Source organism: Castanea sativa, chromosome 8 (genome assembly GCF_040712315.1).
Source record: "Castanea sativa cultivar Marrone di Chiusa Pesio chromosome 8, ASM4071231v1".
NCBI classification, from domain to species: domain Eukaryota; kingdom Viridiplantae; phylum Streptophyta; class Magnoliopsida; order Fagales; family Fagaceae; genus Castanea; species Castanea sativa.
The window spans coordinates 24,047,021-24,119,109 of record NC_134020.1 but is presented as its reverse complement, the minus strand read 5'-3'; the positions used below and the strand labels follow the sequence as shown (position 1 = coordinate 24,119,109).

Genomic DNA, 72,089 nt, shown 5'->3' with positions numbered 1-72,089 from the left:
TGTATATTCAATTTGATTAATAAAGAACAATTTCGTTTGCTTTTCACTTGGATTGTGTCTGCTTTTACTCTATTCCTTTTATTGTACTTATTACAAAAGTTTCCCATTAAGTCATATCAAAAGTTTCTCAGAGTATAAAAATTTAACTCCAAGGATTGCACAATCGTAACTTCCACATAATCATGCGTATATTACTAAAGATTTAATACGAGGTGACATAGTTAATACGCTTGAACAATGCCTTGATAAAAAAGGAAGGAGGACCTCATACAACGATTAAGCCTTTATAATGCATAACACTGTTTCTAGTAGGATGTAAGATCCGAGGACCATTCCTCACACAAATTCACTCAATACTTAAAGGTATAAACCTTAAGATCCAAGTTAATAAACAATAAGGTATTAACATGCAGACACAATCAGAAGTTAACTTTAAGCAAAGTCATAGTCCGAAGATAAATCTTAAGCAATCTTTCGTTTAACTGTAAACGTTAGTTTTCCCAAAGTAGGAGGTCCGAGGACCCGGCATAACTAAGCTTCTGTTTAACAAATGACAAGACATCAATTTCCACAAGGTTTGTGGTCCGAGGACCGTACTTAACCAATTTTCTGTTTGATTCTTTAAAACAATAACTTCACATGTTAATTTTCCCAAAGTAGGAGGTCCGAAGACCCGGCATAACTAAGGTTCGTTTTAACAAATGATAAGATATCAATTTCCACAAGGTTTGTGGTCCGAGGACTACACTTAACCAAGTTTCGTTTGATTCTTTAGTACAAGTAATTTCAAACGTTAATTTTCCCAAAGTAGAGGTCCGAAGACCCGCATAACTAAGGTTCTCGTTTTAACAAATGATAAGACATTAATTTCCACAAGGTTTGTGGTCCGAGGACTACACTTAACCAAGTTTCGTTTGATTCTTTAAAACAATAACTTCACATGTTAATTTTCCCAAAGTAGGAGGTCCGAAGACCCGCATAACTAAGGTTCCGTTTAACAAATGATAAGACATCTATTTCCACAAGGTTTGTCGTCCGAGGACTACACTTAACCAAGTTTCTGTTTGATTCTTTAAAACAATAACTTCACATGTTAATTTTCCCAAAGTAGGAGGTCCGAAGACCCGGCATAACTAAGGTTCGTTTAACAAATGATAAGATATCAATTTCCACAAGGTTTCGTGGTCCGAGGACTACACTTAACCAAGTTTCGTTTGATTCTTTAGAACAAGAATTTCAAACGTTAATTTTCCCAAAGTAGGAGGTCCGAAGACCCGCATAACTAAGGTTCCGTTTAACAAATGATAAGACATCAATTTCCACAAGGTTTGTGGTCCGAGGACTACACTTAACCAAGTTTCGTTTGATTCTTTAGAACAAGAACTCTCAAGTATGAGAGCACCATAACTTTGAAACATTAATTGACGAAAGCTTATTTGATTAATAATAATACCTTCTAAGATTATTTACATTCCATGGACGTGGTACAACTCGTTCATCCAGGTCAACTAACCTATACGACCCTACGCTCGCTATTGAAACAATGCGGTAGGGGCCTTCCCGCTAGGTTAGGTCCTAGCTTACCCCATGCCGGGGTTCTTAGAAGTGCCTACAACTTTCCTTAATACAAGATCACTGGCGCAAGTGGCCTTAGTTTCACGTGGGCATCATGTCCTTGTTTTAGCTTCGCCGATAATAAGCCATTTGGACCATAGCCATGCCTCACGCCGTTCTTCAAGTAAATCAAGATTTCTCTCTAGAAGTTCCTTGTTATTCTCCGGACTAAAAGAACTTGTCTTTAGAGTAGGAAATCCAGACTCCAATGGTATCACCGCCTCGGCTCCATAAGCCATAGAGAATGGCGTTTCTCCGCGGGACCCGCGCGGAGTGGTCCGATACGTCCACGGGACATGAGGGAGCTCTTCCACCCATCCGCCTTTCGCATCATCCAACCTCTTCGAGCCCGTTGACAATGACCTTGTTAACGGCCTCGGCGTCCATTTCCTCGAGGATAAGCCGGGGTAGAGTATCCGTTTGTGATGCCCATGTCACTACGCACGCCTAAAGGCGCGTCGTCAAATTGAACGCCATTGTCCGAGATAAGAGTATGTGGTATACCAAATCTAGTAACAATATTCTTCCAAATAAACCTCTTGGAATCAACATCTCGGATATTGGCTAAGGGCTCACTCTTCGACCCATTTAGTAAAGTAGTCCGTCCCTACAAGCAGCCATCTTTTGTTTCCAAAGCAGCTCTCGGGAATGGCCCTACAATGTCCAAGCCCCATTGTGCGAAGGGCCAAGGGCTAGACAAAGGGGATTAAGAACCCCTCCAGGGTTGGTGGATATTAGGGGCGAACCTCCGACACCGATCACACTTTCCGGCATAATCCCGAGCCTCCCTCTCGCATATTAGGCCACCAATAACCCCGAGTCGTGGGCTCTATGGGCTAAGGACCTTCCCCGCATGACTCCCACAAATTCCTTCATGCAATTCCTCCAAAGAACGATTCTCGTTGATTCAAAGGTGTACACACAACAAATACGGTCCCGAAAAGGATCGTTTGTATAGCTTCGATCCTCGGACAACCGTAAGCGCGGCGCCTTTCGACGCACCTTTTCGCTTCAACTTTGTCTTCGGGAAGGATGTCATTTTTGAGAAAAGATATGATCGAATCCATCCAACTAGGACCAGGCCTTATTAAATGGATGCGAGGTGCGTTAGCGCTATAAGAGAAGGTTCTATCGATCCTCAACGAGAATCACCCTTGGTAGACCTTGAGCCGAGGATGTGGCCAATGTAGCCAAAGAATCCGCATGAGTGTTTCCACTCCTAGAGACATGAGCTAAGGCAAATGAGTCGAATTCCCGCTCGCCGACGTTTAACCCGGGCCAAATATTCTTGCATTCTCGGGGTCTCTAGCCTCCATGGTCCCCATGACTTGGCCGACCACTAATCGAGAGTCCGAGAACACATGGATTTCTTTGCCACCCATCTTATGTACCATTTGCATGCCTACCAAGATCGCTTCATACTCGGCCTCATTATTAGTAGCCGAGAAGGCCAATCTCAAAGATTTTTCAAAGACAATCCCTTCAGGGGACACTAGAACAAGCCCAACACTGACCCTCTTTGATTAACAGCCCCATCCACGTGAACTCTCCAAACCGAGGGTGATACATCCGTGATCACACCAACCGATTTTTCACCCATGTGTGTTTCTTTTGAAGTTTCTTCTATCAATGGTTCGCAAACTCGCCACCAAATCTGCGAGGACCCGTCCCTTCACCGATGTGCGAGGCTCCGTATTTAACATCAAAGGCTCCCAAAATGGTTCCCCATTTCGCCACCTTGCCGAATAATCAGCACTACGCAACACACCTTGAGAGGCAACTCGGGTCAAAACAACCACAAGATGAGATTGGAAATAATGAGGAAGTTTGCGCGTGGCGTGGACTACAGCCGAAGTGCTTTTTCCAAGGGCAAATAGCGCACCTCGGCTTCATTCAAGGACTTACTAACATAGTAGATCGGCCTCTCGCACCCCATTTTCATTCCTTATAAGGACTAGACTCACCGCATGAATAGCCACGGAGATAAGCGAATAACACCTCGTCCACCTCGTGGCGAGATAAAATGGGTGGCCGAGATAGATATTGCTTAAGCCGTTGGAAAGCCGACTCACAATCCTCGGTCCATTGAAATCCTTTCCACTTGTTCAAGAATCGAAAGAAAGGACGGCACCGGTCACCGACCGAGAAATAAATCTGTTCAACGCAAAGAATCATTCCGGTCAATTTTTGAATATCTTTTGGGTTCCGAGGCGGCCGCAAATTCCCGAATAGCCTTAACCCGCACCGGGTTCACCTCTATGCCCCTATGAGTGATCATATACCCTAGGAACTTTCCGGATCCCACGCCAAAAGAACACTTGGAAGCGTTAAGGCGCAACTTATACTTCCTCGCATTTGGAAGGTGTCGGCCAAATCCGTCATGTGCGAAGGTACCGTCTTACTCTTCACCACCATATCATCCACGTATACTTCTATGGTTTTCCCTGCTGTCGTTCAAACATTCGGGTCATCATTCTTTGGTAAGTAGCCCCGCATTTTTTAACCCAAATGGCATGACCTTATAATGATAGTTCCCGGTTGGAGTAATGAAAGCAGCTTTTCTCCCCGATCCTCTAACGCCAAGGGAATTTGGTGGTAACCCCGGAAGGCGTCCAAGAAACTCATCCGAGGATGTCCAACGTAGCATCTACCAGTTGATCAATCCGTGGCATTGGGAATGAATCTTTAGGACAGGCCTTGTTCGATCGCAAAATCTACACACACTCTCCACCTCGCCGTTCTTCTTCTTAACGACAACAGTATGAGCCAACCATTCAGGGTAGAAAACTTCTTTGATAGCCCCCGCCCTTTTGAGTTTAAGAACCTCTTCCTTCACAGCCTCAGAATGTTCTCGGGAAGATCGCCGAGGTGGCTGCCTCCTCGGAACAATGGCCGGATTGACGTTTAAACGATGACAAATAAAGCTCGGATCCACGCCTGGAGCCTCATAAGGGTCCCACGCAAAGACATCTATATTGTCCTTTAGGAATTTTAACAACTCCATCTTCTCTTGGTATGGCAAAAGTATGCCAACTTGGAAGAATCTCTCTGGATCATCCGCTATTACAAACTTCTCTAACTCCTCGCAAACCGCCTCATCTTCTCGTCATCGCTCCAGTGCCTCCGAGCCGTTAATTGCTATGACTCCCGGATGGGCAAGGTTGATAACTCGATTTCGACCGACGAAGTACCGCCGCCGATATGCATTGCTCGGCCACTACCCGGCCGCCGAGGATCTCCTCAACGTGTTCCCCCGAGGGGAATTTAACCTTAACGTGCAAGGTAGAGGAGACGGCTCCCGCAGCGTGCAGCCATGGTCCGGCGAGGATGGCCGTATATGGAGAGTACGCGTCAACCACAATGAAATCTACTTCAACCGTTTCTGTGCCAGATTGAACGGGTAAACGGATCTGTCCTTTTGGCACAACGGCTCTCCCTTCAAAGCTGATAAGGGGTGAGTCATAAGGAGTTAAATCTTCCAACTCCAACCTTAACCCCTTAAATAGATCAGGGTACATGATATCTGCACCGCTGCCCTGATCTATCATCACCCTTCTCACATCATAGTTGCCTATTCTGAGGGTAACGACAAGAGCATCGTCATGGGGCTGGATAGTCCCTACCTTATCCTCCTCGGAGAAACCCAAGACAGGTAAGGTGCTCCTTAATCTCTTCGGCTCGCTACCGACATCCTCGGCCCGCGGATGAGAAATCGCCATAATCCTAGTGGGACCCGAACCGGTCCTACTGTGTGCAGCGAAGATAACATTAATTGTTCCCAATGCCGGCCGAGATGAACCGTTCCTCCGGTTGTTTGAACCAACTTGGCTTACTTGCCCGGTGGCCGACACAAGTGCCGCTTTAACTTTCCCTCACCGACGAGTTGCTCCAGATGGTTCCACGTGGTCCGACGCTCTCGCAGTATGACCCACATCCCGATGGTACCGACGTAAAAGGTTTTGATTTCTTCTCGCAGGGTCCCCCGCCATCTTGCCGGCCATCCGAAAAGGGCTCTTTACGAACTTTTTCTAATAATCGATGCACCGGTTCTCGAACACGCATTTACGGGGTGCCGCCGAGCCGGATTGTCCGAAGTAATCCCTCCTCGGCTTGTTGTTGTGATATCCGTCCGACCCGAAATCCCTTCTCTCCCGCGGGATAACCTTCTCCTTTCCTTTTCCTTGCCGCCGGTCTTCCTCTACCCTTTTATATTCGTCGATACGATCCATAAGACGACGTACGCCGCGGACGGGCTTTTTCGTCAAAGACTTTCTTAGGTCGTGATCGCAGGGAGGCCTACCTTAAAGGTATTAAGCGCCACCTCATCAAAGTCGCCATCTATTTCATTAAACATCTCCCAATATCCGTCGGAGTATGCTTTCGTTGTCTCCCCTCCTTCATGACCATAGATAGCGGCGAATCCAATGGCCGAGGGACTCGCTACACGTGATGAAGCGCGAAGCAAATGCCCTAGTTAACTCCCCAAACGAGCCCACGTACCCCGATTTGAGACCGTTAAACCATCTCATAGCCACAGTCCCAAGCCGGGAGGGGAAGACTTTACACATCAAAGTCTCGTTATGGGAGTGCACCGCCATCCTTTGGTTGAAGTGGCTCACGTGTTCCACCGGATCAGTCCGGCCATTGTAGATGGTAAAGGTGGGCCGGGTGAACCTCCCGGGAAGCCTTCCTCTCAATCCTCCGCGAAAACGGAGATTTAGAGAGTTGGTGCAACGCTCTACTCATGGTATCGTTGCCTAAGCCCCTAGAACGAAGCTTCTTACGTCTGCGAGTTGATTGGTCGTCCTCCTCGCCGGAGGATGTTGCGCTAGTGGGGAAATATGACCTTGAACTGTAGCCAACCCCCCTATCCTTCTCTGAGGAAGAACTAGACGAGGACGGAGAAACCTTACGTTTAGCACGGCGTAACTTCTTCTTCAAACGATTAATTTCCTTCTGCATGGATTTAGAGCCCTCATCGTGGGTAGTGCTACCCCCTCCTTGAGTATGGCTATCCCCTGGGTATTCTGTATGGACGCTTCCCTCACGATCCCTATGACGTTCAAGACGTTCGAAATGATCTTCCGGTTGTGATCCTTGTGACTCTGCATGGTGAGAGCCTAAGCCTGCCATAATATCTCTACTACTTCCAGACTAGATTTCCCACAGACGGCGCCAATTGTAAGTGCACAATTGCACTGGACCCAAGAATGCTTATGGGCTCAGGTCCAATGAGCCTTAAACAATGAAAATTTGTAGAGAGTGGGCTTGAAACCCAGGTTAGAAGTGAGTGAAGATTAAATGACAAACTAAAGATTGCCAGTATTAGGAAACAGCAAAGAGTAATGTAAATAGGTCTCCTCGGACGTAAGCCGAGAGCTGTTCTTATATTATCTCTCTCTCTTTGTCTTTTTTTCTTTTTAGGTTACAAACAGTTCCGTCCCTCTTTCTGTTCTAGGTCCTCTCTTAAATACTCTTCTTCTTAATACTTTATACACGTGTTGCCCTCAACTCCTCCCTTAGTATAGATATTTCTTTTCTTAGTGCCTTTGAACAGTAACTAGAAGTTTCCCTTCCACTGTTCAAGTGTCACCTCCCCATTAATGCGGCCAGGGTGGTAGGTGCAGGGTCTTTAATGTGGAGGTAGCAGCCTTTGTCTTTGTCATTTCTTCAACACTGGTGCTTCTGGGGCATTCAAGGGTTCACCCCTTTTAACCATTGGTCTTGACCGTGTCATTCCCTAACCTGTACCATGAAGTCCCGGGTTCTCTGGTGTCAGTCCGAGGATAAGTTCACCCTCGGCTGAGTCCTCGGACCCTCGGCGCATGGGCCGACCCATAGTATTAACAACTTCCAAACCCAGGGTCAGGTCGGCCTTCCTTAACACGGCCCAAAAGGCCCACGTTCCCATCAGGATCTTTTTACCCCCCACAATAACAAATTCAAGTAGTTTATATTTTTTTTCTTTTATGAACATAGGCATACAAAGCTTCTCGATACTTGACTATTTCCTTAAACACAAGCAAGGCTAGGGACTTAAGGGGGACAATTCCTAACCCTACAAAAGGGAGATCATATTTTTCCTTAGGCTCGAGACTTTGACATAAAATCTCAATTAGCTAACAAGATTTTTTATGATTCCAGAGCCTAGGGATGGAAGTACTGCAATAAGGGAATTTTTCCTCTTTTCCTCACAACCTCTCTTAATTTTCTTTTCTCGCTGTTTGTAAGTCGAAGTTTTGGACTTGTATATATTTTATGAACTTTCTTGTATTTTAGTTTATTTTAATTTCTCTTTCCACAAAACATATTTGGGTTTTTAGCAGGACCTTTCATGAATGTAGGATCGATTATATTTTACCAATCCTACTTAAAATCTTGAAAAACACATGATCTTGGTCGTCTTATTAAAATAGCCCTACTTTAGGGAGCAAAATCAAAAGACCCAAAACTTTAGGGGCATATTTTGCATTTAAGCCTTTCTTATATATGGTAAAACCATTGACTACATTTTTTTACCCCCTCACAAAAGCAACAGGATTAGGGCCCAAAGAACCCAACACAATAAATTTGTAAGGTGTGGGCTTGTAGACTGGGTTTAGTGGAGGGATGAACATACACAATTGATTAAGGATGGTGAGAAAATAAAGAAAATTAAGGACCTGGTTGTAGGCTGTTGTGCTTTTTCATTTTTTTCTTGGTCCAGAAAGGACCTGGTTGGTTCGTCAAATTGAGAGACAAGCGAGAGGTAGATTAAAAATATATATATATTTAAGGCTAGTTTATGAATGAATCTTGTTTCTTTCATAGATACCGACTTTTAAATTTCCTATCCAATTTTTCTGTTGTGAATTACCTTCGTTTTTCATACAAATTTAATTGCATTGATCTTGAACATTCAAGGAGCTCGGATCTTTTGGTGTTTTTGACCCAGCAATATTTTTTTAATTTGTTCTTCCATTTTTTTATTGAAAGGAAGACACTTACAATTTGATCATATTATTATCTTCATGCATGTAAAAAAAAAAGAGTCAACATGTATACCAATTAACCCGATTCACATACAACCCGTTTAGGACTATTTATTTCTAACCCGATCCAAATTTGACTTGTAATGCATTTGAACCAAACCCGATCCGTTTGCAAAATGCGTCTAATCTTTTTCTTTTAAAATTCACCTATTCTACCAATAACTGAATTGGCACTTACTCATGTACAAAGTGTTTGCGAAATTAGTAGCATGTTGTAATTATTTTTCAAAAAAAAAATCACCTATTGTTTTTTTATAGAGGGATGTTATATCTACAACATTTTTACAATAAATCATAGGTGATTAGTTATAATTGGTTCAAGTTTGAACCTAACAATAAGATTATTTTTTGCCCCAACAATAACAACCAGTAACAACCTGCTACTTAATATTTGTAGTGAAAATATTGTGAACATATTATTTCTCATTTTTATAGAAATAATATATCCATAACATTTTCACAACATTTTTAAATTGTTACTGATTATTATTATCGAGAAAAAAAAAATCTTAATATTGAGTTGAAATTTGAACTAATAACTACGCAATATCTCTCTTTTTGATATTATTCCTTTTATTTTATTTACGCGAACTCTCTTAAAAAAAATTTATATTTACGCAAACCTTACGTGGAAGGAACTGTTGAGTTTGGGGCATTAGTATTAGTATTACTTTAGTTGAGATTTTCAAGGGTGTCAACCTTCTTTGGGAACATAACACACCCTGAACTAAAAAAGATTATGAATGCGTTTGGATAGCACAGCACGTCCACGTCCAGCTCATTTTTTTTTTTTTTTTTCACGCGCATATGTCACTGTTTATTGGCCATGAACAGTAATTTTAGGCCAATGAACAGTACTTTTTGGATGAACAGTAATTTTTACATATTAAAAATTTATTTTTGTACAATATTTTCAGTTTTCAGCAATAAGTTCTATCCAGCAATCCGGTCGTATCTAGGATATCTCAGAAAATCTTTTGATGAAGGACCGAACAATCACATTCGCGTTGCACAAATAAGAAAGAAGTTTTATTGAGAGCATCGGGTTTGAGAAAGAGGAGAGCATATATATTTAATAGAAAAAAATAAATTAGATTTAAAAATTTAAAAATGTATATATTAATGAGTAAAACTATAGAGATGTGAACTAAAAGTCGAATTCGATTTTAATAATAATAAAACAATTTAATTTGAATTAAATTTATTAAAAATATTATTTTTTTCAAAACTAAGTTTCACCCAAATGTTGTTGCCGCATGGGAGAGGGGGGAAAAAATCAATAAAAAAATGTGTAAATGCACTTTTAGTTCTTATATTTTGACCCGATTTTTATTTTTGTCTATACATTTTATTTTTATCACTTTTAATTCCAAAACCAATTAACGCGTCTCATTTTAGTCATTTCCACCAATCAACCAACAGAAAAAGGTGACGTGGTTGACGGTGGAATAAAAAAAAATATAATTACATACAATAATTAATTAAATTAAAAACAAACATTAAAATAAATTAAAAAATTCATTAGTTTTTGGGAAGAACATGACTGTTCATGTTCTCCATGTTCTTCCCTAAACATGTTTGATTGCCCAGAAATTTAAAAGGTCACATTAGTATCTAATTTTTAAAAAAAAATTAATTTATCAATTAAAAAAAAAACAGCATAATTAAAATTCAAAAAATTCATAAATTTAGATCTGAGTTCATCTTCAACAATAACACAATGAACACAAACCCAGATTTAAATATAACAACACACACTCAAACATAACAGATCTAAGTTTCTTTTTCTTCTATATTTTTCTTCTTCCCCAAATCTTTCTCTCAGTTTCTCCGCCTCCCTTTCTTTCTTTAGTCTTCTTTCTTTCTTCCTCTTTTTCTTCTCTCATCTCCGACAAAATCTACTCCCACAAGTTCTTATTCGACTTCGGCTTGAACCCGCGTCTCAACTCTCGTCTTGGACCCACATCTTGGCTCGCCTTGACTTCAACTTCGACTTCGACTTCGACTTCATGGTCCTCGTCCCCATCTAGGTCCTGGTCTGTGCGTTTTGAGCCATCGTCTTTCTATCTATCTTCTCGATTTCGAAGCTCTTCCGATTCTCTCTTTCTCTTTCATTCAATTTCTCGCTGTGTCGCTCGCCGCCGATAAGGCCTTCGATACCTATGAATTTCTCAAAGGTGAAACTTTGAAAAAAAAAAAAAAGGATCTAAATCGCCGCCAACGCAAGAGCCATGGTGATGAAGGTTTGGGAAGTTAAGCCTGGCAAAAAGCTGAGGGTATTTGAAGAACAAGAACCATGTTGTGGCTGTTGATTTTGTGGGTAAAAAGTGTTGGTTTTGGAGGTGGATCTGGGTTTGGATCTGGTGGATCTGAGATGGGATTAGTTGGTTTAGCCCAATTGAATCTAGTTGCTCGAAACCTATAAGGTTTTGAGTCAAGAACTCGTCTGAAAAGATGTGGGTCATCGAGGTGGAGCAACCATCTGAGCATGAAGAAGAGGCTAGGTTTGGGTTGGGACTGAGGGAAAATTCGGTCTTGAATGGTTGATTGTTGTTGTAGTTTTTTATTTTATTTTTTTAATTTATGGGATTGTGTTCTTTGATTTGGATTTGTGTTATTGTTCAAGCAATCTGATATCTCAATTAATGTGATTTTTTTTTGTTTTTAATTTTTTTATTTAGTTAAAATTAATAAATTATATATTTTTAATTTAAATGCTGACGTGGCAATTTTTTAATATTAAAATATATTTTTTAATTACTATTTTACTGTGCCGTTAGCCACGTCAGCATTTTCTGTTAGCTGACCGACGAAAATGACTAAAATGAGACGCGCTAATTGGTTTAGGGATTAAAAGTAGTAAAAATAAAATGTAGGAACTAAAATAAAAATCGGATCAAAATGTAAGGATTAAAAGTGTATTTACACTATAAAAATAAGGATGACTGTAGAAGCTATAGGATGATGAGGAGAGAAAAAAAAAATGGTAAAAATGGTTGAAAGGGTATTTAAGTAAAAGTCTATAATATTTGCTGTTATCAATGCTCCTACAGTGACACGCATCAGTAAAGTGTTGTGTTTCTTTATTTCCGAATTAAAGAGGGCTATTTTAGTGAAATCATTGGGGCCTATGCAGACTGGTGCCGGTAACTTCTTGTGTTTTTTTTACAGGGCCCATGTACTTTGCTCCCAGCTAACTGGAGATCGTCGAACTGCTTTGAACAGCCAAACTAACGCATAGTAAATTTGATAGATTAGTTTTAGCAATTTTTTTCGCATTTTAAATAATATTATATATATTTACAAGTATTTTTTCACCCACATGTATATATATATATATTAAAAATATTCAAATAATATAACTCAAATTATTCTCTCAACTACCTCCTTAAACTTTTTTTTTTCTTCTTTTTTGAGAAGGAGCTAAACTGACTAAACTAAGTTTGTTTTAGTTACATTTTACTGGTCACGTTAGTCATAGTACCCGTCTCCGATACCCGTCTCACTTTTTCAGTATTGTACCACTCCCATTTACTCGGCTACAGGAGATTTGACATACTTGCCTCATTCTTTAATTGAAATGATACAATGCAGCACAATTTATTTACAAATTGGTTTCATTCAACGGGTCTTGTCAATGTATAAAATTACATTAAAATACTCATGTTTGATTGGGAGTAGGGAAAAGCTCGATGTAAGTGTTAGGCGATGGTTAGCTTTGACGGAAAGAAAATGGTTTTTTAGTGACATTAGATCATCTGTAGCAGGTGTTGCAAAAAAAAAAAAGATGTCATTTTGATACATCAAAAGTATATTTTATTATTTTACCACATTATTTTATAACATTTTATTTATCAAATGTTTTATTCTTCAATTTTATATATTAAAATAATATTTATAACACATTAAAATAATATATTAAATTTCTCTCCCATTATCATCAGCAACTACAACAACAACCAGAAAAATAGTTGCGGCTACAATCACCAAAAAAAAAAAAAACAACCACCAAAATCAACCCACAACCGCCGCGGAATCCACCATCAAATCACAACCACCAAAACAGGAAAAAAAAAATCAGAACAGAGATTAGCACCACCACCGATTCGCCCATCACCAGCCAACCCACCCACCACCATTGATCCACCCATCACCATCTCAACCCACCCACCGCCATAACCCACAACCCATAAAACTCAACCAACCCACTGCCATAACCCACAACCCGAACCCACCCATCATCGATCTGGCCATTCGAACCCACCCATCAAACCACAGCCAAAAAACATGAACGGAGAAAAGAAAAAAGGAAAAGAAAAAAAAAAAAGAACCCGAAGTGGAATAGAGAAGACAGATGGTCAACGGCGTCGAGTGATTGTCTTTAGTGAGATTGGCAGTGTCAAGGGGTGGCCTTTGGTGATCGGCGTGCTGTGGAAGACGAATAGAGAAGACAAAGATGAGAAGATGAAGAGAGAGATATCTGTGATGAGGAGAGAGAAAACGGAAATAAAATAACAATATATATTTTGCCATTGTTTGTCCGTACCATGCCAAATTGTGAGGGTACTGTAACATGTTGCAAAAATTTGACACATTTAGCACACCTGATAAAGGGGTTTTTTGTGTTTGGTGTGCCAAATATGTCAAATATTTAGCATTTGACACATCTGCTATGGATGCTCTTTATTTGTTTTTTTGTTTAAAATGACATGTCGTTAAAAAAAAATGAAAATATGTGTAATGTTGCTTAAATATTAAAAATTATGGTAATAATAAGTCCAAGGTTATTTTGCAACCAGACCAAAATGCTCGAATCTTTTGGCTGAATATTGCAAAGAATGAAGTTTATTTGTGATATAGGTACTGTTCAAACTTATTTCGAAAAACGAGGAGAGAAGTGGATTTCGGCAACACCAATGCTGAAATTCTGAGAAAAGTAGGAGAGAGGAGAGAGAAATGATGTGATGGATAGGGAGAGAGAAAAAAAGAATTTCGGAAATAATATTGACGAAATTGGAAGATTAAAAAAATAATAATAATAAAAAATTGAATTGTGGCAAGAGTAATGCTACGGCCACAAGCTATTTTACCATATTTTTTACAAACTGTTGTTATGGCCAATTTTTTACTAGTTTTCATTAGTGCCTATCAGCATCACTTTCTTATTTACCATTAATCACTCATCACATCAACAGTTTATGAAAATTTTTGTAAGAAAGTTTGTAACATTAGTATTTTGCCAAAGTGTGGTTGCATTAATCTTACCACAATCAAGGTTTTTTTTTACTCCTTCAATTTTGGCAATTAAATTGCCACAATTGAGTTTTTTTTTAATTTTTTAAATCATTCACTTTTGGCAAAATGTTAGAGTTACAAACTTTTTTACATAAACTTTCACAAACTGTTGATATAATAAGTAATTATTGGTAAATAAAAAAAATGATGTTATTGGTAGGTGCTAATGAGAACCAGTAAAAAATTGACCATAACAACAGTTTGTAAAAAATATGGTAAAATAGCGTGTGGCTATAGCATTACTCTTTCCACAATTCAGTTTTCTTTTAATCTTCCAATTTCGGCAATATCATTGCCAAAATTCTTTTTTCTCTCTCCCTATCTATCACATCATTTCTCTATCCTCTTCTCATTTACCCAAATAAGTTTGAACAGTACCCATATCACAAATAAACTTCATTTTTTGCAATATTCAGCCAAAAGACTCCAAAATGCTCTCTAATTTTTTCTATACCTTCATCTAACCGATTAGTTTTATCTAGAGTTTGTTTCTAAAATTAGAAAAAAAAATTCTAAAGTCACTAACATTATTTTTTTGTCCTCTTTCCATTTTTTTTTTAAGGGTAATGCTAGCTCCTATTATTTGAATACAAAATTTGAAGAATTTTTTGGTGTTTTTATTTTTAAAAAATGAATATAATGACATTTTGGTAAAAAATTAAATTAGTAAGTACCACTATCACTGACTTGTCACATCAAAGACACTAAACAAAAAATGATGCAAAAAAAAAAATGAAAACAAAATATGAGTACAAGATCTAAGTATAGAAAATAAGTATAAAAATGAAAATAGAAAATGAATACAACCTTAATACAAACCAAACAGGCCTATTCACTCTATTTAGCTTTATGTCAAATTTCTTATCGCACATACTGAGTTTATGGTTTTGAAACCTGAACCGTCCACATAATCGAAAAAAGAGAGATTTTTAAGATTTGGCCAGGTTGAACCAAGGTCGAACCGTGATGACATTATAATTAATTTAATAGAAATAAATATATTAAATTAGTAAAAAAAAAAAACTAAAATACACCCCAAGTAAATATAGAGATCTATTTTTAAATGTATTTTTCATATTATAATTTTCATAAAACAAATAAGAAATATTAAATCCTAAGCAAACATAATAAATAGACAAATATGCAAGTATATAGCAATATTATGAATTTTTTGGCTGAGCATTGCAAAAAATCAAGTTTATTTGTGATATGTGTACTGTTCAAACTTATTTGAAAAAATGAGGAGATAAGCGAATTTCGGCAATGGTGTTGCAAAAATTCTAAGAAAAAGTAGGAGAGAGGAGAGAAATGATGTGACGGATGTGGGAGAGAGAAAAATGAATTTTGGCAACGATATTGCCAAAAATAATAAAAAAATAAAAAGCTGAATTTCGGCAATTGAATTGCCGAAATTGAAGGATTAAAAAAAGAAAAAAGAAAATTGAATTGTGGCAAGAGTAATGTTACGGCCACAAACTATTTTACCATATTTTTGTAAACTGTTGTTATGGCCAATTTCTTACTGGTTCTCATCAAGGCCTACCAATAACATCACTTTTTTATTTACTAATAATCACTCATCACATTAGCAGTTTATGAAAGTTTTTGTAAAAAAATTTGTATCTCTTGCATTTTGCCAAAAGTGGAGAATTAAAAAAAATAATTCAATTGTGGCAATTGAATTGCCGAAATTGGAGGAGTAACAAATAAATAAATAAAAATAAAAAACTAGATTGTGGTAAGATTAATCCTACAGCCACACTTTTGGATGACTTAAAAATAAATAAAATTTGAGGTGACAGAGAGAAGCAAAACAAGTTATATAAATTTTTTTACTTTTTTATTAGATATAATTTTTTTTTTTTTTTTAAGTTTCATTGGGTAGCATAGATATTTTATTTTATACATCCAAAAGTGTGGCTATAGGTTTTTTTTTTTTTTTACTCCTCCAATTTCGGCAATTCAATTGGCACAATTGAGTTTTTATTTTAATCCTCCACTTTTGGCAAAATGCATGAGATACAAATTTTTTTACAAAAAATTTCATAAACTGCTAATGTAATGGGTAATTATTGGTAAATAAAAAAGTGACGTTATTGGTAGGCCTTAATGAGAACCAGTAAAAAATTGGTCATAACAATAGTTTGTAAATATATGATAAAATAGTTTGTGGTCGTAGTATTACTCTTGCCACAGTTCAGTTTTCTTTTTTTCATCATTCAATTTTGGCAATTCAATTGTCGAATTTCAACTTTTTTATTTTATTTTTTTTGGCAATATCATTGTCGAAATTCTTTGTTCTCTCTCTCACATCCGTCACATCATTTCTCTCTCCTCTCTCCTACTTTTTCTCAGAATTTCGGCAACACCATTGCCGAAATTTGCTTCTCTCCTCATTTTTTCAAATACGTTTGAACAGTACCCATATCACAAATAAACTCGATTTTTTGCAATATTCAGCCAAAAGACTCGTAATATTATAGTAGTTTTTTTTTTCGGTAAAAATATCATAGTTGATTTACTTATTTTAAAAATTAGTTAATTTACTAAGATCATTACTGAAGTAGCTAAATAAAAAAATAAATAGATAATTCAAAAAAGAAAGAAAGAAGTAACTAAATAGAAAACCACTGTTTTCAAATTTAAATCTAATATAAAATATTATTAAAACATTAAAAAGCAGACTTCACAAAGCCTATAGTTCTTATTATAAATTCTTGAATAGGTAAGGGGTGTTTGGTAGGTAAGTTTTGACATATTTTCACACATTTTAAATAACTTTACACACATTTTAACACACTTTTTCATCCACACGTATATAAAAAACACACCAACAACATTATTCAAACTATCTAACCAAACAGATGCTAAAAATTTGTTAGTCTCAATTGATAGTGTACTACAGGAGGACTAAAGACTACAGCCAGATGCCACTTTAATGTCTTTTCTCGGTAGTGGCATTTGTAAATATGTATTTCTTTCCCTTACCTGTATGTCATACTAATTAATTTACTGTAAGACTCATTATTTAGGTAAGAGAAAGAATACGTATTTATGATATTTTAGGAGTAACTAATAATTTTTCGAAGATTTAGGGGGTGGTTGGTACATAATTTCAAACAACAATTTTCAATTTTTAAATAACATTACACGTAGTTTTACCTATTTTTTTACCCAAATGCATTTCTTAAAACCTTTATTTAAAACCATCTACCAAACCACCGTAAGTTATCTTGGCCCAAAACATAAAAGCAAAGAAAAAGCATTTCTTGTGCAGTAATCAACTTTACACTTTTTTATGTACTTTTTTATCCACACCAATTTTAGAAAATTATTTCATTTCAAATTACTTTACCAAATATTTCTAGAGCTCAAGAAAAACGTCATGCTCATATTTAGTAATAAATATGGCAAATTTCAGCACAAATATTTGTCGAAGTCTGCCTATATAAAGTTGATTTTCATATTAGAGTTGACTTATGTCATGACAAAACTGGCTTCTATGCCTCTTGGACTTGGCGTTTCTCTCTGTGACTTCTTCTTTTTTTATTTTGTTTTGTTTTGTTTCTCCAACTCTGTTTAATATATATTTTTACTCGAGCACTATTCTAAGTACTAACAATGTTTGAGCGGGACAGGATAGTTTGTGATGCTATAATTCTGAAATTTTTTAAACAAATTTTAATAAAGAAAAATCATAACCACAAATATGGTCAAGAGTGAAAAATCTTGTGATGATGTGACTTGTACTACTGGTACCAATTTATTGTGCAGTGTTAAAGGGGTAACTCTCGTACAATTGTAATTAATGGATGAAAAGCAATTCTCAATCACAAATATTAAATAAAAAATACTAAAAAAAAAAGTAAAAAAAAAAAAGATTAAAGTTTTATTTTTAGAGGAATAAAAAAAAAGTTAAAGTTAAAAAATTAAATTTGTAAAAATATTTGCGAGAGAAAATGGTTAATTGCACTGTAAATCCCATGTGATGTATGGGGTAGTAGTAGTGCGTTGATTATTTTTTAGTACATTGAAATTTTAATAATACTAGTTTGGGCTGCATTCCCTTGGGCGCCTCAATATAAAAGATTAAGTATAAAATCCATTTGTAATACAAAACAAAATATTTAAATCAAATGATTTGTGGTGTCTAAAAACCTTACCATTAAGCAAAGAGTTGTGCAAAAAGATTTAAATCAAATGAAAGGCATAATCAAAAGCTTAAGCAATAACCAATCATAAAATAATTGGAAGGCATAATCAAAAGTTTTAAGCAATAAATCCACACCATAAAGGTTGTGTGGAATTAGTGCAATGTTAGAGCATTAGTATGGATCTCTCATATGCATATGTAGGTAAAATTTAGCGATGAGTTCCAAAAATTCACTTTACTGGTCTTACAATTGCAAACAAATTTGTAATTGTGCTACAAAGTCATCCTAAATGTACAATGATACTGCAGCAAAAATTGTATAATGTTTATTATCTTTTATTGGATAGGATAGCATTGTGGCACTGTAGTAAACTTGGATTATATTATTTTATTCGGAAGTATATATTATTTTAATGAGTTGAATAGACAAATAAAAATTAGAATGTTGAGTGTGTTGTAAAATGGTATAGTGTAAAATGAAATTTTTATACAATTTATATACAAAATGTCACATCAATAGATCCACATTTTGTACAAAAGAAGATGATGATCACTAGCCTAGCATTTAATTGAAAAATACATGATTCTGACAAAAATAATAGGGCAAAATGCAAAATTGATCCCTCTAAGTTTTATCAAATTTTATTTCAGTTTTCTAATTTTGGTTTTGTTCATTTCAGTTGTTTAATTTTCAAGTTTATTCAATAAAACTTTTCCATCAACTTTTATTATATGTTGAGGTTAATTTTTCAATTTTATAAATTTTTCTTCAAATTTCTTAAATTAAAAAAATTCAATTAATAATTGAAAATGTTTTCCATATTTTTATTCCCAAAAGTTAACGAAAAAACCTTAATTGAATAAATCTGAAACTTAGAGAACTGAAATGAACGAAAGTAAAGTTTGAGGACTGAAATAAAATTTGAAAAAAATTAGAGGGTCAGTTTTACATTTTAGCCAAAATAATATATCAAAGTTAGAACTGCATAGGATAACAACGCTCCATAAAAATTCTTCAATTCTTAAACAGAGGAAACTTTGATCCAGGCCAGCTTAACAACTTTGGGCTTTGGCAAAAATTTTAAGTGAGTTTTTTTTAATATTTAAATATTAATTAAACAATCTTAATTTCTTTATTTAAAAATCTTTTTATTATTATGTGATTCAATAAATTAGTATCATTATAAAATAAATGCGTAAATGTACTTTTAGTCCCTGCATTTTAACTCGATTTTTATTTTGGTCCCTACATTTTATTTTTACCGCGTGACATTTAAGTCTTTACCGTCACCCAAGTAACAGAAAATGCTGACGTAACAGATGGCACAGTAAAATAATAATTAAAAAATCTATTTTGCATTAAAAAATTGCCACGTCAGAATTTAAATTAAAAAAAAAAATTTATTAATTAAATACAAAAAATTAAAAACATAAAATCAAGCCCACCTGATCAAAACACCAAAATCCCATATCACAACTCTCTGAAACTCTCCTGACGCAACGGTGCTTGTGGGTTTTGTGTGTGATTTTGTTTGTACTTGTTTCTTTTTCTTTTTTGTTTTCTTCTTTCTTTTTCTTTTTCTTCCCTAGATCGGTCTCTCAGTTTCTCTGTTTCTTTTTCTTTTTTGTTTTCTTCTTTCTTTTTCTTCCCCAGATCGGTCTCTCAGTTTCTCCGTTTCTTTTTCTTTTTTGTTTTCTTCTTTCTTTTTCTTCCCTAGATTGGTCTCTCAGTTTCTTCGCCTCCATTCTTTCCTTTTCTTCTTTCTCCCTTTATCTTGATGCTTAGCCTTCTTGAACTCTCTTTATCTATTGATTTTGCTAAAACCCAAACCCATATGCCTTAAGCTCCTCTCTCAAATCAATGGGTCTCTTTCTTTGGCATTTTTTTTGTGGGTTTTTGCGCATATGGTGTTGCCGACTTGCCGTGGTGAGGTGGAGGGCGTGGGTTTGTGGGGATTGGCGTGGTGGAGGTCTGATTTTGTGGATTGGCGTGGTGGAGGGTGTGGGTTTATGGTGATCGGCGTCTGTGGTGGAGTTTTGGTGATGGCACAGATCAGAGTTTGGGTCGGTCGGTGATGGATTGCATGATTGTTCGGTGGCTGGATCAGTAATGGTTGGTGGCTGGATTGAAGTTTGGTGGTGGGTTTCAGTGGTTGAGATTGGAGTTTGGTAGTGGATTTCGGTGATGGTACAGATCAGAGTTTGGTGGTGGGATTCGTTCACAAATTGGAGTTTGGTGATAAGTTTCGTTCTCAGATCGAAGAGGATTGGCGTCGGACTAACTGAGTTTTTTTTTTTTTTTTTTTAATATCAGATTTGGGTGGGGTGGTTTGCTCCGATGGGTTTGTGTGGGTAGTGGATGGGTTTATTGTTTTGGATTTGTGGTGGATAATTGATAGTTTTGTGACAGATTTTGATGGATTTGTGGTTGTGATTTGAGGGCAGTCACAGGTTGGAGTTCTTTGTGGTTGTGATTTGTGTTCTTGAGTTCTTTAATCTAGGTTGGAATTCTTCTTTTTCTTTATATTATTCCTGAGTTTTTTTTTTTTTTTTTTTTTTTAAATTTTCATTCAGTTAAAATTAATATATTAATTTTTTTAATTTAGATGTTGATGTGGTAATTTTTTAATACAAAAATAGATTTTTTTAATTATTATTTTACTATATTGTCAGACACGTCAGTATTTTCTGTTAATTGAGTGACGATAAGGACTTAAATATCATGCGTTAATTGGTTTAAGGACTAAAAATGGTAAAATGAAAATGTAAAAACCAAAATAAAAAAAAAAGTCAAAATATAAAGACTAAAAATACATTTACACCTAAAATAAATAAATTGAGATAATATACATTAAATTATTAATTTGTGTAATAATTAATAATAATTGATAAATAAAAATTTACATAAAAAAAAAATATTAATTTGAGTGGAGTATAGAAAGGTGTGGCCCGTGTGGGTGGGTTAAGGGAGTTTGTAGCCGCGTGGATGGGGGCTTGAAATTGTTTTCCACCTTTTTAGATTATAAAATGTCATATACTCAATAACTGCACTGTGTCTGTGCAGTGCTAAGTCCTATCATTCTATCAATGATCAAAGCTTTTGTGCAATGTGCATTATTACGGTGCAGTGGTAGCTGTGGAGTGTAATAAGGCTTGTGCAGTGTGCGTTGTCACTGTACAGTGGCAGCAATGCTGTGACAGTGTAAGAGCAAAACCGCGTGTTGTCTTTGTCCTGTCAATCAAATAGATTAAAAAATGTAACTTAAAATGAATGGCTGAGCTTATAGGCAAAGATCAAAAATCAAGATGAGATAAAGAAAGAAATTAAGTATGTTGTAAGTGCTTCTCGTTCTCTGAACGTGGATGCAAGCCAAGTGCTTCTCGTTCTCTGAACGTGGAAGCAAGTCAGGTCTTGCTTTTTGCAAGTAGTTTTGTAGTCTCTCCTGTGAGACTCTCTGTTATTTGTTTTTTTTTCCATTACTCTCCCCATCTTGCAACAATACAACTAACCCCTGCCGTCCCTCAATCTCACTGTACCCTCTCATTATGGCCGACGAACTAGAAGAGATATAGAAAAAACTAACCATTACTGAAGACGAAGAAGAGGGAATCTCCCTTGGAAATGATAGTACACAGGCTGCTCAAGAACTGGGAAAAAATTGTCTTCTCATGCACATCCTTACCCAACGAAGCATCAACATTGAAGCACTCAGGAAAACGATGAGAATGATATGGAAACCGAATAAGGGAGTCCTAATCTCAGATATTGAAGAAGACCTGTTCCTGGTTGAGTTTGGAGACAAGAAAGACAAGCAAAAAGTGCTTGACATGTCCCCTTGGAGCTACGAAAAAAACCTGGTTCTGCTCCAAGACTTTGATGGCGAGTCAGTGCCGAAAGATATCAAGCTCATCTGGTCTCCTTTCTGGGTCCAGATTTTCAACCTCCCCCTCAAAAGTAGAACTAGAGAAACCGGTTGGAGTATAGGATGTCACTTAGGCGAGGTCATGAATGTTGATGTGCCAGAAAAAGGAGTTCAATGGGGGCGGTGCCTGCGAGTAAGAATCAAGATAAATGTAACAAAAAAGCTTGTCAGTGGAAAAAAGATCAACTTTGGAGATAACGACCACCGATGGGTCTTCTTCAAATATGAGAGATTACCAAACTTTTGCTACATCTGCGGCAAGATCGGCCATGGAGAAAAGGAATGCACAGAGGGTATCTCACCAAAAGGAAGTGGAAACGAGGGTGCGTACCAATATGGAGCATGGCTCAGAGGCGAACCGGGCAAGAGATCACTAAACAACCCGGAACACCTTCACAGCCACGCCTCCGATCAACCTTCATCGGAGCTCAGGCACACCCACAAGCTGCAAGGAAGGACGGAATACCCACACAAAGGAGATGGAGTTCGCGACACCCACGTGAGGCGCGTGGTTGGCGAGAAAGCCAGAACTGACGTGACAGGGACATGTCCTATGCCTCTGACCGCTCAAGTTGGATCAGGACAAGCGGAAAAGCCGGCCTTGAGCAGCGAACCTGACTTGCCAGAATGCTTTACCATCTCTTCTAACCTTAAAATGGATATTGCCAACCTTGGGAAGCCCATTCCCTCCGTCCTAGGTGTGACAGATGACCCTGCAGAGGAAGAAGCACAGCGGCGGATAGAGATAAGTGAAAAAGGAAAAAGTGTTGTGATAAAAGGTGAAGAGATGCTGCCTAAAGACCTTGAGATTGGAAAAAGTCAACATAACACTTGGACTCAAGAGGATGGGCCCACGGCCATGATTTATGACACCAATATGGGCTGGATTGATGAACCGCCTGGGCCAGTAACTAGACATTGGAGGCGTATTACTAGGCCCATTGAAAACACAAGCTCAATGAAAACTCCAAGCATCATTGTGGATAAAAAAAGAGTCGGCCCAACTCCAATCCAAGAATTAGAGCCGAACTCCATAATAATACAACGTAAGAAAAGTAAGAAGGTGGCGACGCAGAATGAGGAAGAACAGTCTAATATGGATGGCGGTTTGGCGGAGGTTGCAATGAGTATTATATCTTGGAACTGCCGAGGGCTTGGGATCCCTCGGTCAGTTCGAGCCCTCACCAGACTGGTCAGGGCAGAAGCTCCTCTTTTGATCTTCCTCGTGGAGACAAAAGCCAAGGTTTCTCACATATCTAGACTTCAAACTAAACTTGATTACACGCAGGGAATCATTGTTCCGAGTGATGGAAAAAGTGGAGGTCTCGCTCTACTTTGGAAGGAAGGCACTAATGTTTGGACGCACAAATACTCAAACTCTCATATTGATGTAGTCGTCACAAATACCACGTCACACAGGCGTTGGAGAGCTACGGTTTCTACGGCCATCAGGATACTCAAAAGAGACACGTCTTGGAAGCTACTAGAATGCATCCACTCACGGCTAAGCCTACCTGGTTAGTATTCGAGAGACTTCAATGAAATAACTCATGTTGAAGAAAAATGTGGGTGGGCGGGGCGAAATGCGAGATCAAATGTTGGCCTTTCGGAACGCTCTTGATGCATGTGATCTCCAAGACTTGGGCTTTAGCGGCTCAAACTACACGTGGTGTAACGGCGAGTTTGGCTCGCAACGAACTCTTATACGTCTTGATAGAATGGTGGCTAACGCAGTGGATGAACTGTTTCGGGGTGCAATGGTTTATCACAAGTCCATGGCTGCCTACGATCATTGTGCCCTCGTCCTACACACGAAAACTAAGCGGCTCCAACGTAAAAAGAAGCCCCGGTTCCGCTTTGAGTCCATGTGGCTTAGGGACCGGGGGTGTAGGGAGGTTGTTGAGCTCGCTTGGGACGCCACCAACCCATACGGAGATCTAACAATGCGCGGGGACCGAATCAAGAACTGTCAAAATCAACTTCGTTGGTGGAACACGAATGTATTTGGTCATGTTAATAAGCAGCTTCAACAGAAACAGGAACAACTTCAGCACCTTGAATCTCTGAACACTTTGCATGACTTCGCAGAGAATATTGCACTACTTCGTAAGGAAATTAATGATCTGCTTGACAAGGAGAATGACATGTGGTGGCAAAGATCCGAGTTTATGGATGCAACGGGGTGATCGCAACACCAAATTCTTCCATTCCACGGCCCCGCCAACGGAGACGGAGAAAAATGCCATCTTAGGACTACAAGATGATCACGGAAATTAGAGCTGGAGAGTGATGAGGATATCGAAAAAATTGTCCTAAATTACTACCAAAGCATCTACCAATCTGACATGCCCTCTTGCTTTGATTCCGTGGTGCAAGCTATAGAGCCCAAAGTGACACCGGAAATGAATGCCCGGTCGACCAAGGAATTCCACCCCGACGAAGTGCGGATTGCACTCCAACAAATGCACCCACTCAAATCTCCGGGCCGGACGGTATGCCACCCATTTTTATCGAAGTTTTGGAATATTGTTGGTCCTAATGTTCTTATTTGTGTCCTTAATATTTTAAACTCTGGTGTTATGCCCCCTGACATCAATGCCACCCATATATGCCTTATTCCAAAACGAAACAATCCTCAAAAAGTCACGGATTACCGCCCTATAAGTCTCACTAATGTGCTTTCTAGGATCGTTTCCAAGGTATTGGCAAATCGGCTTAAGAAGATTCTGCCCCATATCATAAGCATGTCTCAGAGTGCATTTCTACCAGACAGGTTAATCACCGACAACGTCCTTGTTGCATTTGAAACAATGCATTGCATTAACCAACGTAGGAAAGGAAAGGAGGGCCTCATGGCAATCAAACTTGACATGAGTAAGGCCTTTGACCGCGTTGAGTGGCCTTGTCTGGAAAAGATCATGGTGAAGTTGGGCTTCCATGACCGCTGGATAAATCTGAAGATGATGTGCATACAAAGTGTCTCATACTCTGTGTTGTTGAATGGGGAGCCTAAGGGCCTGATCCGGCCAACACGTGGTATCCGGCAAGGCGATCCCATATCGCCGTACCTCTTCTTACTATGCGGGGAAGGTCTGCCATGTTAAAGCAAGCGAGAGAACGGGGGAAGCATCGATGGTGTCTCGGTATGTCGGCGAGCCCCACGGATTTCTCACTTACTATTCGCGATGACGGCCTTGTTTTTTGCAAGGCCAACATGGCGAGTGCTCCAACATTTGGCAAATCCTCGGGAATATGAAATGGCGTCGGGGCAGAAAATGAACAGGGACAAAACGTCCTTGTTTTTTAGCAAAAACACGCCTTCGGAAATTCAAGACTCCATCAAAGAATTATTTGGAGCTCAGATCATTAGGCAGCACGAACAATATCTTGGGCTACCTTCCTTAATTGGCAAAGGGAAGAAGAAAGCATTTAACAAAATTAAGGACCAAGTGGGGAAGAGGATCGCCGGATGGAAGGGGAAGTTCGTCCAACGCTGGTAGAGAAACACTCATAAAGGCAGTGGCCCAGGCCACACCAACATACTCCATGAGCTGTTTTAAGCTTCCAGACTCATTATGTAAGGAGCTTGGGGCCATGATTAGCCGGTTTTGGTGGGAACAAAAAAAGGAGGAGAGGAAAATTCCGTGGATAGCATGGGATAAATTATGCAAGCCTAAGGCAGATGGAGGAATGGGATTCAAGGATTTAAAAGCATTTAACCTATCTCTACTTGCAAAACAGGGGTGGCGTCTAATGCATAACCAAAATACGCTCTTTCACCAGGTTTTCAAAGCCAAGTATTTTGCGAACTCCACTTTTCTTGAAGCTAAATTAGGGAGGCATCCCTCCTTTGCATGGAGAAGCATTATGGCAGCCAAACATGTTGTGGCTGAAGGTACCAGATGGAACGTTGTCAATGGCATCAAGATCAATTTATGGGATGATAAATGGCTACCAACGCCTACCCACTTCAAGCCTGTGAGCCCAAGGAAGAATCTACAGCAAGGAAACCAAGTATCAAGCTTGATTGATCCGAGCTTGCGCACCTGGAGGGAAGATATTATACGTAATACTTTCCTCCCACATGAGGCAGAGGTTATCCTCAGCATCCCCCTCAGCTCCTTCCCCATTGAAGACAAACAGGTTTGGTCAGCCACTACCAATGGCTTATTCTCGGTCCGTAGTGCATACCGAATTGCTCAACAACTCCAAGAAAGCGAAGACAGAGGCCAAGGCTCAGATAATATAGTAATGGCAGGCCTTTGGAAGACCATTTGGAACCTTAAATGCCCATGTAAATTACGAAGCTTTGCATGGCGGGCATGCAAGAATATTCTTCCTACCAAGACTCGCCTCAGGGACCGCCACGTGCAAGTTGACGTGGAATACGACATGTGCGAAGGAACAGAGACACCGGGACATGTATTCTGGGGGTGCGGCCTGGCCATGGAAGTATGGACGATCCTCGGTATTAAGCCACCCAATACCTCCTGGGAGCCGAAGGATTTTTGTGACTTACTCTGGCTGTTTAAAGAGCGATACCAAAATGCCGACTGGGAAATTCTTGTTGCAGCGGCATGGGGCATATGGAATAATAGAAAATGATGTCCGGCACGATGGTTCCTCTAAAACAGCATTAGTCTTGGTCGCAAATGCTCGCAGGTACATGGAGGAGTTTAGGCAAGCAGCAGCCGCCGTCATTGCTCCACGGCGCGAGCCTATACGGGAGCGGTGGAAGCCTCCACCCGCCGGATGGTACAAGGTAAACATAGATGGTGCAACGTTTAAAGACGTAGGGCATTGTGGGCTGGGAGTAATAGTTCGGAATGATGAAGGAGAGATCATGGGTGCAATGTCGAAGAGGATTCATTTCCCTCTGGGAGCGTTAGAAGCTAAAGCCAAGGTAGCGGAGTGTGGTGTGCTTTTTGCATGGGAGCTGGGGCTTAGAGAAGTCATTATTGAAGGGGATTCACAGGTGGTCATTCATGCCCCGTCTACGAGCAACTTTGCCCTTATCAATCCGGCGGCTCATATCGGGGACTAAGACATGGTTGCCAAATTTCGGATCTGGAAGGCGCGTTTTGCACGAAGGAGCAACAAAGCAGCTCATTTGATGGCTAGACATGCTAAGGAAATTGAAGATTGTATTATTTGGGTGGAGGACACTCCCCCTTTTATTGTATCTGAAATTAACTCTGATGTAATTTCTCTGGGTTCTACCCAAGTTTAATGAAATTTGCAAACTTCCAATCAAAAAAAAAAAAAAAAAAGATGAGATAAAGAAATGAAGGGTAAAATATATATGGAGAGGCAGAGGGATAGAAAGATAAGATAGTTTTTCTTTTCATTTAAAAATTTATAATTTTTATTTTAGTATATTTCAAGATAATTAAGTTATATTATTAATGAATTTTTTTAATATTAATTGTTATTTTAGTAGCCTTAAAATAAAAAATTGTTATTTTAGTATATTTCAAGAATGAGTTAATAAATTTGTCTCTTAAAATTTAATTTTATTAGCTGAAATTTAATTATATTTATTTTTTCTCTTTTTAATCTTTTGTATTTTAGGATATAATGAGACTTTTTTAATGTATTTTATTGATTAATAAAAATACATTTTTTTTTTGTAATTAAAATATATTGATAAATATTATATATAGATATATCATCTATATATAATTTTTTTTTGAAGTAGGACCCTCTTTTTTTTGGAGCCTGAGTCGATTGCATCTATTGTTTCAGCAGCCTCGCTTTGATCTGATATGGAAGAAGAAAATCCTTTCATTCTTTGATCAAAACTGCCAATCTTGAAATGAGACGAGTTGGGCATAAGTCATAGTGGAGGGAAACATATAACTATTTAGTTGTAATATGAAGAAATGACATTTGTTATGATAAATGGGGTAAAGGGTGTATGAAGCATGAATAACATAAATTGTGAAGCGCAACAAATGTTAACAAAATCTCAGATTTCCAATTCCATGATTAAAAAATAAAAAGTAAAAAGAAAAGAACAATCAACGCTTTCTTTAGAAATACAATAAGTTAATGAACAATCAGCATTACTCAAATGATATGCTCGATTGAAATGCTTTTCCACAACTCAAAGGAACATTGTTGAATTTGAAGAGAGAGGAAAAGGCTAGCAGGAAGTATAGTAGTGATTGCAAGGCTCGAAAGTGTTGAAAAAGGATATAAGGCTAGGGCTATCCAGTGACCCGAAAAATCTGACCCGCCTGACCCGAAGGTCCACCGGCGGCTCCGAATGCAAGTCTTGGCCGGTTATGGGTCCTGTTTTAAGAATAATCAATTATTTGATACAAGTTTCAGATTATAAAGTAATTAACTTGAATAATCCGAACCGACCGGTACTTGGGTAACGTAAATCAATCTTCCACTCTTACTCACATGCTCTGGTTATTGGGTAACATATAGCAGAGAACTGGGAAACCAATCTCAACAGCCTTTTTTGGCACAAGTTTCCAATTTCAAATCTAACTGTTTAAACCAAATCAAGATTCAAAATCTATGGTTAAAATTACACTCTACAAACTCATTTGAGTCATATCAGTGATTCAGAGCAAAGGTACCAAATTATAAATCAACCATTAAAATCAAAATTAATAAGACAATCCAACGGTCACAATTAGAGATCAATTTTTTTTATTAGATATCTCAATCTCATATCTCTCAGACGTTCTCTCTCTCTTTCTAATCTCTTCACCCGTTCCATACGAAATCTTTATCACTCTTTAGTCTTCAAACTTCAATCTTTAAAGGCTTTAAGCTTTGGTCTTCTCACTCTCACCAATGAACAAACCACACTCTCAAACTCTCAATTCTCACTTCGTCTCTCTCTACTCCAAGGTCCAAATCCTAGCTTCTCACTACAAGTTCATACCTAGCCGCCGCCGCCACTAGCACCCACTCCTTTCTTTGTCGCCACAATCACCCACTCCTCTCCCTGCTACTGATCATATGGGTTGAACTGTTGAAGATATCACCCTTTCCTCAAGGTAAATATTCTCCTTTTCTCATTTTTTTTTTCCAGTCTCTCATTGATTTTATTTGTTATGAAAATCTACTGTTAAAAACAAATAAACCCAAAATTTTATAATTTGAAACCTTAACTAACAAGAATTGAAACCTTAACCATTTTACTTTTGTTCTTTGTTCATTTGTTTGATTAATTTTGTTCCTATTTTATTTTTATTCAGGAATTAAAAGTTGTACAGGTAGGGTTTTCAATCTTCAAATTCGAAACTCAAAAACTCACGGTTTTTTTAAGGTATAATTTTTGTTTCCCTTGGTTTTTTGTGTTCAAAATTGGGATTTTGTTCTTTTCTTGTTAGAGTTCATGCATGTTACTTATGCTGTTGTAGATGTTGTTGTCGTTTTGTTGTTGTTGTATAATAAATTTTGAGCATCAATGTTTCTGCTTTTATTATTTAGTAAAATTTTATTTGTTATGATTTATGAAAATCTACTGTTAAAAATCAAATAAATTTAAAGTTTTATAATTTGAAACATTAACTAAAAAAAATTGAAACCCTAACCATTTTACTTTTATTTTTTGTTCATTTGTTTGATTAATTCTATTTCTATTTCAATTTTATTCAGGAATTGAAAGTTGTCTATGTGGGGTTTCAGTCTTCAAATTCAAAACTCCAACACCCACGGTTTCTTTAAGGTATGATTTTTGTTTTCCTTTGTGTTTTGTGCTAAAAATTGGGATTTTGTTCTTTTTTTGTTAGAGTTTATGAATGATAATTGTAGGGATGAAGGGCCTAGATAAGGATATTCAGCCATGGGCGCACCCGAGGATGTCAAATAGCTCGAGGATAGATAAGTACTAGCGAAGATAGATTATTGAGCCAAGGAAGAGGTCGAGTCACAATAAACAAGTGATGTTGTTTGAGGAGCAACCCCTCCTCGGCTAGTAGAGTAGAGGCCTGAAGTTCGACCACCCATCAAGCACTAGGCAGTAGGTAGCCCTGCTTGGGAGGATAAGCATTAGAAAGAGATGAGTCAACAGGGAATTGAGAAATATCTGTAGGGCATTGAATACTCTACATCTAACCTCCTGACCGCATTAATGTAGAGTGATACCTGAATAGTAGCTTTTAGCCTTACAACTACCCCATAGAGACTTCAGGAAGGTGCTAATGAGACAAGTATCAAGAAGATTAGCAATCTGATCAACATGTGGAAGGCTGGGATGAAAGAAGAGAAGGACATATAAAAGGAAAGAACTCCATGACAGAAAAAAGGAGGGCATCTGAGATTAAGAGGGGAAAAAAAACACTGTATAACTGAAAAATTGAATATTTGTATAAGTCCAAAAGAAATATATAAGAACATACCTTCCTCGGACCTGACTAAGGAACATTTTTCTATATCCAAACTGTTTTTCTTGTTTATTCTGACGCTAACTAGCCTATCACCTAACTTATTGAATGTTCAGTATTAGGCACACTCTCTAATAAATTCATTATTTTTTGCTCATTGGGTCATTGCCTAAATCGCTTAGGTTGTGGACTGAATCTGGTCCTTACAATACTTATGTTGTTGTTAATTTGCTAATTTTGTTTAATAAATTTTTAGCACCATGTTTCTGCTTTTATTATTTAATAAAATTTCAAGCATCATGTTGTTTGTTTATGGGTTCTGTTTAGTTTTATGTAGGATAATGTTTTATGTTTTATGTTAAAGTTTTTTTGTTTTATGTAGGATACTATTATTTGGATTCAAGCATCAAAGTTTTTCTTTTTTGGTTTATGTGATTATTATTATTAATTGTTCTTGTTATTTTTGTTTGCTAATATTTATATTTGATTTTTTTTAGGTCTTGGAATCCTCTATTTCTACACAAGCTGATGGTTCTACTGCTACACAAGTTGTTGGTTTTACTGCCACCTAAGTTGATGGTGTTACTGCCACCCCAGAGGTTGTTGAGTTGCCCCTAGTTCCACCTAGCAAAGTGAGTAAGACTAGTACTAGTAATAGTAGGAAAAAGTCTTTAGTTTGGAATCATTTTGAAAAAGTAAAGGTAGAAGAGGGTGTCACTAAGGCTATATGTAATTATTGTCAAAAATCATCTCATGCTGACAGTAAGAGTTGTGGTACTAGTAATTTGTTAGTTCATGTGACAAATTGTCCCAAGAACCCTAATAGAGAAGAAGTTAAAGGGCAAAAAACCTTAGCTTTTGAACCTAAAAATGATGGAGATGAAGAGTTCCAACTTGTGTCAACAACCTTTATTGTTGAGGCTTCTCGAAAGTTACTTGCTGAAATGATTATAATTGATGAGTTGCCTTTTAGGTGTGTTGAAAATGATGGGTTTAAGAAATATGTAACTACCTTACAACCACTCCGTTTAAATGATATTCCATCTCGTCAAATTGTGGCTAGAGATGTGATTGAAATTTATAATAATGAGAGAGAGAGAGAGAGAGAGAGAGAGAGAGAGAAGCTAAGGAAATTCTTGAAGGGTTGTAGGGTGCGTCTTACTACGGACACATGGACTTTTATTCAAAATTTGAATTATATGTGTCTCACATGTCACTTTATTGATGATGCTTGGAAATTGCATAAGAGAATTTTAAATTTTTGTCAAGTTAAAGACTACAAGGAGGAGACTATAGGTAGAAAGATTGAGATGTCTTTGCTTGAGTGGGGTATTGATGGCATATTCACTTTGATAGTAAATAATGCTAGCTCCAATATAACCACAATTAAGTTTTTGAAAAAAGTAACAAAAGATTGGAATGGGACAGTTTTAGAAAATGAGTTCATGCACATGAGGTGTTGTGCCCATATCCTTAATCTCATTGTAGGGGAGGGTTTGAAAGAAATTGATGTATTTGTTGCTAAGGTGCGTGAGGCTGTGAGGTACGTGAAGACCTCACCCAATAGAAATAAAAATTTTAGGAGTTTTATGGAGAGGTTAGGTATGGAGTCCAAGAGTCTTCTTTGTCTAGATGTACCTACTAGGTAGAACTCAACTTACCTCATGTTAGAAACTGCTGAAAAATTTGAGAAAATGTTCCTTAGAATGGACTTTGAAGATGATGATTATTCGTCGTACTTTAGAACCATGGAAGATAGTGGTGGTTTAGAATCTCCTTGTATGAGTGATTTCCAAAATTGTAGGGCATTTGTGACTTTCTTGAGGCTTTTTTACAATGCAACAAAGAAGTTCTCTGGCTTTTTGTATGTTATTTCAAATGCCTTCTTTGATGAGATCTTTGTTATTCAGGCGAGTATTTCTCATATAGTTAAATCCCAAAATACTCTCTTGAAAAACACAGCCACAAACATGCAAACTAAATTTGAGAAGTATTGGGGGGAAAGTGATAAAATTATCATCTTTTGTATGCAATTGTGGTTCTTGATCCACAAAAAAAAATTGAGATTTTTAAAGTTTTCTTTTTTCTAAAATTTATAGGAATGCAGTGGAGAATGTGATGGTTGATAAGGTGAAAGATCTTTTGATAAAGTTGTATAATTTTCATTGTTTTGTTCATTCCCGAAATGTGCAAAAACAAAGTGGGAGTGAGAGGACACAAATGAAAGGTGATGCTAGTGATCCATATGTGATGGTTCACTCTCGATATAAGCTTTTCTTGGAAGCTGGGCAATCTGTAGGTTGTAGTAATGAGGTTGAAAAGTATTTAACTGAAAATTGTAATGGTAGAAAAGATGTGAATTTTGAGATGTTAGGGTGGTGGAATTCTAGTAGGTACCAACTGTTGTCCAAAGTGGCTAAGGATGTGCTGGCTGTACCAGTTTCTATTGTTGTATCTGAGTCAGTATTTAGCACCGAATGCCGCATTGTTGATCAATTTCGAAGTTCTCTCACTCCTCTAATGGTCCAAAACCTTGTATGTGCACATAATTGGCTTCAAGCCACAGTTCTGATTTCTCATCGTTAATCAAGTTATGAGGTTGAGGCATTGGAGGAGGAATTTAATGATTTAGGTAATATGTTTAAATTCTGAAGCTTATTGTCTATTAATTCTTATTGAATGTCTTATGTATTCAAACAAAATTTAATCTATTGTATTTATTTCATTTTCTTTTCTAGTTTTAAATCAACAATCATCATCAAGTGCATCAACAAGTACCAGCTCAATATTGGGTGCAAACGACCTTTAATTAATATTGAAGATTGATAATTGACTTGGTATGTTACTGCCTTTGGCCCCTTACTATTATAAACTTGCTGTATTTCTAGTTGGTCTTGTATTTGGTACTAATGTATTAGTTGTTAAATATTTTTTCGTCGTTGGAGGAATCATTTATTTTGTAAAGGAGGCAGCTTTTTGGGAAAATTTCGGACCACATTGCTTTCTAACAACACTACCCTTAATGCTTATAGAAAAGAAATCTTAGTCAATAGGTTTTCTTTTCTATGAGTTAAAGACTTATTAGCTAGGGTATTTGTCATGCAATGCTTTGGAAAAACTATTTTTTGGAAATATTTGTGGTATTTCATAATTGTAATTAATTATATTGCTGGGAACATTGTATAGCTAGCAAGCTTACTGACTTGTGGTTTACTGCCTTAAAAACTTGCAATAATCTAATTGTCTTCTTTGCCTATATGGCTTACTTAGTATATATCCATTTATATATATATATATATATATATATATATATATAGAAATATTGCAGTATAAATTTGTTGCTTATGCTTGCTATGGTTGACTTATTTTTGTTGGAAATAATACTTGTTGTGTGATTGGCAGGTTTAACATAGATGCTAAGATTGGCTTTTATGCCTCTAGGTTTCTCTTGAATATATATGACTTGCATTGAGCTACTAGCTTATTGCCAGGTGCTTGTATTGTGTGGATGTTTAACAAATCACAGGTGGTCAAAATAGGCATGTTTGTGTGTTGTGTTTTGCTATTTTGTCAAGGTTATACATTCTATTTTGTGGTAGTCAATGTGTGGCTATTTAACAAGTCACAAGTGGTAAAAATAGGATTTTGAGTGTTCTTAGTTGTATTGTACTATTTTGTCCAGGTTTTACAATATATCTTGCTGTGTTTATTTTGTGGTTAATGTGAGGATGTTTATTTTGTGTTGTGGTGAGGTATTTTGTCCTGGATGTTAAATGTGTGGATGCTTAGCAGACGTGGTAAAAATAGGCTTATTTTGTGTCTTGTGGTGAGGTATTTTGTCCAAGATGTTTATGTCTTGAAGGCCCAATAGATTTATAAGTAAAGTAATTGCCTTAATTTAAGTTTATCTTGAAGGCCCTTTTTTTTTCCAAAATAAAAGTAAAAGCGAGGTCCAAACTGTTTTACATGGAAAATTCAAAAAAATGACATTCAAGTAATTTATAAAACTGTCAAACTCCTTAATTTGGGCTAAAAAGGCTGAAAAAAATTGAACTAAAATAAATTTTATAGAAGTCCAAAAATTGGCTCAATCTATGGCCCAAACCCGCCTAACCAACAACTCCGACCTGACTATTCGGTCGAATACGGGTCTAAGATCCAATCACCCAACCCAATCGGATCAAGTTTGGTTCAGGCCTAAACCTGAACCAGTCCGACCCGTGGATAGGCCTATACGAGGCCATAAAAGCTAGATGATACACATAGAGAGAAAATCAAACCCCTCTAGAATTAGGAGCTGCATTTAAACCACATTATCCCCAACCACCCCACACAGACACACACAAAAATAGCCACTGTAATGCCACCACCCTACCCATATATAAAACCAACAAAATTAAAAGTTTATTGAAATGTTATTAAGTGTGGTAGGATGTATTAAATTTAAAGTAAAATGCTTATATGACAATCTCTCATTGGATGGTATAAAACATGGGCTTTACACCTCATCCTTACCAAAGTTGAACTCTAGAATATAAAGTATAATTATAGTAATATAGATATAATAATAGAGAATGAAAGCATAAATTAAGCAAAAGATGTAAAAATAATTTAAAACAATAAATTCTTATTTAAAAGGAAATCTGTATTAAATGCCTTTATTGAAACAAATAGATGAACATCATCCTTCTTTATAGATACAAGATTAACAAGTTATAATACAAATTCTGTAGAGGGGAAATATTAAAGGGAGAAGGGCTTTCTTGGTTTCAAGAGGGAAAGAGAGGAATTGGAGGATACTTTTCAATGAATAGTTTAAAATTTTCATAAATAGTGACACATTTGTTTTATTAAGCAGGCCTTGCCATAGGTGCTTCATTCCTATCTTTCTTCTTGCAATCATAAGAGTCATTAGCTATTTATTTTCATTCTGTCCTTGGCTGTGTATCTTCATTCTGTCCGTCTCTAATGAATAGCAAAGATTCTGTCTATTAGTGAAATAATGTCTGTCCTTTCTTTCTTGATTTTAGTCTGTGGATCTTCTATCTATGAACGTCTATAGCCTATGTTGTCATTCAAATCTTAGGGATCCTGAGAATCTTGGAATAGTTCAGGATGAGTCCTAAAATTTGGTGTGGGGGAAGATTCTATCATGGTATTATCTTCATCATTTGAAATTTGTGATGCTGCCTCTAATAGCTGTCTTGAGACTGAAGCTAATGGGCATTGAACTTGTCTTTTCTCAAGACGGAAATCAGGGGTCGAGGTGTCTGTTTTGCAACACCACCTGCAACAAGATCAACATCCGCAAAACCACCCACACCTACTGCGACTCCACTCACCCATGTCACAACTTGAGAGAGATGAATTAAAAAAAATGGGAGCAGAGGAGTTTACAAGAGCTACAAAGCTTATGTATTTTAGACAAAAATATAGAGTCGTAAATTTTTAAATAGTGATGCACAATCAAATGCTTATCAACAAAAAATGCGGGAGATTTAAAATAAATAAATAAACTTAAGTTACGATATCGGTCATTTTAGAGGGTAAATAAGAACCTATTTCAGAGAACACAACGTGAATCCTCTTAAGCCTCAACACATTTCTTTAATAGAACCATAATTTTTTTCATGTAACCGATACTGTCGCACACACGTCAAACTTCATCATAATGATACATGCCAGACCCCTGCTGTCTTGCACCTGGTCTCCCAAGTTCCGAGTTCTTCCGTTGCTATCTCGACTTGTTACGATCAAGATTAAATGAAGAAGACTCGGGTAACCGAGTACACAATTTCTTCCACTGAAATTACAGTAACGTAAGCACCATAACTCACACACTACAACCATTTTTGGCCAAAAGGGTTCGAATCAATTATTTGAAGGGGTAGTGTTAAGAACTTCCAAGACCAATGGATAACTTTGAAAACATCCAAAATTGAAGGGGGACAAGGCTGTCAATAAAGCAAATGTGTGTAAAGACTAAAAATTGATTATGTAAAGGGAAAAATAAAAGATACGACTAAAGATCACTACAACAAGATTGATAAATTGCTTAAAATTGCCAGATACAAGGCTGTCAATAAAGCAATGTTGCTAACTTGGTTTCTAATAGGATCCAAACTGAAACTTTACATTGTGAGTACAATATCTGTTAATGTTGAGGTAGCAACGGTCTCTTTTCCATCATCTCATACTGGACAATGAAATTATCCTGCAACCAAAATTATATGTTGGACACAGTAGAATTAATAAAAAATTGCTCAAACTTATAATTATATAGAAAACAATTTAAGGAAATGGGTGTCATTGGTCCAAACCTTGCGGATCATTTCAAATGTGTTTGGATCAAAACAGTGATAAGATCCTCTCTCATGAGTGTTTGTCTTAGCAAGCGGCTCCATGTTGGGGGCTCTTATGAACCATAATCGGTGCTCTTTGTGATAAAACCAGCCTTTTGCGTAACTGCCAACAGGTTTCACAATGCTTTTAGCAAAACAAGCTTCCATACCTTGTTAGTAAATATTGCATAAGCTAAAATACAAGTCACACAGCAGGTGCATGTTCGTTAGTGGGAGTGAAAGCAACAAAATTAAATATCTTTGAAGAGCTGGAACTTCATATTTGTACAAATATTTATATATAAATACTTGAATATATATACACACACACACACATAATAAAAGGATATAAATTTCTCTGGAATTCTAATACACATGTATTGGCAATCTTGTGAACATGAAGAGAATAGAAAAGAGTTTTTAACAAAGAAGATTTTCTTTAAAAGCAATTTCTCTGGAATTCTTTCAGCGGGTCAGTATATAGAATTTTAACCAAAAAAATAGGACCATCTAAAGTGATGGACTTCCGCCATCTGCAGTGCACTCTCACGAGCACAGGCCTTTCCAGTGCCAAAGAAAAATTAGACAAACAAAAGGTATTGTCAGACTCAACTTTATAATTTGTGGATTTAATTGTGGCCAAATCTGCACTAAATACAAATTCACACACAGCAAGGAAGCAGCACCCTCTTGGGGCAAAATTAGATATATAATAACTAATTCAAATCACAACTCCAACCATCCCATATGTTGTCCTTTTTTATCTTTGTTGGACTAGAAACTTACTAGTAGATGAGATTTCACGAATATTTTTTTAACATTCATAGGATAGAACCATTATTCTTTCTTCAAATCAAATTTGATACAGACTACAGAGAATTTCTATTTAAAATAAAACATTTTAAAAAATAAATATTCAACCATATTAGAGGGATAATCCTGGTTCTCACAAAAGATAATATGATTCAGGAATTTTTCTAATAGCCTGGCTTCACTTTCATAATGTTATGCCTTACATTGTACACACACATCCTGAGAGAACTTACAGTTCATTAGCAGCATATAATTGGGCTTCATCTTTTGGCATGCTGCAAAAGAGGACAATGATTGCATTAAATTTAATATCTTACGAGTCAGACAAGGGAGCAACAGAGATGCAGTAAAGAAAAGAACCTGTAAAATATGTAGAATAATGTTTCCAAATTAAACTTTGAAAAGTAACCTTGCTGCAACCATCCAAAAGAGATTAGAGCAGGAAAAATACATTAGCTTTCTCAATATCTAAAGGAAAATGATCAGCGCAGCTCACATGTAGAGGAGGTGGTTGTTTGGCATAATAACATTGTGGCACAGTAAACTCTGGATCACCTTTAGCCGGCTCATCAGACCATGGAGAACCAAAAGTTTTGTGAAGATTTTCTGGTGAATTCAAATTTAACCCAAGGGTTGTCAGGTCAATTCCAAGAGCAAGGGATGTCAGATCGGGATCACTCATCCTTATTACACTTAACAAGCCAAGCAAACCAAATGGATCTGGAGTAGATTGTGCAGCCTGGGCCTGCGCAGATTTAATGCCCTGATCCCTAAATGACTGATTGACAGTTGACATTTGTTGCAGACGAAATTGAGACTGGCTCTGGTGTTGTTGATACTGCTGGATGAGCTGATCATATGATCCCATACCAGATACTGTATTTGGCGAATTTAGAGGTCTTAGTCCAATGCCAGGAGGCCCACTGGTCTGAAGGAAAAAAAAATTTACGATGTTAGGTATACTTTTCATATATTGATGCAGGAGATAAATGCCTACAAATTAGTCCTATGTTGACCAACACAGCATTTATATAGTCCAACGCTCATAATTTCAGAAAACAAAACAATGTCAACAATGCACATCAAATGTACACCATGGTGATTCCAAATTAAATTATAGAAGGGGAGGGGGGGGGGGGATTAATTTCCGCAGCCTCGAAGATCCCCTATTACTAGAAACAGACAAATTACAGCAACAAATTAGAATACCTGGGAGTGATACGTTGAATGTGAAGATGGGAACATATCTGAGCCATGTAAATGGAGAAGGTCCTGATTGTTTAAAGGTGAAAAAGAGACACCACTACTACTGACTGATGGAGCATGTTGTTGTTGCTGTTGCTGCTGAGGACGATGGGATGAGTACGTTCCACCTAAGTTAAATCCAGCAGACCTACCCATCTGCACATTGACAATTGGAAGAATTAGTGAAAACCCTGATACACAGCATATAGCATCAACTAGGAATACCCAATGGTTGTTTGCCACCCCAACATTACTGATAAGAACACCCATTTTCATGTGAAATGGTGGAATCAAACTTTTCATTTTTTCATTTATGAAACTCATGACAAGAAGCCATTAATCTATTAAGTGGCAAAATTTGTTTACAGAACTAATTAAAATGCTATCAATTTTGATGGAGTGCCACCCCATTGTAGATTATCAATCACACACATTCTTCAATTTATACAATATAGGACTCACAGGAAAGTGCTGTGATTGCATCATCGAAACAGTATTGTCATGAAGTTGTTCTTTCTGGTGCATATCCATCGCATAATCTGCATTACCACCTGCATAAGATCTAATGACACAGTCAACAACAAATGCTAAAACAACCAACCAAACTTTATTACAAGAACAAGCCATACTTCCAAGCTATAAGTGTACTTGAGTGATAAGAACATATATCATCCATCTGCACCCAAAGGTGAGAAGGGAAACGTCCTAATGTAGTATGCAGTTTTTTCTTTTTCTTTTTTAATTGGTAAGTTACACAGGAACCCTGTGGGTCATGAACCCATGACCTCCTCCATCCCATTACTATGAGATGAGGAAGTTCCACTTCAGCTCTAATTGGCAAAATATAGAACATAAGTTATTATATCAGTTCAGCATGTACAAAGATCTTTTACATCCAATTGCAAAGAATCATCAAAACACAGCAAAGAAGTTGATCCAACGGTAACAATATGCATATTCCAAGACAAAATCTTGAGTGATGCAAAACATAAGTAATTTTCAATTCTCCTTAGCCATACATAAAATTAAAGATGCTTGATCCAACAAATGTAGATGGATTTTTTATTTATAAATAATTAATAACAAAGATAGATGAATTTTCACACCCAAGATCCCTATTTTCGAGGTGGCCAATATCAAAAAGTATAGGTACAGTGTGAGGGGTGGAGAAAGCTGATGCATAGATATTCAGGACTATAATAGCACCCTCGTAACAAGATGTCACGTTTCATTGTCAATACACTTACGAAAAGAAAAAAACAAAAACAAAACAAACAAACCTTGCATCACAGAAACCCTATGCAAAATTTCACACCACCTATGTCTCTTTCTTTTATTTTCTTTTCTTTCTTTCTTTCTTTTTGCTTTTTTTTTTTTTTTTTCTTTTACATTTGGCTATAATTCATCAATACATAAACAAAACTGCACTATAGTTGGGAAATTGGATCCTTGGAAATCGTTAATGATAGAAAGGACCATCTCAATTATGGAGCATTTCAAACCATCAATTATTTATATTATATGTCGTAGTAACAGCTTCTTTGGAATGAAGGAAATATATGGAAAGGAATGGAATAAAAAGGATCTTTAAGGGATGGAAATCACTCCATCCTTCCAAAGCATTCCTCCCATTTTTGGGAGGAACTCTCATTCCTTTCTATAATATAATGAACACAAAATAAATTTTTTCCCTATTTTTTTTTATAAAGACAAATAAAAGGTGAAAGGCGCACTACTAAAATTATAGATTTCCTTCCTAAATTATAGATTTCTTTCCTTTCCTTTCTTTCCATTCATTCTATTATAAAGTCCCAAACAAAGCAGAAAAAAAAAAATACACCATATTCCATTCCATTTCTATACAATCTACTTTAATCCATCCCATTCCATTCTTTAAAAAACTCCCAAACAGTGTAAGAAAATGACCTCATCAAGACATCCCTATCAATAGGAAATTCATAACCAAGCAAAAACATAATGAATTTAATACAAACTCAAGCGGCCATTATTATTTTTTTTTTAATCCATCTAATATTTGAGACATCATACTTTAATGTCATCATGTCAATCCTAAGATACCAGGAAAGAAAAAGCCCTAAAACCCTTATTCTCACAAAGTACAACGTGCAATAAATAAGCTTTTGCATTAGCATTATTGGCTGCTCTCCCACTGAGATTTGCCCCCCTTGCCAGTTAACAACGTAAATCTTAAGTAGCAGTCGAAACATAAACCTAGTTCTAAGGTATTATCTTCCATGCATGGCAAGTAATATTGGCAAGGAAGCAGGGTTTTAAAAAAACACAAAGAATGCTTTACGGAAGAAGAAAAGCCAATATTTATAGGCCAGGTCAAAAGAATATACAGCACCTTTAAATCCTGGTAAAGCTGGAAAATCTTCATTTTGAATGCTAAACTCTTGGTTTTGTTGAACAATAGGACTAACACCAAGCCCTTGCTTTCGTAGTGAACCTGTAATTTTTATTTATTTATGGCATATCTTAAAATTGACAAAGTGGATATACGAAACATACAACAAGCACAATTGCAAGATTTTCCTTTGTTTACCCAGTTGTCCTTGGGGCCCTCCAGCGGAACTAGGACGACTTGTCAACTGAGGGAAGTCGTTGATGTCAAAAGGAGAGCTGTCATTAGAGTTCACATCATTTAACATTCCCATAGAGCTTAAATTATTTACTGCTTGGACATGGCCTTGAGAAAGTGTAACTCCACCAGTGGGATAGGAATTTCCTAGCATAGAAATTACCTGCGGAGAACCTGAATCCAGAAAATGTCATCTCCATATAGAATTATAGCTCATTAAACATATCAAAACATAATTATTTATTATATATTCATAAAGTTAAAAAGGATAAAGTACAAATATGATGAACAGCTGTTCAAACCACACAGCAATTCAGAAGAATTGAGCCAAAATAAGCACATGCATATAAGAAACACAAAACACATCTCACTATAGAGATACTAGCACAAAGCATATAATAAGAACATTAGTGCAATATTATCTACAAGTGAAGCAACAACTAAGTATTTACAGATGCATGCAGAAGAAGATACTTCCAGAAGTTCTAGAGTAAATCATCTTTCTCTTAAGCTGCTTCCATACAAGTAAAATCACCAGCTCACGTTAATATACCTTGTGGAAGTGCACCACTCATCAATCGATTTTGTCCTTGCACATTCAAACTTCCGGATCCACTATTTCCACCCAAAGTTAGCCGAGAAGTAAGACCAGGAACAGATAGTCCTCCACCGGAGGTTATACTCCTCCCAATGTTGCCTCCACCAACCATGTTTCCCATAGAACTTGTAATCCGAGGACCCGCATTTCCCAAAATTGGGGATACTCCCAATCCTGGAACAGCATTCCGGTTACCAATTGCAGCAGAGGTTGGGAGAATTCCAGGAATAGAACCGCCAACTCCATTTGTGCTATTACTAAATCCAGGGTTTCCTACAACACTAATACCTCCTCTATTTGTGACTCCTGAATGTCCATGGGAACTGCCATGAGATAACTGCAAAACAGTTTTTGAACAAAGAAAAGATTGAGGAGATGGTCCAGAACTATGACCACGTGCAAGTATAATAACACACACACACACAGAGATAAATAAGAGGAAAGAGAAATCTCAATCAAACTACAATCAATTATCTCGAACCATTTTTAGCAATGGCATATGGCATAGACAATACAAGCACCTGAGAGAGAGCGACAGGAAGATTATTTGACGCAAATCGCCCACTAGAAAGGCTGCCAGTAGGCTGTTGAACCCCACCAGAAGGAACATTATTTATTGCTGAGTTTCTTGATGTTAGTGCACCAGGCATGTTGGGAACGTTAAAGCTCCCATGAATATTGTGCAGCCCCTGAATGGTTCCTGCCAAAAAAATACTTGGAATTTCATTAATTCTGAAGAACACATGAGTGAAACTACAGCAATATCTACCCACCAGTGTGATGAAAAACGGGGGAGGCAGCACCAGACTGACCAGAGAAAGATGTAGCAAAAGATCGCCCAGTACTATCTGGAAGGTTTGAAGCCGAACTGTTGAGAGAAGACTGCAACGAGAAAGCACAGTACATTTCACAATAAACAGATAAACCAAGTGAATTTGAATCACATATTACACACACACATGCACAAATAAATAAAGAAGACAAGAAAACATTGATTGCAAGTAATGCATCCAAAATGCATAAGAAATGTCACCTTTAACAGAAGTAGAGGTCTATAAATACTAATTTATCCTTAAATATTAGAATGTCCAAGAAAGTAACCTAGACTATGGGACTGTAAAATCAGCGTACAAATGCTACCTTCCTTTCAGATAATTCCATTATAAAACTAGATGCCTAACCCTTCAGTATGATCCTAAAATTCCAAATACATCACTTGTTTATCTCCAATTTCTACTGACATCATATACTCCATAATGCAACTATGCTAAAAAAAGCCACATAAAATATGCACCACAAATCTAATTACAATGATTCACCTCTCCCAGAAGCCACAAAAGTGGGAGCTTTGTGCATTGGGTATGACCTTTTACAATGATTAAAAGAACTACAACAAAAAACTGCATGTTTCTTACAGACCAAAACTTAACATTCAGCAAGTAAATGCTCCAAAACTGTAGCAATATAGAATAAATCTGTAGGTATAAGACAACAGACAAAATAACCAAGACAGGCAGAGGTGGCCAAAGCTCACAGTCCACAGAAAGAAGAATTCACGTAGATAAGAGACAATACATTAAGTAACCCCGACATTGCTTGAGCATCAAAAAGTCATTCCTTGTTGAGAAACACCACGCCTAGTCTAAAGAGTGAAAAGATTGGTGGACAATGAATAGTTTTGCTCTGTGATACTCAACTTATAGCCTGAAAAGAACAACATGTTTGTAAGAGAAAACTCCAAATACTGAAAGAAAATCTGCAGCAAACAACCAGTAGAAACAAATGAACAAACCACGAATGTTGCAAGCACTATACACTCGTCAAAATACTTATGATTACTACACAAAAACTACACACAAAAAAAAAAAAATCCCATGACAAAAACCTTATGCTTCTCTGAAGTTTTAAAACCTAGAATCACATTGAGGTTTATGCCAGGCTTTCTAAATAAAACTACTGTCTAGCATCAACAGTGCTTAAAAATAAAATCCGGGGTTTTCGTACTTTATTTTGTGAACATAAATAATATTTCAACTTTCAACAACCACACTTTGACACATGAACAGGTAACTGATTTGAAAGAAACCTAGAGATTAGTACAACTTCAGGTGTAAAAATCAGACCGACCCAACCATATTACTATCACACTACATAAAACAACTCCATTGACAATAACAGAACCACCTAAGAATAGAGCTCTGAATTAGTTTAAATGTCAGAACATTTCCTCACAGACACAAAATAAAATTGTATTATGCATCAAAAAATAAATAATACGCAATTGGAGATACTACAACAACCAAACCTTAATCCCAAAACTTCTGAGGATATTCTACTCGTACTATAAAGCTAAAATTAGCTAACCATAATCTTTTCCATACCTTAATAACAATTCAATGCAATGTACCTACCTAGTGTTATTATGCAACATGCAAGACCACATAACTGAGGTTAAATCACCAAAAAGAAAAACAAAATATTACTTTTCCGTTTGGTTACTGTGAAAAATGAAAGATATAAGAGAAACTACGAATCCAAAGTGCAGATTTCTCATCTTCTCAGACTGTTTGACTTAGTTAAAATAAGCTTTCCATTTCCCCTAAAAATACTAATCCAGCACTAAAACGCGTATTTCACAATTTCCACACTGTTTTCCTGCCACAAAATTTCTAAGTCCCCAAACAGAAATTAAATGCAAAAAAAAAAAAAAAAAAACTTACTATTCCTACACTAAAACATAAATTTAAAACTCAAAAAATCAAAACCTCATCGAGAAACCCTAATTTCGCGATCGAGATTGATAAAAGAAACGATAAGAAACAGTTTAAGAGCGACATAGAAAAGAGGATCTGAACCGAACACATGAACTCGTAGCGATTCGAGATCGAACTCGGGACGAGTCCGAATCAACTCGGTCGCGCACAGAGAGAGATAGAGAGAGTACCTGAGAAGTAGATCAGCGAAAGAGAGAGACACAGAGGGGGAAAGGAAGGGTTTTGATTCGGAGTCAAAGAGCGAGTTTGGGTTTTTTTTTTTTTTTTAAATGTGCGTGCGCCCTAAATCGAGAGAAGGGAAAAAGAAAGAAAAAAGAAAAGAAACACGGAGAAATAAATAATGGCTTTTATTTCACGATAATTAGAATAAAGCAAAAATATTAATGAAAAATTGGTATAGTTTGTATGCGGCGGAGCCTTGTTGAAACCATTTATATACATGTGACCTTTTGATGATGTGGATAGGAGGGATGTTTTCTTTCTTTCACTTGTTTTAAAAAATGATTGAAAATCTTTTTTTTTTTTTTTAACGACATTAATAATATTTTTACAATATTTTTACAATAAATTATATGTAGTAAATTGTTATTGGTTTTAATTTAAATTTATTATAAAAATTACTTTTTTTTTTCTACCAATAACAACCTGCCACTTATAATTTATTGTAAAAATATTGTGGACATAATATTTCTCTAAATAAAAATATTGATTATGCCTATTTTAAATTTGATTTTATCTCTTAAAGCAGTTGCATCAATTCATCTAAAAATCTATTTAAGTGTAAGAAACTACTTTTTTCTATTTTAAATAACCACTTTTCAAAACCACTCACGTCATATTATCTATTTTATACTTTATTTTATTTAAAATAGTTTTTCAAAAAATAATAATAATAATTTTTTATTATTACTACTAATCTCTGAGCACGCACTCACACTCATAGGCTCTTCTATTTTTTAAGTAAAGGTTATTAGTTTGTATCTACGATAATTTAGAAATATATATTTTATTTTTCAAACAAATAAAAATGATAAACTTTAAAGATAAGCGATAATTGTAATTTTTTTTTAGGAAATCTCTTTATTAATTCAAAATGAAATTTGTTATTCGACGTTTATGACCTTATTTCTAAATGAAATCACCCTTAATTAATGATGGTATTTTTGAACCACATAAAAGTCCAGTTGAAAAAGGGGAATTCTCTTATACTATATATAGTACTCAGCTCTCTCTTTTGCTCAGGTCCCTCAAATTTTCTCTCTCCTTTAAGCTATCTCTCATACAAAGTCAACGACATCGAAACACCAATTCTCCTCTTTGAAATGATCAGTCAAAGCATATGGCAACAACGACGATTTGGATTTGGGTATGGGTCGATGAGTTTTTTGTTGAAGGTTTGATTTTGGGTTTTCCATTGTTGAGTTGTTTGTTAAAGGTTTGATTTTGGGCTTTCTGTTGGTGGGTTTAGGTTGATTTTGTGGTGATGGAAGTTAGGTGGTGGTAAGTGATTTGCAAAAATGTTGTCTTGTTTAAATGGAGAGAGTGTTGTAATAAGTTGTGGTGATGGTAGTTGGGCGGTGGTAGGTGATTTGCAGAAATGTTGTCGTGTTTAAATATATATATATATATATATATAGAGAGAGAGAGAGAGAGAGAGAGAGAGAGAGGGGGGGGGGGGAATTGGGGAAGAGACGCATGTGAGGAAAAGAGACTACAAAATTAGTACATAATAGTGTATATTTGCACAAGTTTAGCTAACTTATGTGGGAGAATTTGGAATTAAATGTGCAAGATTGGCCACTTTTTTTCATTTTATATTTCATGGATGTGAATGCTCTTATTTTGGGAAATAATACTTTAAATAATGTAGCACTAATCCCCACACAATACATGGTGATGGGCTCATTGGTTTGGAAACCTAATCCCATAAATCATACCATTTTTGTATATCAAAATAAAATAATGTAGCACGAAGTGCTTCTCCTTTTCTTTTATATTTATAAAATACAAAAGCATCTTAATTTTTTTTTTTTCAAATAACAAAAATCTTAGATCTTAAATTTATTCTCTTTGTAGATTACTAATATTATACCTACTCTTTACAACAAATAACAGTTGCTTTAAGTCATGGTTTTAACAATTGAACTTGTTGATTGGAATAACTTTACCAAGAATTACCCACCAATTTAGTTTTTAAAACCCAAAATAAGTAGAAAAACAACCATAGCCTTCAAACCGCAATTAAATTGTTCGGTCTACTAACTTGTTCAAGAATCTACTAATCAAATATGGTTTTTCCCCCCTAATCTTTTGCTTAAGACAATGAACAAAACAACTTAAGGGCGGTAATGTCTAGTAGTGTAAGCCCAAATCAATCTCATTCTCTAGAAGCACAAGTCATCAGTCAAGTTTGGAGAAAGACAAGTCCCTAATCTCATTCATCGAACTTAGACAAATCCATCGATTATATCTCAAATACCCTCCAATGATTTCATCGTTTTGATTTTGGTTGGAAAGGAATTCAAAATGGGAGGGAGTCTTTAAGAAAAAAAATGATATTATTATTGTTGTTGTTGAGCCTCGATCATTGTGGGTTCTAGACACTGGCTCGACATTCATATGCCTAAACTAATCTTAATATTTTTCTTTGTTGCGTGGCTATATTGGACCTTTTAATAGATTATCATGTGCGAGAACCATGATCCAAGAGGATTAGAATACTTTTTAATAATAGAATAAAAACACTTGATGGCAAATTTGAAATCTCAAGGTGGAGATTCAACTATCTATGTTATTTACTATCCTAAGGGCCTTACATTGGAATGGCTACTTAATTTAATTATAGAAGCGAAAAAAACTCTAAGGGTAAATGAATTACATTAAACGTTTGAAATTAAAAAAAAAAAAAAAAAAAAATACATGGCTTCAGTCAAAATCTAGTAAAAATAAAGTACATCTTTTGTTTTGTTTCCTAGTTGCACCAAAAGACCATAAAAATGACATTACATCCGGAAAAAAAAAGAAAAAGAACCTAATCTACATCCCTTAGATTACGTTCGAGGCCAAGTTCTAGATTAAAAAGGTATTAGACATCCACCTTCTCTAATCTGAGACTAGTTCCCTAGGCCACAATGACAAATTTAAACAAATTCATCCAACTAATTTACAATTTATTCAAGATACTAGATAATTGGAAACAAATCTTCAAGCTACAAAACTTTTGCCTAGTAGTTGGTGTTTGATGGGAATTGGGAATCATGTTTATTTGGATTGCAGTTTAATTATGGAATAACATGATGTCTAAGTTCAAAATATGTGAGAAATGAAAGAATATTATGTTTGATTCAGAAACAAATTTGTTTCCTTAAGGACTCAGGAGGGGTTAATTCAAAAGAGTACGTGAGTTTAACCACAATATGTATGTTTACTATGCATAACCTAGAACTTTAGGTCCTATGACATGACTTTATATTAGTAGGTTGTGGACTTTTGGGTATCTAAGCTATTTTCATAAAAGTATTTTTGTGGCCTTTGGTGAATTGCATTGGGTTAGAGAAGTGAAATCAAATTATAGTGTTTTGATTTATGTAAAGTGATATGACTACTGATATATGCATTTATAGTTCTTATAGCATTACTCTTGAGAAATCAAAAGGCATACATTACACCTATATGCAGAGTGTTTTTATGCTCTTGACCTATTCCTTTTAGAATTGTAAGCTTTGATTTAGAACTATTAGATTCCCCAAGAATGATCTTCTCTTGGAAATTAGATTGAATTGCATATTTGAGGTTTGTAGTTACAAAATTAGGCAAAAGTTCATAGATAAATATTAAAGACAAGATAAAATTCAAATTATTGATAGATGTGCAATAGGATATCCAAATTTTTTTATTTTATAGTCTTACATCAAATTGGCTTCTTTTGATATCATACTAAGGACAGATAGGAAATTAGGAATCAACATAAAGTACAAAGATATAAACATTAGGGTTTGTAAGATATGTCATGTTATTGAAGTTTGTGAATGTATTCGATAATATGTTTTTATTACTATTGATATGTAGAAAAAATGGTCTACCTAGAGGTTTGAAATGTGTCTCCACAGAGGCAAATTCATTGTACTAAAAATTGTAATGTAGAGAAAAATTTATGATTTGTACATAAGAATGTTCGTAATGGTCCAATTGACTCTATTTCAAATCCAAGATTTTTGATTCAATGTAAACCTAATTTAGATTTTCATCTTGCTATTTTTATTTTTATAGTGGGTAAGAGATCATATTACATGACTTAGAACCAGTGTGGCCGATACCGTACCGGTACCGGCCATACCGGCCGATACATACCGTACCGGTCAATGCACCGGTACCGGTATACTTCTATATTGTACCGAAAAAAATACCGGCCATACCGGCCACGTACCGGCCAATTTCGGGCAATACCGGGCGTACCGGCCGGTACAGAAAAAAACTTTTTTTTTATTTAAATTTTTTAGTTTTGTAATTTTTGAATTTTTGTAAAGGCATAATCGTAACTTATTTATATTAATTTCTTAGTATTATTTGTTTTCTTAGTATGCAATGAACAACTAAGCTTTCTATATTTTATATTGTGTGTTTTTTTTTTCTTTTATTTGATACTAAAATCTAAAACTATGAATAATTTGTTCTGAATTGAGGTAATGTTTTATAATAAACTTTTATATTTACTATAATATAAGTGAAATATTATATGTTTATAAACATGGTTCTAGAGATTTTGGTGTGTGTGTGTGTGTGTCTATATATATATATATATATATATATATATATATATATATATATATATATATATTTAAAATAGTGGTAAACCCGAAACGGTACACCAGTATTAACCGGTATCCGAAATATATCGTACCGGTGGCCAAACCGGTACAGCCTCTGGTACGGTATTGACTTCTTTGCTTAGAACTGCCAAATTTGCTTTGATCTATTGCATTGCTGTTGAAATTTTAAATTTGCATAGGATTTAATGGATAGAGAATATGGTTGCAATTTGATAGCTAATTTTTGTTTTTAATCGTTGCAACATTTTGTTAAATTTGATTGAGATAATAAGTTTTATTTTTAGATTGTTATTATCTATTTAGTGTTTGATAAGAAAAGGTTTTGTTTGTGACCATGTCGCATCGTCACTAAAATTTTAACTCAATACACCAAAACAAAGAACTTCACAAGTGTTCTTACTCATTGAGTTGATTGTGATTTGTAATATATATTACTTTGACTGATTTCTCTTTTATAAGTTATGAATAATCTCTTTTATAGCTTGCTTATCCTCATTATGTCAAATGTTTTGATTAATCATATTGATAATCTTCTCTCTTACAATTTTTACTTTATTTTTTGCAAAACTCTCTCATACTTTATGAATATCTTTTTTCATAAATATTGTGCTAAAGGTGAAGAGTCCCACTTTGTAGTTAATAAAATTTTAAAGTATATAATATTGAAACTTTTAAACTAATGGCAAGTGTAATGGGAAATATAATTTTGTAAATTTTGATTAAAAGGACCCAATGTTTCCAATGTATATAAGCTTACCAAAAAATATGAGGAAAGAAGAATAATTTGTTTTTTTTTTTTGGATGGTGTTTAAAATTTTGTTGTTTATGGCTTAATTGGACAGTTGGGTTATGAGAAATTGTTGAATAATGGAAGGAAAAAAAAAAGATTTCAAATTTCAAATTTATTTGTTGTATCAAACTTATGGCGTGAGGGAGAGAAATACGAATAAAAACAATACTTTTGTAACAGTTTAAATCTTATTTTTAACTTTTTGAATGAAACTCTAATTATTTAAAGTATATGTGTTGTGTTGTGGCTAGAACAATAGTATGATTTTAGATAAATATAATGGAAAGGGAAGAAAATAGTTATCTTTTAGAGATTAGTTAGCTCATTGGATGGTGAGAAAATTTGGGGACTGTTTGGTTTTCAGGAAATTGTTTGGCGTTTGAGGTGGGAAATTCAAAGAATTAATAGATAGAATTAGCTAATTGAATGATTAAATTTCATTAGTTTGTCATTTTAAGCTAATTGTTGTGGTTAGGAAAGTTGTTTGATTTGTGAGTCCTGAATATCTATCTTAAATACTGTCTACATTTCACAATAAGATAGTTTTTTTCATTGAGTGATATCAGACCTAATACATAGTTTTCTTGACACTAAGGTTGGACTGCATGCATTTTGTAAACAAATTAGCATCTTGTGCTTCTCCACCAAGGTCGGATTGCATGCATTTTGTAAACAAATTATGCACAAGAAAAACATAGAAAATGAGAAATGACTATAAGCAAAGCTTGACAAATAGATATTAAGAGAATAAGTGTGCATTAAGGCAACTTTAGTTAAAGCTTTTAGTCATTATTACAATGGGCCAATATCTGTTAAGCTTAAATACAGTTTAATTGGATCTCAGAGCATTAATTGTATCTTAGGAGTAGAAAATATGAGATCACGAAGAACAAATTTATTGGTTTGAAGATTTTAAAGTGTTGCAAATTTTTTTTTTCCGTTTACTTGAATGCTATCATTTGTGGACAAATTGCAATATATATCCGATGATGCACAGAAAATTAGTAGGATGAATGCTTCGAGCTTCAATGGACTTGAGGTTGTCTAGAAAGCCTAAAAAAGAGAGAAGTACAAGATCAAAGGTGACTGGGTTGAACCGGCCAAGAATCCTCCGATGCTTAAGTTAGTTTTTCTTTCAAGAACTCAAGAATCCCAACATTTAGGAATGGCGGAACCTTACCTTCATTTGGTATGGATGAGTCCTTTTATAGTAAGTTTTGGAGTGGTTACTTGTTTAATAACTTCCTCCACGTGGATGGAAGTTAGAAGGTTCAGACTTAACGTCCTTAACTGCTATAGAAGATAGAAAACTCAGACTTATCTACTACAACTACTATTAGAAGTTAAGAACTTAGTGGGAAGTTCGAGCGATGAGTGAGGATTTTGCTCATAACTTGTACTAGTAGAACGTGGTCCAGATTATAAGCTTTTGGATATAAACTTATTCTAAAAATTTTCTAAGTGTTGAGGGGTCGTCCATCAGGTGCTTCCTTGATGGACGACCTTCATACCCACGGACGACCTCCTGATGATGGACAACCTTTTTATGCTGGGTTAACATTTTTAGCCCTGGACAACATTATGGATGAATTGGAGATAGTTAGATTTTTAGTTCACTATCAGTTGAGCCCTTTGTCCAAGGGTCATCCAGAAGACTATAGTAAAATTTTTCAGTTTTTTAACACGCGTCAACATTTTAATGGTCAATAGTTGCACCACATGTCGTCTTTTACCCTAGTTGAATTTTATTGTTCCAGATTGTGCCACGTGTCATAATCTCATTGGTTGACTTGTCGCATCGATTCATCTTTTCGGGAAAAATGCCATGTGTTAGCTTCTGGTTGGTCTGCCTCGCTTCGTTGACCCCACCTTTGGGCCCTATAAATATGTGCTTTCTCTCTCTTACCCTTCACTTTTCAGATAATTTCTTTTCTTCCATCTCATCTAAGAGCCTCGTCTAGTCCTCATCTTCTAGTCTCGTTAGGTACTTCCTTCCCTTCATCCTTAGGTTTTCGTCTTATTCATTATTCCAATTATGTCTGCGTCTAGTAGTAGTCTAGAAAGAGAGATAGACGAGTACCAGGACGTGTCCCCTGGAAGTGATGGTAGTAGTTATGAGAGTAGTGAGGGTAGTACAAGTAGTAGTAGTGATAGTAGTTCCTTAGATGAGCATTATTGGTCTAAGGTCCCTGGTTTTCCCTTAAAGGATTTCCAGGAGATGCAACGAAGGATGGCTTCTGGGGCTGAGGCTAGCTCGTCCAGAAAGTCTCGTAGTCCTTCTTAAGACGAAGAGGAGGAAAAAAAATGTAAGCTATAGTTGTGCCCTTGAGGTGGCGTCTATTTTGGACGCAAGTAAATTAAATACCCTTGTAGGTAGATGTCATATTCCTTGTGAGTTTAGACCTCGTCTACCTGAAGAGGGGGAATGGTGTCATTCTCCTTCTTTTGGTTTAGGTGTTTATACCTCTTATCTCCTAGCAGGTCTTAGGTTTCCTTTAAACTCTTTTTGTTGAGGTCTTCTCCATAGGTTGGGTATTGGACCAAACTAGCTCAATCTTAATGGAAGGAGGACGATAGTAGCCATGCAAGTATTATGTCATGATGCGCTTGAGGGGAATCGTTCAATCACAGTTGACGAGTTTCTTTATTGCTATAAGCCCTCAGAGATTAAACAGTCTATTGGTTTTTACCAGTTCTTGTCTAGGGGCCCCCAATTTAGTCTGATTAAGGGCTGTAGTTCTTCTGATAGGCTTTGAAAAAAAGAATTCTTTTTTATTTTTGGAAATTGGGCTGGGGACCCAGTTGATGTAAATAGTGCCCCCTTCCCTCCTTTTACTAGCCCCTTAGGTCATCTTCATCCTGAAGTTATGTCTTTCTTCCTTTTTATTTTATTTATTTTATCTAACTTTTCCTCATCTAAACTTCTCTTCTATTGGTGCAGTTGTTACTTGTCCACGCTTGGACAATTTTCATTTAGAGCATATTGACAAAGTTCGTGCCTTCCTTGAGAGGTCCTTCCACAGCATAGTGATCCTTAGTTGTCTAGCTGCTTGGGGACTTGGTCCTGAGCCTACTGCTGAAAATCTTGTTCACGAGAAAACCACTCATCGAAGTAAGTATCATCCATTGTTTTTTTTTTTTTTTTATACTACTAATTTTGTCATCTTCACCATAGGGTTGGCCACCATGAAAGAAAACAAGAAGGTCATTACCAGTGATATTGAGGGTGAAGAGGACGTCCAGGTTCAAGACGATACGACTCATTTGGTCATCCAAAAAACTGTCATCCAGGCTGGGAAGAGGAAGGGCATATCCAATTCTGTGGATCTTGGTGACCTTCTAAGTTATCAAGGCTCCAAGATGTAAAAGTCTAACAAAACTCTTCCTTCCTAAGGTTCCAAAATTCCCTCCTATGATAGTAGACATGGACGACTCGGCAGTGAACGTGGTACCTGTCCAGACCATTCCATCCATCCAGCCTGAAAATCTTCCTCCTCCTCTAGCCAAAACTCATAGGACTCATCCTTCAGAGTCAAGCAAGCGTCCTCTTAACTTGGTGTTGGACAAATGTTATGCTTGGAGGTCGTTCAAAGGGCTCGTCTGAGAATGAAGTAAATGCTTGCTACAATATGTCAGTGAAGGACTTTTAGCGTTTTGCCATCCATGACCTTTTCAAGGTAAGTAGCTTTTCATTATCTATTTCATTTTTTATGAATTTTTTAGGAAAATTTCTAACTCTCCCTCGTCCATCTATTTTCAGGCCATGTCAAAATTTTACACTGCGTCCACTTAGGCTAAGGAGCTTTGTGACAAGGCTAAGGCTGCCAAGGAGAAGAATAAGGAGCTGTCTAACGAGATCCTCTTGAAGAAGGGGAAAGTAATTAAGCAAACTGAGGAGGTTACTCGTCTTCTGGCAGTTGAGATAAAACTAAAGAATGAGGTGGAAGAGCTCAAGGCAGACTGTGTTCAGAAGGGGTCTCGTATAAGTCATCTTGAGGCGAAAGTCCAAGAGCTTACCTTGTCTCTGAAGAAGGCTAAGGAGGAAACCATTGCAGCCTTCATGAAGTCAGATGATTTTACCACTCGTCTAGATCGTTACTTTGTTGCTGGCTATGAGGACTTCCGTGCTGATGCTTAGGAGACTTACCCTAAGATGAATTTTAACTCCTTCAAAATCTCCACTACCACAAAGAGTTCCCTACTTCCAATGAGCTCTGAGGATGTCAACATTATGGAAAACGCCTCAACAGAGCTTGCCAAGGACGCCACTAATTCCAACAAGGACGACACAAAGTTTGAGGGTGATGCCCCCAGTGGTTTATCCTAGTAATTTATTTCTTTTTTAGAAAATTTATTTATTTTCGTTTGTTGAGGATGCCCATTGTTTTGGGCTTTATCTTAAAATTTATTTAAGTACAATTCCCTTGTCTAAGTTTATGGACAATGAACAAATACAATTGCCTTCATTGGCTATGAATAACTTAAGGGTTTTTGGATGGTAGTCATCTACCATTCTTTAAATTTTATGAATGGATGTCTACTTCTATTTTCATTTCTCATTTTGGTGTTTGAACATGTTGTGTGCTTTATGTATGAGCGAATTTCCCTTGTTTACATCGTCCATGTTATTTCTATGGTTTGAAGTGTGGCTCGTCCACTTATGAAGACATTTTATATCGTCCTGTTTGCATGAACGAATTTCCTTTGCTTACATCATCCAAGTTAGGATAAATTTTTCATGCTCAACACCTTCACCATTCTTTATGTTTTCTAAGTATAACTCATTTATGAAAGGTATTTCTTTTGCTAGCTTTATTCGTCCATAAATTTGACTTATAGCTTGCATTATCTTTCGTCCATAGGCTGGATGGTCCTTTATTCGTCTTTGGGTAAAACGTTTCCAGCATTTACTCGTCCAAAGATTGGACTGTTTGGTTGATCAAATTAATCTATGGATTTTGAACATTTTTTACGTGCACGTTTTACCTCGTCCATTGATTAGACAAATATACCTTAGGTTTTACCTCGTCCAGTGATTTAGACGAATATACCTTAGGTTTCTTTTTCTTTGCTTCATCCTTATTTTAAGGAAAGCTTATAGACGTTACATCCTTGTGTCTAGAAATTTTACTTATCTTAGGCCTTTAGCCTTCTTGTGGATTAGTTTGAGTGAAAGCAACATGTAAATTAGGAATTCACACAACCTTATATACATTGGGAATCCAAACTATATATACACAATATAAACATCGTCCACAAGCATGGCACATGCTTAGAAGCTAGTGCCTTTTGGGAATTAAAAATATTTCTACACAAACAGACAGACTAAGTACATGACTTCGTCCATCACAAATTTGTCCATAGACAACGCAAAAGTTAGAAACTAATGCACGTTTAGGGAATTAAAACATTAGACATAGTACTAGCAATAAACACAAATAAATATGAAGAAAGTAACGCATAGCTTCAACTTTTTCCATGATGATGCTTGTCCAGGCTGACCCTTCATTGATAGTATCTCCTTAGATGCTCAACATTCCAGGGGTGCTCTAGCTTTCGTCCATCTAGGACTTTCAAGTAGTATGGTCCTTGCCTTTTGCAATTGATAACCCTGTAGGGTCCTTCCCAATTAGGTTCCAGCTTTCCATGGGTCGGGTTCTTGGTTGCCAATGAGACCCTTTTTAGGACAAGGTCCCCAATGTTGAAGCGCTAGGGTTTTACCATTGCATGATGTTATCTAGCTATAAGATTTTTGTATCTTGTTGTCCTCTGCTCTACATCTATCCTTACCTTGTCTATAAGATCGAGGTTAAGACAAAGTTGTTCTTCATTCTCCTCGTCTTGATACCTCATCACCCTGTGGTTAGCCATGTGCACTTTTGCAGGTATGATCACTGTTTTGAAACCCGGACTAGACCGAGCTGTCCTACTGAGAAAACCGAGAGCCAGACTGAAATTCAGTTTTTTAAGCCTAGAGAATTGGGTATACATGACTTCTGAGAGAACTGGACGAACCGGGGTTCAATCGAAAAAACCAGGCGATCATAGGCCAGTTCAACCGGTCATGGAATAGGGGAAAATTAATGAAAAATGCGATTGCCAGGATCCGAACCTGAGCTCTCACAGCTTGTAAGCAAGACTGAAGCCATGACCAACAGACCAAGTGCTCTTCTTGGGAGCTAATATGCAATATTATTAAATTTATATTAAAGTTACATGATTTATAGTTTCTAAACTTCTATGTCATCTTTCTCAACATATTAAATAGGGGTAATTACACATAATCCACCTATGGTTTGGACGAAAATCACTTTGCCTATCCATAGTTTAAATAGTATTACTTAACCCACTTATGGTATGTTTCGTTTGTTTTCCATAACACACCTCTGTTAAAATCAAGGATAAATAGGTATTTTTGCTCAAATTTTATGTCCTTCTCCTCCCAAAACAAAAAATAGCACAAAAATGCAAGAAAAACAAGATCAAAAAGGGGTTTTAAACGCTTGTGTTCTCTAGAGGATGGAGATTCGATTTGGTTTTGGGTTTGAATTTGGGGTTGACTGTACAAAGCTTTACCTGGAATAGCTTTGAGATCGTAATCAGAAGATGAGGATTCGTCGAAAACTTGGGTAGGAGTATTCTGAATCTGATTATTATTATTGTTACTTTGCTGGTGGTGAAATCGGTTGAGGTGATATTTGATGACTCACCCAAGAAGGAATCTTCGAGAGTAGTGGGTGGGGATTGGTGGTGAGGAGGGACCAATGGATCGAGTGGGTTAAGCTCTGTGAGCATGCTTTGGAGCCAGGTCGAGAGATCAGAAGGGTTGTAATGGACAGTCTTAGTAGCGAGATGAGAGAGGCCGTCACCTCGAGCATTGCCCATCAAATCCTCGAGCAATTCGAGCTTCTGGGCAACCTCAGCCATGTCTGAAGCTCGAACTTGGTAACCCAACACAGCTAAGAGCTCGTCCATCCCACCATCTTGTTGTACTTCCTTTTCCCAACACATCATGGCTTTTATAATACTTGAGCTGCCAGTCACGGACAAGTCAGGCAAGGGTTGGAGATTATGATTTTGATGAAGGGTCAAGCTCTCTTTTCATGGCTTCAGAGTCTGTATTTTCCCTACTTACTGAGCGGTGGTGCTCGAAAATCAAAGAAAGAGAGAGAAATGGGTTTGTGGGTATGTGGGTATTTGTGCAAGCTATGAATGGATGAAGAATCTGCGGGTTAGGGATTGGGGGTTTTTGCTTTGCTTGGTTGTTCACTCTGAATACTAGTTCAGAAAATAAAAAACTTAATAATAAAAAAAATATATTATTGTGATGATCTTGTCACTGTAGACATCGAGAGCCAACACATTGTGCGGCGTCTCCGCCTTGAGCTTTTCGCAGAGGTGGGAGCCAATGAAACCACCAAATATTAATTTTCCCAAAACCCTCCCTTTTGATCTTGTTTCTCTTGCATTTTTGTGCTATTTTTTGTTTTGGGAGGAGAAAGACATAAAGTTTGTGACTTGTTTGGGTTTTGAGAAAATGAGAGTGAGAGAAGAACATAAATTAGAGATTAATTAGGAGAAGGTGTTTTTTAGATTGTCTTGCAATGTGGGACATTGGACTTTTAGAGCTAAAACTTAAGCTGGAAATTATTGGTCTATTCTAAGTTGTATTGGTTGTTTTTCATTTTTTGTTTGTGATGGAGTTAGCCAAAGGGTTAAGGGGGGCAATGGGGCTTAGGCTTTTTATTTTTTTTGGGTATGTTCTTCATGTTTAAAATGGGAGTGAGAGAAGAACATAAATTAGAGATTAATTGGGAGAATGTGTTTTTTAGATTGTCTTGCAATGTGGGACATTGGACTTTTAGAGATAAAACTTAAGCTAGAAATTATTGGTCTATTCTAATTTGTATTGGTTCTTTTTCATTTTCTGTTTGTGATGGAGTTAGCCAAAGGGTTGAGGGGGGGTAACGGGGCTTAGGCTTTTTATTTTTTTTGGGTATGTTCTTCATGTTTAAAATTTGTGTGAATGGAGAGAGAGACAAATATCACTTTTTGATCTTGTTTCTCTTGCATTTTTGCTTTATTTTTTGTTTTGGGAGGAGAGAGACATAAAATTTGAGCAAAAATATCTATTTATCCCTGATTTTAACAGAGGTGAGTTACGAAAAACAAACAGAACATACCACAGATGGGTTAAGTGATACTTTTCAAACCACTGGTAGGCAAAAGGTAAAGCGATTTTTGCCAAAACCACAGGTGAGTTATGTGTAATTACCCCTATTAAGTATTACTAAATTAACTTTTTATTTAAGAATAATACCTATGGAATTTATGAATTTATTTTAAAAGTCGTTTTTAGTTAATTGAAATGATTTCTCTTAAAGGATTATTATAAAAATTTCTTTTTATGCTTATTTATGTTGTACTATTTTTTATTAACCTTATAATGTACTATTTTATGTATTTTGTTTCAATTTTTAGGATATTTTTAGTAAATATTAGCAATATTTATAAATTTAATAAATTTATTTATATTTAAATAATTATTAAATTAATTGTGACGTCATCACGGTTCGACCCCGGTTCAACCTCAGTTCGACCCTGGTTCAACCTCGGTTCGACCTTAAAAATCTTGAACCTCTCCCTTTTGTGGTTCAATGAATGGTCCGAGTTTCAAAATCATGGGTATGACAGCTTCACTATCATAGGCTAGTTTGAAGGGAGTTTCCCTTGTGGGGGTCCTCACAGTCAACCTGTAAGCCCATAGAATACCCGATAGCTCTTCTGACCATACTCCCTTTGCCGCCTCAAGCCGAGTCTTGATGATCTTCAACAAGGATTGATTTACTACTTTTGCTTGTCCATTTTCTTGTGGGTGGGAGGGTGAGAAATAATAATTCTTGATTCTCAGTTGTTCCTAGAATTCTCTAAAAGGTGTGTTATCAAATTGTCGTCCATTGTCTGACACTAGTAGTCTAGGTACCCTAAACCTGCATATAATGCTCTTCCAGATGAAGCTTTTGACATTTTGCTGTGTGCTTTTTGCTAAGGGTTCAGCTTCCACCCACTAAGTGAAGTAATCAATCTCTACCACCAAAAACTTCATCTGCTTGGTTCCAATTAGAAAGGGACCCAAAATATCCAATCCTCATTGTGTAAAAGGTCATGGGGCCATCATCAGGGTGAGGTACTCCGACGGTTTTCTAGGGACGTTGCTGAAGTGTTGACATTGATCATACACCTTTACATAAGCCTTAACATCTGCTTGAATCGTCGGTCAATAATAACCTGCACGGACGACCTTGTGGACGAGTGCTCTTGCTCCTGAATGGTTTCCACATGCTTCTTCATGAACTTCTCTCAATACGTAATTTACTTTGTTAGGAGCTAAACATCACAAGTAAGGCTAAGAGAAGCCTTTTTTGTACAGCATCTCGTCTATAAGGACATACTCGGCTAATCTAATCCTTAACTTTCTGGCTTCGTCTTTCTCCTCTAGAAGCCTTCCATCCCTTAAATAAGCTATTATATATTGGACTTCGTCAGGCTCATCCACCCATCCATCTGCAGATGCTGCCTTTACTAAGGCGTCTGCTTCCATGTTTTCCTCCCTTGGGATTTGAAAGAAAGTGGCTTCCTTGAATTTTCTAATAAGACGCTTCACTCTACTGAGGTACTTCTTCATGCGTACTTCTTTTGCTTCACATGTTCCATTCACTTGGCCAATGATCAATTGAGAGTCTTCTTGGACGACCACTGACTCTGCCCCTAAGGACTTAACCAATTTCAGCCCTTTGAGGAGGGCTTCATATTCAACTTCATTGTTAGTTGTTTGGTACTACAGACGAGCTGTATACTTTAACTTATCTCCTTCTGGGATTGCAATACAACTTCTCTTCCTCCTGCATACAGTGTAGACGACCCATCTACATGGACGACCCATGTCTTAGTCTCTTCCACTCCGTCTAGATCATCATGACTTGGAGTGAATTTCGCAATAAAATCTGCCAGAGCTTGAGCTTTTATTGCATTCCTAGGCTGATACCTGATATCAAACTCACTTAGTTCTATAGCCCATTGGATCAATCAACCTACGGCTTCCAACTTGTTCATCACCTTCTTAAGCGGATGATCCGTCATGATGTTGATGACATGTGTCTGGAAGTAATGCCTTAGTTTCCTGGAAGCTATTATAAGTGCAAAGGCTAACTTTTCAATCATTGGATATCGTCCTTCGACTCCCCTTAGTGTTCGGCTTGTATAATACACAGGCTTTTATACTTTCCATTTTTTCCTGATTAATGCTGAACTTATTGCATATGGAGACACTGCTAAGTACAAATACAACTCCTCACCTGGAATGGACAGACTTAGTAGGGGAGCTATAGTGAGATATACCTTAAGATCTTGGAACGCCTTCTGGCACTCATCTATCCATTCAAATGTCTTCCTAAGAACTTTGAAAAAAAGGCAAACACTTATCTGTAGCTTTTGAAACATACATGTTTAGAGCTGTAACTCATCCAGTGAAGGACTGGACTTCCTTGACATTCTTTGGTTGTTCCATATTTAGTATAGCTTGGATTTTATCAAGATTCGCTTTAATTCCTCTTTGTAAAACCATGAATCCTAAAAACTTTCCTAACGAAATCTCGAAGGCACACTTACTTGGATTTAGTTTCATATTGTATCGTCAAAGTGTGTCAAAGGTCTCCTGTAGGTCGTCCAGATGTTTCTTCTCGACCAAGCTTTTCACCAACATATTGTCCACATAAATTTCTACATTCCATCCTATCTGTGAACGAAACATGTGATTGACTAATCTCTGATAAGTTGCTCCCGCATTCTTCAAACCAAAGGGCATCACTTTGTAACAAAATAAAATGTCTTCTTTTGATCTGCCTCGTCCATCCTTATCTGGTTATAACTTGAGAAGGCGTCCATGAAGCTGAGTAATTGATAACCTGCTGTTGAATCCACCAATTGGTCAATGAGTGACAATGGATAACTATCCTTGGGGCAAGCCTTGTTCAAATCAGTGAAGTCTACACACATCCTCCATTTGCCATTAGCCTTCTTGACCATCACCACATTAACTAACCAATCCGGGTAATAGACTTCCAGAATAAATTCTGTTGTGGTTAACTTCTGGACCTCTTCTTTGATAGCCTTATCTCTTAGGAGCGAAGACTCTTTTCTTCTGACGAACAGGCTTGGAAGATGGATACACATTCAAACGATGAGTACTGACGCTTGGATCGATCCCTAGCATGTTTTCATGACTCCACACGAACACACAAATACTCTTCCTTAGGAATTGGATGAGGTCTTGCTTCGTCTTTTCCTCTGTACTTGTTCAAATTCTGGTAAGCTTTTCAGGGTTATCCTTGTCCAAAGGAACATCTTCCAGTACTTTAGTGGGCTTTACAGTAACCCTTCTCTCCTCTATGTTCATCGTCTGTACATGCTCGTCCATAGCCAACATGGCTAAGTAGCACTCTCTAGCAGCTAACTGATCTCCTTATACTTGCCCTATTCCATAATCTGTTGGAAACTTGACAGATAAGTGGTAGGTAGATGATACTGCCTTCCAATTGTTTAGAGTTGATCGTCCAATGATAGTATTGTAGGAAGACGAACAATCTACGACGAGGAAGTTGACTACTTTAGCTATTGTTGTGGATGTGCCCTTACCACGACAGGTAGAGTAATAGTACCCACTACTTGTACCTTCATTCCTCCAAATCCAACGAAGGGTGAATTCACTGGACGAAGTTGATCTCGTCCAAGCCTTATTTGCTGGAAGGCGGGGTAATATAGGATATCTGCTGATCTCCCATTATCTACCGACACTCTTTTAGTCGTGTAATCTTCAATGAGCAAAGTAATGATGATTGTATTGTAGTGTGGGTGATGGACCCTTCCGGGATCTTTGTTTGTGAAAGTAATGGCCTGCTCGTCTGCCCCTTTCGTTCTTGGAACTCGTCCAGAGTGTTTGACGTTCTGCACTACCTTCAGGTATGTCTTCCTTGACTTGGAAGATTGCCTTGTTGAAGTTCCTCCTACAATAACTCTTATTTTTCTAAGTGGGGGCTGTGATGGCTCCCCTACCTTTCCTTTCAACTTCTCGTCTTTGTAATCTCGTCCAAGAAAATTCCTCAACTTTCCTTGCCTGAAAAGATTCTCTATCTGTTGTTTTAAGTCATAACACTCGTCCGTGTCATGCCCATGAACTCTGTGGAAGCGGCAATACTTATTCTTGTTGTGCTTGTTAGGATCTCCCTTCATCTTCTTTGGCCACTTCAAAGATGGGTCGTCATTGATTTACATAAGCACTTGATCAAGTGGAATATTAAAAAACATGTAATGCTGACCCCTTCCTGAGAATGAACTTGCCTTCTTGTTGTTTCTATCCTTCTTTTCCCCCATTCGAGCCTTCTTTAGACGAGTCCCTTGTTCAAGATGGAGTGAGGGGTCTGCTTCCATTCACTTTGCTCTCTTCCTCTTCTTGGCAATGATTGCATTCTCTGCATTCATGAAGCTCTGGGCTGAATGGACGAGTTCAGCCATGGTTTGTGGCTCTTGATCATAGAGCTTGTGGATAAATAAATCCGAACTGACCCCATTGAGGATGGCTGCCAATAGCAACTTATCATCCATCTCATCTACCGTCAAGTCTTCCCTGTTAAAGCGAGTAATGAAGGATCTCAAGCTCTCATTATTTCCTTACTCTTTGGTTAGTAGGCTGGATGAGGAGCGCTTATGCCTTTGTTCTCCGATAAAACTGTTAACGAAGAACTTACTCAACTCCTTAAAAGAACCAACATTATTCAGAGGTATTTTACTGAACCACACTAGTGCTGGCCTCTTAAGGGTGGTTGGGAAGGCCCTACTGTAGACACTTAAGTTTGCACCCATGATTTAATCAAGGAGAATGATTCGAATGACTCGAATGACTATCCGTGTACCCCAAAAATCATAATTGCATCACATGCATCAATTTGTTCTTACATTACATACATCATTATGTCTTTGCATTACATGCATCATGTCACTCATAACATATCATAAAAATGATCTTGAGATTCTAACGGTCACAACAGTGTTTTCGGTTTTCAAATCGGACCATCGGATCGAAAGATATCACATGATCAAGTTTGCACGGTCAACATGCATGATATCTAGGTAAAGTCGACCACACATGATTAGTTTGAATTAATTCTGATTGGTCAAATAATTAAAATTAATTAAATAATTTTGTGATTGATTGATAATTAGTGTTTAAAATAGAGTTGCATGCATAGGAATAAAATAGATGATTAGATAACAATGAAATTGTGAATAATCCGAACTTTATCAGGATTTATTTTAAGGGATTTATCCACAAGACAATTGTTCTTAAAAAACCTGAATTATCTAGAAAAGAGATAAAAAAAATCATGGACGGAGGATGAAAACACATCTAGATACAAGGATCGGCCAAAAAACCTTAAAAGAGGAGTCCAAATGGCACCCGAACACAAAAGAGTGTTCGGAGTCCAAAGGCCAATTCAGCACTTCTAAAAGGGCTGAATTTTCCTTTGTTGGGCTTTGGCCTAATGGCCTTCGGGTGATAATAAGGCACACCCTTTTCGACCTTTTTCCCAAAAGGATGCATCCGGATTCAAACCCTAATTGTCCGTACCTATTTTTTAGAGTCCTCTGACCTCTATAAATAGAGGCTAAACTTCATAATTCAACACTTTTTTTCTACGCTCTGAGAGGCATACATTTTAGGCTCTCAAATCACCCATATTTTATGATCCCCTCTCTGAGTGTTGCTGCTTAAATTAGGATTTTTAGATTTCAAAGAGAATTGAACAAATTTCTTTGAACCCTAAAACATCCTCTCAAGAATAAAGAGTGCTCATGCAAGAGGTTATTTCTTAACCCTTTTTCTTATGATGTGATGATGCATGTTATATCTCTTTCTTTTTCAAATAGTCATAATATGAATTGTTGATTGTTGTTTTTTTTATGTGATTGTTATAATATATTTCTTGAATGTCAATAATTTGCATGTAAATAATTTTTTTTTATTAAAATAAAACAGATCTGCATCTTTTCTAAATGTAGATTTGAATTTTTCTTAATATAAAAACAGATCTGCATCTTTTCTAGATGTAGATCTGAATTTTTTTCAATGTAAAAGCAGATATGCATCTTTTCTAGATATAGATATGAGTTTTTCTCAATATAAAAATAGATCTGTATTTTTTTTTTATGTAGATTTGAATTTTTCTCAAATCAAAACTGATTTGTATCTTTCTTAAGATACAAATCTGATTTTTAATACATGCAAATTGTTGAAAATAAAGAAAGAGATCATGTACTACTATGTTTGTGTTTGTTTTTTATTCATGATTGCATAAATTCATATTTTGAGTGAAACTCTCTTCTTTAAAAACCTTTTCCATTTTTTTTTTTAATCTCAAATCAAAACTGATTTGTATCTTTCTTAAGATACAAATCCGATTTTTTAATACATGCAAATTGTTGAAATAAAGAACGAGATCATGTACTTCTATGTTTGTGTTTGTTTTTTATTCATGATTGCATAAATTCATATTTTAAGTGAAACTCTCTTCTTAAAAACCTTTTCCATTCTTTTTTTAAAAAAACATATAAAAAATAGATATGATTTTTTTGTCATTAAAAACCATTTTTTTAAGTTCTCAAAAGCAGATCTGATCTTTTACAAATAAAAAAACCATTTTCTTAAGTTCTAAAAAGCAGATCTGATTTTTCTGCCATTAAAACCCATTTTTTTTATCATCACAAAATGATCTGAATTTTTATCTCCAAAAACCACTTTTTTTTTACACATACAAAACAAATCTGATTTTATTTTATACACAAACCAAAATCTTTTTTTTTTTCTAATCATCAAAACAAATCTAATTTTTTTTTAAAAGAAGAAATTTCATTTTTAAATAAATTTGTGTTGTTTAGTTTATTTCACATGTTCAACATATCATTCATGACATGCATAAATTGGTACATTGGTCACAAGAATTTAGAAGACTAGACTCTGTTTGGGCGGAATGGGTCCCTAACACCTTTCTATTCCGTAACCTAGCCTCCGGATTTAGATTTTTTGTTAAGTAGATCTAGTTTTATCTTTATTTTTATTTTTGGTAGATTTTAACTAGGACAAAAGGCCATGTATATTTGGTAGTTTGTAACTAGGACCCAAAGCCATGTAATTTTCAAAATTTTTAATTATATATTTTATTATTCAATTAATGAAATGAAGCAATTCAGTCATGTATTTGTATATTAGTTTTTCTTATTTTTTGTACATAAAAAATAAGTGGCGACTCCACATCATTTACCCAAAAAGAGAAATGCCCTAAAAGTTACCTAAATCTCTTTTTTGAGAGACGCTTTTTTTCGAGGTCTCTCACACCTACACATGATTTCGTCTGGAACTCCTTGAAGGTGCATTGTGGTCTTGAAGGTTGCAATGTGGTCACACGAGTTGCGCGTTCCATCATACGAGTCCAAGGAAGGCATCTTGAACTTGGAAGGCAAGGGATGACTTTGGATGGAAGCTATGAAGGGAGAATTAGTTTGATGAACCAAGTCATCTATAGGATTTGTTCTTCTCATATTCTCCCTCATCTCGTCTATGACTTTCCTCATTTGATCCATCTCTTTCTCCAAGTGTGGGACTCTACGTGAAGCATTACCCCTTGATTGATTCTCGTGCTCTATGTTTTCTCCTTCTCTAATTTCTTGACTCTAAGCTTATCCTTCTATACACCGTTCATGACACTGCCTTCTTTGGTTATCTCCCGAGTCAACTCTTGATTCTGACGGGTTAACTCTGCCATGGCGGTTGCCATAGACTACATTTGTTGGACGGAAGGTGGTTGCATGACTAGTATTGATTGGTGAGCGCAATTAGGATGGCTGGAAGCGTTTCCACTCTCCTGATGGCCTGGACTAGTGGTCATTGATCTTATCTGGACCATACAACCTTTTGTCTAAGGAAGATAAATTGCAAAATACAAATTTAACTTCCCACAGACGGCACCAATTGATGATGCACATAAAATCAGTATGCTGAATGCTCTGAGTTTCAATGGACTTGAGGTTTTCTTGAAGGCCTGAAAAAGAAAGAAGTACAAGATCAAAGGTGACAGGGTTGAACCGGCCAAGAACCCTTCGATTTTTAAGTCATTTTTTTTTTCAAGAACTCAAGAATCCCAACTTTTAGGAGTGGTGGAAACTTACCTTCATTTGGTATGGATGAGTCCTTTTATAATGAGCTTTGGAGCGGTTACTTGTTTAGTAACTTCCTCCATGTGGATGGAAGTTAGAAGGTTCAGACTTAACTTCCTTAACTGCTATAGAAGTTAGAAGACTCAGACTTATTTTCTACAACTGCTATTAGAAATTAATAACTTAGTGGAAAGTTAGAGCGATGAGTGAGGATTTTGCTCATAACTTGTAATAATAGAACGCGGTCCGGATTATAAACTTTTGGATATAAACTTATTCTGAAAATTTTCTAAGTGTTGAGGGGTCGTCCATCAGGTGCTTCTCTAATGGACTACCTTCACACCCACGGACGACCTCTTGACGATGGACGACCTTCTTATGCTGGGTTAACATCTTTAGCCCTGGATGACACTATGGACAAACTAGAGATGGTCAAATTTTTAGTTCACTATCAATATCTATTATGCATAAAATTATGGTGAGTCTCTATTGAGTGAATTCAAAATACTGTTATGTTCATCCAACAATCTGAAAGCATTTTCAAGCATATATATTCAAAACTACCAAACATGTAGATTTTTTTATACAAATGTATTTTTAGTGTCAAATAAAGATCGTTATTTATTGAAAAAATTGTGTAAACTTATATTTTGAATAAAATTACTTATTTAACTTCAAGCAAAAGAAATATCTGTAATTTTTATTTAATTATTTCGTGCACAGCATGGGTTAATGACTAGTACAATTATAATGTCTAACATTATAAGAAAGTCAGAAAGACTTTGCGTTTTTTTCACATATATATCACCAACTTTATATTAGTTCCCTCCAATATTTCAATAATTTTTACCAAAGCCATGTAGCTCAACTAATTTGCACTTTCTAGTGTTTTCAATCAAGATACCTAAGCTTCAATACCCCACCCTAATTTTTGATTTATCAAAAAAATAACAATAATAATTTTCCTTGTAAAAATTGTAATTTTTAGTATTCTATTTTATAGACAAAATAGAAAAACACTAATAGTTAGTGATTTTATCATATTATATGTATTTGCCAATTTGAAAATTATATGATATAGTGACTAAATAGATAGACATGTTTAATGCCTACTCATGAAAACAAATGTCTTTATGATAAAATAAAAATGCAAATATACTTTAATTATCTTTTACATTATTGATTGTGTGTTATTAAATTTATTTATTTTTCTTTTGTTGCAAAAGTTAAATTTGAGCAAAAATATTGTACTTGAAATTAATTGTTTCTCATACAAATCTTTGAAAAAATGACATCAAAATTTCATTATACTTAAATAATTAATGCACCACTCAAAATAATTTTTTTTGAGAGATCTCAAGATAATTAATATAACAAAATAAATATATTTGTCCTATTATTAATTTTTAATTACATATAATAAATACTACAATGTTTTTTTTAGGGAATAAATACTACAGTGTTGGTATCATATATAACTATATATATAACATATATTTATTTATTATATGTCACTAAAATGAACTGGGAAATCTAAATGGTTAAAATTAATTTTATTGAATTCACAAATATTTAATTTTGATAACTTTTGTGCCAATTACTGTCAAGTGTTAAAACATCTAAATATGAGGAAGAAAGTCATTTTCTACATCAATTATTATCATTCCTAAAAAAAATCAATTATTATTATTATTCAAAATATAAAAGATTTATATAGAATTTATAAAAATAATCATTGTGAGGATAAAAGGCCCAAGGCGTACTTTTGGGCCATGGGCTTGATCTGAGGATACTTGCTTGTCCAAGGACAGATTGATGGTAGTAAGGATGTCCAGCTTAAGCGCCTGTGAGTAGATTATTGTGTAATGAGTTTGCAGAAGTAGTCCGAGAAGGGATATCTCCTCGGCTAGATGAATTGAAGATCAGAGGGTATGTTATGTTGACTATAATGATGTCTTGGAAGGTCTTGTAGATAAAGATATGTTTCCCAAGGGAAAAGTAAGGAAGAACGGATGAGAAATATCTTGAAGAAAGCTACTACCACCGCATTGAATGCTCTGTACCTAAGACTTTGGCCGCATTAATGAGGAAGTGATATCTAAACAGTGATCTGTCAACCTTACAACTATTACCTAAAAGCCATAGGAAGGTGTGGATGGAACAAGTATCCAGGGGAACTACCTAGAGCTACACGTGGAGAGCGATAATGGAAAGGAGGTGGGAGTATAAGAAGGAGAGAGGCCCTGGAAAAAGGGGGATCGGAACAAAGGGAGAAGACAACACTGTGAAATGAAAGATCAATAGTTGTAATCTATACTTGAGAAAAGTGAAATATAAGATCCAGTGTTCTCGGCTCGAGTCCGAGAATGATTATTGTTATATAAACTACTCCATGTGTATGATGTTGTGATCTAGCCCATTATCGTTGTTATTTAGAATTACTAGAGCCTAGGTTTAAAGCCCACTCTTTACAAATTCATTGTATTGGGCTTTTTGGACCTATCCCAATCTTAATCTTGGGTTTAGGTACGAATTGTGACCTTATAATCATATTAATTCATTTAATATAAATAATGAATACACAACTATAGATAATTAATATATACATTTAGTTTATTGATTAATTTAATGAACGAATACTTTGATTTAAATACAAAGTTTATTGACGTGGAAGCTCAAAAAAAGATAATTTCAAAAAATGCGCCACATTGCTTGACATGCTCTCCCACATGAGGATCATGTCTCTGTCATGGTGTTAACAATTTAATTCATTGAGATAAAGAACGTAGGTCAATATATATATATGTGTGTGTGTGTGTGTGTGTTTTTTTTCTTTTTATTTTGATAAATTCATTAGATTAAAAGGGGAGATTTGAACCTTAGACATCTTTGTTGAAAAACCAAGAGATACTAGTTGAGATACAAGGCTTTTGGTAATAACATCTATGAAGAGAATTTTCTTTTGAAGTCAAAATGCGTGCGTGGAAGGGAGAGAGAGAGAGAGAGAGAGAGGGTAGATTTGTGAGAAAAGATTTTTACAATGAAGAAAGTGATTTTGGACTCCAATAGTTTGAGAGACGAGGTGATAAAAATAGAGAATGGTAATTACGCCTAATTAATTAAAAATCACTTTTATGACACACATCTTTTTTTTGCGTATTAAAATGTTTATTAACGGATGCCCTAAGAGTATTTGTTAATTGAATCCATTTATTAAAATAAATTTATAGCCAATCTTTGTTATTAAACAAATTATACTATAAATTATAGAGCTTCTTTCCGCCGTTGGTTTTAGCATTAGACCGTTTTGACAGATTGCCTAAAACCTTCATGGTGAAAGAAAGTCTCCTATTTCTTGGTTTCATATAGTACAATTTCATATTTTTATAGCAAAAAATAAAAAAAAATCTCAAACTCATTAACTTTTCTAGTTTAGAGAAGTGCCTAGAAACCCGATGTTTTTCTGTTTGACTCAATCCCAAGATTCACGTTTAAAATAAATACATGTATTTTATTTTTGCCATATCACGCTCTCGATATTTTAAATAAAACATTTTTAAAGATATAAGTAAATATATATTCTTTAATTAATATTTAAATATAAGAAAATATATTGTTTAAAGCTTTGTATCAACAAAAAAAAAAGTTATTGTTTAAAGCTTCAAATTGTTTTGAGTTGATATGATTGTTTCACGACTATTTACAAACGCTAAAATCTACTTCCATAATTAAGAAGTTTATGACTCAATCAAATAAGCAATTATTCCATATTTTCTTAAAAGTTATTATGTTTTTTAAATGGAATTAGTGACGTGTCTTTATGTTAGCATTATTTTTAAGGATATTTCCACTTACACAAGCCCGAGACAAGCTGCGTGAGTTCCAAATGCACAACACGTTAACGAGTACACCATCGAGACATCATCCGACTTCAAAGTGGCAACCACCAGGAAAACTCCAGTACAAAATAAATTTTGATGGTGCCCTGTTTCAAGCAGAAAATTGTGCTGGCATAGGGGTAATTATTAGGAACGAATGTGGACAGGTAATGGTATCTCTTTCTTAGCGCATTCCCTTGCCTTTTTATGCAGTGGAAGTGGAAGCTCTAGCGGCACGTAGGGGTCTTGAACTAGCATTAGAAATGGGGTTTGGAAGAGTAATCCTTGAAGGTGACTCAAAGATCATCCTTACAGCACTCAAAAACAAACACAGTTTAGCAAATTTTGGCCACATTGCATAGGACGTTCAGTACCTTGCCTTGCATTTTTCATCGATAGAGTATACACATGTTCGTAAGCAATGTAATAATATAGCTCATTTGTTAGCAAGACGAGCGGTTTCTTATTCACAATTCTAAGTTTGGATAGAAGATGTACTATCAGATATCTCTCATGTACTACAGACTAATCTTAACGGCCTTCATTAATAATATTCAAGTTCTTGATTCTCAAAAAAAAAAAAAAAGAATTGCCACGGTATGAAACCCATGCAGGCCATATTTCAAGCTTAAGTCCCATATTCAAGGTGTTAGTGTGTTATATTATTTGTCGAGGAATGGACTTAAATGTAGATTTAAATCACCCCTAGTTGCACGTAGGGGTCTTGAACTAGCATTAGAAATGGGGTTTGGAAGAGTAATCCTTGAAGGTGACTCAAAGATCATCCTTACAGCACTCAAAAAACAAACACAGTTTAGCAAATTTTGGCCACATTGCATAGGACGTTCAGTACCTTGCCTTGCATTTTTCATCATAGAGTATACACATGTTCGTAAGCAATGTAATAATATAGCTCATTTGTTAGCAAGACGAGCGGTTTCTTATTCACAATTCTAAGTTTGGATAGAAGATGTACTATCAGATATCTCTCATGTACTACAGGCTAATCTTAACGGCCTTCATTAATAATATTCAAGTTCTTGATTCTCAAAAAAAAAAAAAAGAATTGCCACGGTATGAAACCCATGCAGGCCATATTTCAAGCTTAAGTCCCATATTCAAGGTGTTAGTGTGTTATATTATTTGTCGAGGAATGGACTTAAATGTAGATTTAAATCACCCCTAGTTGCACGTAGGGGTCTTGAACGAGCATTAGAAATGGGGTTTGGAAGAGTAATCCTTGAAGGTGACTCAAAGATCATCCTTACAGCACTCAAAAAACAAACACAGTTTAGCAAATTTTGGCCACATTGCATAGGACGTTCAGTACCTTGCCTTGCATTTTTCATCATAGAGTATACACATGTTCGTAAGCAATGTAATAATATAGCTCATTTGTTAGCAAGACGAGCGGTTTCTTATTCACAATTCTAAGTTTGGATAGAAGATGTACTATCAGATATCTCTCATGTACTACAGGCTAATCTTAACGGCCTTCATTAATAATATTCAAGTTCTTGATTCTCAAAAAAAAAAAAAAGAATTGCCACGGTATGAAACCCATGCAGGCCATATTTCAAGCTTAA

At 36.1% G+C, this 72,089-nt stretch overlaps 2 protein-coding genes and 1 non-coding gene across 5 annotated transcripts; 2 read left to right on the top strand and 1 right to left on the bottom strand.

The window, feature by feature from the left end:
• Positions 1 to 23,599: 23,599 nt before the first annotated feature.
• On the top strand, positions 23,600 to 24,202 carry LOC142606051 (uncharacterized). Its single transcript, XM_075777460.1, has one exon. It carries the CDS (start codon positions 23,600 to 23,602, stop codon positions 24,200 to 24,202), a length of 603 nt encoding a protein of 200 aa, XP_075633575.1.
• A 12,126-nt stretch (positions 24,203 to 36,328) lies between these two features.
• Positions 36,329 to 45,075, bottom strand: LOC142607337 (putative NOT transcription complex subunit VIP2). 3 transcript variants are annotated; one of them, XM_075778786.1, is made up of 14 exons: positions 44,911 to 45,075; positions 43,542 to 43,670; positions 42,740 to 42,848; positions 42,488 to 42,666; positions 41,922 to 42,303; positions 41,333 to 41,542; positions 41,135 to 41,236; positions 39,229 to 39,317; positions 38,731 to 38,922; positions 38,018 to 38,449; positions 37,882 to 37,934; positions 37,755 to 37,796; positions 36,688 to 36,832; positions 36,329 to 36,581 (listed from the first exon to the last, which is right to left on the bottom strand). In XM_075778786.1, the coding sequence occupies exons 2-14, from the start codon at positions 43,557 to 43,559 to the stop codon at positions 36,522 to 36,524; spliced, it is 2,013 nt and encodes a 670-aa protein (XP_075634901.1). In that variant the 5' UTR covers positions 43,560 to 43,670; positions 44,911 to 45,075; the 3' UTR covers positions 36,329 to 36,521. The 3 variants fall into 3 exon arrangements, with proteins under 3 accessions (XP_075634901.1, XP_075634902.1, XP_075634900.1); XM_075778787.1 differs by having other exon boundaries at positions 42,779 to 42,848; positions 44,911 to 45,060; XM_075778785.1 differs by lacking the exons at positions 43,542 to 43,670; positions 44,911 to 45,075 and having other exon boundaries at positions 42,740 to 42,887.
• On the top strand, positions 42,740 to 42,820 carry LOC142608505 (small nucleolar RNA snoR35). Its single transcript, XR_012839534.1, has one exon. It is a non-coding gene; the product is annotated as a small nucleolar RNA snoR35 (small nucleolar RNA).
• Positions 45,076 to 72,089: the final 27,014 nt, after the last annotated feature.

Excerpts from the sequence above, each read along its gene's own strand:
- LOC142606051 (XM_075777460.1), top strand. The coding sequence starts at position 23,600 with ATGCGAGATCAAATGTTGGCCTTTCGGAACGCTCTTGATGCATGTGAT.
- LOC142607337 (XM_075778785.1), bottom strand. The coding sequence starts at position 42,872 with ATGTACTGTGCTTTCTCGTTGCAGTCTTCTCTCAACAGTTCGGCTTCA. Across the intron at positions 42,667-42,739 it reads CCCCGTTTTTCATCACACTG|GAACCATTCAGGGGCTGCAC; the intron begins GTGGGTAGATAT and ends TTTTTTTGGCAG. Across the intron at positions 38,923-39,228 it reads TGCAATCACAGCACTTTCCT|ATGGGTAGGTCTGCTGGATT; the intron begins GTGAGTCCTATA and ends GTCAATGTGCAG.